A 72,089-nucleotide genomic window follows, 5' to 3' on the forward strand; every position below is an offset into this window, starting at 1 on the left:
GACACTAACAACTTGAAAAACTTTGTTAAACAATCTCCAAGAATTTAGATATTTAGCAACTGAGGACACTGATTCCAGCATAAGAAACGTGATGGTGAGCCCTACATTTGTTCCAACCTGGAGAGATTTTCCATGACACAGCATAAGAGGGAAGACTCAGGCATTGTCCTGTAGTTTCCCTGAGTTATAATGATGGTGGAAATTTTGAGGAGACCAAAACAGCCAGAGTTCTTGGGCCAGAGTTTCTATCCTAAAGCATATGTCCGTACATAACTTATACACAATGCACATACCAGCTTCATATGTAATAGTCAAAAACTGGAAACAACTCAAATGTCCATCAACAGGTGAGTGAACAAATATAATGTAATATATTGTGAAATACTACTCAGCTTTAAAAGAAATTAATTATTGGTACATATAAACAACATGGATAGATCTCAGGATAATTATGCTTAAGATTGTGTTTTTGGTGTTGTGTTTTGGTAATATTTTGTTTTTTGATTTGGTTGCTGATTATCAGGGTATATTTGGTTGATGAAAATTCACATGATATGTATAGTTTTCTAAATGCATATTATATTTCAATAAGACAAATTTACAAGTCATTGACTTTTATAGTTTTGGCAACATCTAGTTTAAAAATAATATGAAATAGGAAATTGAAATTGAAATAGGATATTGAAAATAGGAAAAAAGTTATCTTTGGAATAAATTTAGTAAATTTATCCTTATGTGAAAATATATGCAAACTTTGTTATAAAACATAATTAAATATGTGAATCAATTGAACACTTACCTAATATGTTCAAATATATTAGGTCATCCTAAGATTCCTCTGGAAACAAAAACCATGAGATAGAAATGTTGAGAAAAAATGTTTTTCAGAGAGAAAATAGAGGAGAGAAAAGTTGCCCTACTCACTGATATTTGTCTTTGTTTTTGCAGCAGAAGAACCCCTTCCTAGTTCCTATGCTTAGAAACTCACTTTCCTGAAGAAGCCAAGGACTCCCTGAAAGATTTATAAATGCAAAATCTTTGCATTCCCAACCCCTGTAGCTCAAGTTTGGGTCATATGGTTAACACCATGTTGATCAGACATGCCGCTCCTCAGGTTGTAATTGGAAATTAATATTGTATTGACAGGTAATAGTAAAGGCAGCTACTCTTTCCGATTTCTAACAGCCGCAAGGACAACGATTCCACTGGGATTGTCCAGCACCAGGAATATGTCCTATCTGGTCCCGGCAGTAGCTGAAGAGGCTGAAGAATGAGTGGAAGCATTCTTCCCGTCTAGGTAAATTTATGCCTATTTTTCCAGCACCTCAAGAGATTATGCCAGCTACCACTATCTTTAGCAGTCCTTTCTTGTCTATATAAGCCTATCATTCTTTTTGCTTCTAACAGTGTTTTGTTGGACTCTTTACATTATAAATTAAACTCTCATGTTTACCACTAAACTAACACAGAGGTTAGCACTGGGAATGATTGCCATCAACAACCATTCCACCAGGCAAGTTAATGAAATGTAGGATTTATCTGTCTTTGTTCGTGCTGACAGCAGTGAAAAATCCTGCAGTTAAGGGCTGGAACTCTAGCAACTAGGGGCATGCATTGGCTGTCTGCGGTCACACGTAATAAAAGACCCACGGAAAGCAAAGCTTGGGAATCTATGTGGCCTGCACAATGAAGAATATATAGGGTTTGAGAATTTCAAGGGACTGGAGGTGAGCCAGTTACTTCTCATAGTGGTGGACAAACTAAGCACAGACTAACAACTTGAAAGTCTAAGATCCTTATCTCAAGGTATAGATTTAAAAGCAGAAAATTTTAATAACTCTAATACAGTTACAGTCTCATCCCTTGCACCCTAAAGCTGGGATGGACAATGAAATAAACCTTATGGGGCGCCTGGGTGACTCAGTCACTGCCTTCAGTTCAGATCGTGATCCTGTGGGGGGCGGGGTTGAGAGCCCCATCTTGGGCTCTCGCTGGGTGAAAAGCCTGCTTCTCCATCTCCCACTACCTCTCCCCCACCACCACTCATGCTTCTCTTGATTGCTCTCTCTCTCTCATAAGTAACTAAAATCTTAAAAAAAAAAAAAAATGAACCTTTCAAGTTTCAGTAAGACAATAGATCATATACCCATTAAATTTTTTTCTATTATTATATCTTCCAAATTTTTTCTAAAATATTTGTTGTTTGTTTTATTCATGATGGCTTCATTTTTTTTTATCTCATAAGTGGAATATTTCACATTCACATTATAATTTGTTACTATAGGGAATATCTAAAAATTTTCATATATTATAATCATTCACTTAAATCTCTTGGTTCTAAACGGTTGTCAAATAATTTATTCATTTTCCTGGTAGGTACATCATCCATATGCAATAATAATTCTCAGTTTTTCTTTCCCATATTTATATATTCTTTCCCCCTAGAAAACATATTACCTTATTTATTTGTGTACATCTTTTAATCTCAAGTATACTAAAGTATTTCCCATTTTTGAATAAATATTAAGTTTTTATTTTCAAATATTTTTCCAACATCTTTTGAGTTTACCCTATTTTTCTTACATTTGGTGTATTAATATGGTGAAATATGTCAACTGATTTTCTATCAATGTTCTGTCTTAGCCTGGGCCACAACATTTTATTATTCTCAGGGGACAAGCCTAAGTGATTTAGGAAGATTTCAGGAACTGACTTGAGTCCACACCTCCGGGTCCTTAACACTTCCTAGAGCTGAGCTGGCAAGAAGCAGAGTAGGAGAAATGATATTTTCCTGTTTTCACTTCAACCTGTCCCAGGGCCAGAAAACACAAGCCAGGGTGTGAAATGAAAAAGAAGAATAATAGCAATTTAAGAGAAGAAAAACCACCAACTTTGTTAGGGAGGGGTGGAATTTTTTATTGTTCTTCACCAACCAAATAGGATCTGTGGTGATTTTATAAGGATCAACTAACTTCCATGTTACCTCTTACCTTATCTATCTGAGTTTTGTTCCTTGAAGATAGTACTTGACCTTTAATGTTAGTCATGTTCCAACTTTTTTTTCTTTTGTTCCAACTCTATTAGGTTTCCAATACAACATATTCCACTTCTTGGAAGAGCTAATCATTGATGGCTTGCACTATCTGTGAGCAGCACTGACCCAGCAGGTAGAGTTCTCTAGGCATGCTACTTAACGGTAGGAAACTTTTCATATAACTATGTGCACTCAGGTTTCAAAATTATAGTGATTCTTAAAATCACCAGTCTACGTGTTAGAAATGAATGATCTGCTTAGAGTAAAGGTTAAAATTTGAATACATGTCAAAGTATAAATTGTGCTCTCATACCTTAAATACATTGTAATCTTCTAATAATTTCTATGGCAAAGATAATGTATGCAAGGGAAAAGAGTGGATTATTTTTTTTCATAGTATCACCCTTTAAGAGAGGAGAAGAAATTAATGGTTTTTAAGGCTAGATATTATTTGTGTCTTTATTAACATTCTTTCACTCACTAAGGAGTAAAGCCAGGGTCAAGCCACAGAGCTACTGATTCCACCTGTTGGTCATCCTGCATACTATACAGCCTCTCAAAGCTAGGCTCAGTGGATTCAATTCAGCCCCCAGACTTTATAAAGACCTCATCAACATCTGATCCTTTCTGTCTATCCAATGTCACCTGTTCTTCTAGGTTCAACTCATCTCACTGTCCTTTGTTCTGATTGCTGCAAAATGGACTGTTCTCCCTTTCCCCTGACCAGCAATAAAATTCAGACTATCATTTAAATTTTGGCGCTCAATGTTTTTAATACTATCCATATATTCTGACTTAGTAGTTTATTGCTCTCAAAGTTTGTCAATTAAATTTTGCCTCAATCTAATTTTTTTGCCTCAGCTTTCTTACACTGACAAAATCCAACATCAAGTTGAGTATCTGAAACCCAACATTATATATGATTAAATAGAATTATTTGTAGATTCAGAAAGTCCCCAAAGCATGAGGACAGAGAAGAACCTTGGAAATTCATCTTCTCCTACTTCATTGCCTCTGCGTCCACGTTGATGATTGAAGTGAATAAAAGTTTTATTACAGAACATAAGAAAAATTAAATTGTAAGACGCTATAAAGAAATTAACTAAATGATATTTTTAAATTGAAGCCTAAATAAACCATAACTATAACTAGTAATACTGTTCCTTCGAGTTCTGGGATTCTCTAAAATATATCAGGGACTTTGGAGAGATGAAAAGGAAAGAAGACTAAAAGTCATCCTCTTCAACACAGCCTGAGCCAGAATAGTTCCACTATCATTTATTTTATATTTTGGGTTGTATGGGCTATTTCTTCCATTAAAAAGAGGCTCGATTGATTAAATTAATTAATAACTTTAAAAACTACTCATTGGGTTAAATGTTTTTCTTTTAGGTATAAAGAAAATAACAGGTCAGCAAGAAGAAGTAACTATCTGACCTTACCCAGCTTGACAATGTCAGACTTGAAACAAGAGACAGATTTAGGAAACACGTACAAAGAAAGGCTGTTTGTTCAGTACCTCTAAATATCTTCATGTATTCATCATGCAGCCTCCAGTTTAGGGATATAAAGATTTGCCCTAACAACTGGTCGAGGGATTAGATTACAAAAAAAAAAAAAAAAAAGAGAGAGAGAAAGGACAGATACTATATATATATATATATATATATATATATACACACACACTATACTATAGATACTATATATATAGCATAATATATAGTATATATATATATATATATATATATACACACACTATACTATAGATACTATATATATAGCATAATATATAGTATCTGTCCTTTCTCATTCAGAAAGATGGCGATGCTATTTTTAAAAATTTAAAAATGTTATTTCTTCAAATGTTATTTTGACTGTAGACTCCGAGGAATTAACTGAGGGTTTTGGAGTGAGGTGGGGTGGGAGGTTGGATGAGCCTGGTGGTGAGTATTGTGGAGGGCCCGTATTGCAAGGAACACGGGGTGTGGTACATAAATAATGAATTCTGGAACACTGAAAAGAAATTTAAAAAATAAATAAAAATTTTTAAAAAAATTTGTTACGTTACAAAGAGAAAATAAACTACACATTTCATGATAAAAAAATATTTAAAAAAACAGTAAAGACTACTTGGCGTTTTATACATAGAAATAATTTTGCTTAAAAATATTAATCTAAGAAGCCACATATGCTTTAGTTGTACATCTTTCCCCCCTTAAATTGACATGTTAAAGGGAATAGTTCTTTTGTCAGGGGTTTAAGCTTCACGGGCGAAGTGATTTCTACCTAAGGAAGCCACTTGAGGGCACCAAAGGCATTTCTCTCAAAGTCTGCATCCATTTAGAGGAGGCCCCTTTCCACCTCATTGTAAATTTAGAGGAAGTGGGTGGAGAAGACCAAGGTCTGGGAAAATGACCATAATAATAGTACCTTGTGTTTATATAGCACCTTTCTTCAATTAGCTCAGCATGTTTGGATATGATTATTCAGCTGGGAGCTTCCAGTTGTGGGAAATGAGGCACAAGGCAAACACGTGGCCTAGGTGGGACAGAGGGCGAGACTAATTCTTATTCATTTCAAATGCTCATTCATTATTTTTACACTAAAAAGCTGATGTGTGACCTTTCCTGTCCATTTCCTTAGAAACAATAAGTTGAGAAGTCAGAGTCCCAAACTCAAACACGTCTAATGGAAAGCCTCACGAGTTCTACTAGGAAAAGAAATCATACTCCTCACAGCCAAGAAGGGAACTATAATAGAATTCTTTCCCTCTCTATAAGTGTAGTTATAAAGAGACAATTCCAAAGCAAGTCGTGAAAATAACATAGCTTAAATCATCTTTAGTTGCATTTTACTTTTATTCCTCAAGCAAATTCACTCAAATTTGTATTCTAAATTATTCATTTTCTATCCATTCTCTGCTAAAAAAATTACCAAAATATGATAAGAAAAAGTTGAACTTGTATTGGAAAAACCTAAACTCTTTGTTCCACATAAGAAAATACTATTCTGGAGTTTAATGTGTTAGTGAAATGCTCCAACATGATTTAATAGAGAAACACCTAGATAAAAGACCATTTAATTACCAGACAATTAGATCTGGTTTAGTCATTGACTGAGAAGATGGTTATAGAGAAATTTTCCATCAGGAGCATTTGCAATGACTGATGTGTAATACATGATTAAGACGTTTGCTTCTGCCGAGTCATTTAGGGTCTTACCCGCTTATGAAAGCCTCACATTTTCTCTAAGTACTAAACATGTGCCTTTAACCTCTGATTAAGATGTGGGCATTTACTCACATGTAGGTTTGAGGCTGACTGTCCCTTTACAGGTCTGAACAGATTTTTGTTTAAATTTCAGATGATGCTTGAATTTGGCTTTCTTAATAGTTCAAATGATTTTAACAGATGTCTGTTATATAAAGAGTTTCTCCAAGGTGTTGGGGGACTAAAATAATTGCAAGTAACTTGTTTTCATGTAATGAAAATATCCAACTCAGAGACTCTGCATATCCTGAAATGAAAAACAATCAAATCATGCTTCTTTCTCTGTTTTATCTCCTTCCCTCCTCCACATTATACCAGTTATTTATTGAGTTTTATGGAAAATCTATTTGTTTGTATCTTATTTATTTGGATACCTGCCTCAGATGTCTTCTTTTCTAGAACTGGTACAGACTGACTTCTATAAACTACCTGTAACAATTATACATTATATTTCAACATAATATAAATGTGCAGGATGTGGCATTGGAGACAAGGGGTTTTAAGGGTGCTTGACTACCTAAATAGCTCAAAAATACATAAATCTAAAGGTCCAAAAAAATAAAATAGTACTTCCTTAGACTTGTGCTTATCACCAATAAATTCTTATTTTAAGTTATTGATTCCTCAAATTTTAAAGCTGGAAAGCCAAGCCACAGCAAGGTAAGGTAACCTGCTCATGCATACTCAGTGGCAGCCTTAAGTCTTTAAAGCTAGATCTTCCACAGTAGACTTTACTGTGTTAGTTTAATTAATCTTTATATTCCATCTGGATTTTTTAACTTCTAGTAAGAAGTAGGATAAAAAGCCAAATTTTCTTAAGATAGAGGATAAATCAATTCTATCCCGTAACTATTTTAGGGGAACTATTCTGTCTGGTGTTCTGCTTAACAGAGAGAAGACATAAGATTTGACTTGCAAGATTTCAGAATTACTTCTTATATTTTCTAATCAATTTAGTGAAAATAAACCCCAGTATCTGCAGTTTTAAATTTCCCAATTAGAAGTGTTTTCACAATTTTCATAACCAGAAAAAAACCCAAGTGCAATATTAAATAAAATAGGGTATACCTCTTAAAATCTTTTTCATGGTAGTTTTTCTCTACAGTTCTTTCATGTAAACATTCAAAATGCAAATTTTACCTGAAAGTAACTAAGTACCAGATTTCATTCAAAATTTGAGAGCTTTAATCATTATTATTCACACATACATAATCTGTATCCTGAAGGTAGGGATTTTATCTTGATCATCTCAATGTCTTCTGGCTTGGGTAAAAGCGACAATAAATGTCTGGTAAATAAATGATGGAAGATTGGGTCAATAAATTGATGTTTAAACCATTATTACAGGGTCACTCAAGGACAGAGAAAGGAGATAAAAAGGAAAATGAACAAGGATCAAAGTTTAAGGATCAACTACACTTAGGTCACTGCAAAAAGGAAAGAAGTTGGAGAAAAATATGATAAACAATCATAAGTTTGGGTTGGCAGTAGTGTTAAAGGTTAAAAATGATAGGAAATGTGGTAGTTATTAGAACTCTCCATAACTACTTCAGCTCTCTTTTCTTTGTGGCACATTAAAGAGTGTGTCTCCTTGACTTGTTTTGACTAATGAAATATGGTTGAAAGTGTGTGTGTTATTTTCCATTTTTGAGAGCCAATGAGAACTTCCCCATGCTTCCTTTTGTTTCCTTTTAATGACTAAAGATTTAGTCAAAGCTGCTTCATAAGCTTAGGATGAAGCACGAGAACATAATGAGCATCAGTGCTCCCTGCCAACTCAAAAAGAGCATGAACATGTAGCATGACTGAGAGATACATCTTACTTGTTAAAAGACATAAAATTTGGGGTTGTTTGTTATTGCAGCATAACCTAAGCTATCCTGACTGATAAAGAGAATAATAAGTAAGAACTTCATTATTTATTAGATAAGATTGGTTAAAATAGCCAGAGTTTTCGGTTTTAGATTTTTAGGCAGGAAGTAGATTGAAAACTTAAAAAATGAGTTATCAACTAGAAATTATGGACAAAAGTGTCAATTATCCATTTTAAAGATTTAATATAAAAGTAAAAGAATTATTTCTCATGTATTCCTATAAGAATTTCTTTAAAATACCATAAGAAATACAATAATGACAGAAAATGTGTATTGATATTGGAACCAAGGGAATAATATAGTTCAGCAACATGCCAACACTTTGAATAGTATTAAAGAAGAATATCTGAAATAAACACTCAAGAAAGATGGGATTGAAGGGATCACTGAGTGATCTCCTGTTTATCATAGTTGAAAAAGTCTGTGTTTGGAGGACACAGATCTCATTGCCTAGCAGAACTATAATAACATCTTCTGGTGTAGAAAACAAGATACTTGAAGTGAAGAAGTTTCTCTGAGGACAATTGTCAAAGCCTAATTTCCATTTTACTGACTTTTGGTTGGGGGAAGTAGAAACTCTCCTTTTGAAGTCACACCCTCGAGTTGCTAAGTAAATTATGAACAAACTAAATAAGATGGGAGTAATATTCCATGGGCCACTGATGAGGTTAGCTAGAGAGAGGTGTCACTGGCTAAGTTATATTTAGGCTGCCATAACAGCCTCATAAAAGAAATATTTTAGAACAGGAACAAACCTTCCTACATGGGATACAGTCCTCTATTTTCACAAATGGTGTCAGATATATGAGTTGGCAAAGTTAAACTCTAATAAATATAAAATTTTTCCATCTCCTGTAGGGTTACTGTGACTTAAATAGGGGCCTAAATGATATCCAAAAGCACCCATTTCACCTTTCTAAAATAGAAAAATATGACCTCTTTCTATAAGATTACTAAACAGAAATATCATTATAAAGAAGAAATCAGTAAGTAAATATATCTTATGGGACATAGCAACTGAAAGAAGCAGAAGAAAACTTTAGACCATCTCTAAACCTTCAAAGAAATCTGAGAGGATACTGCATCTATGAAATTTAAAAGAGAGGACAAAACTCATAACAGAGAAAAAGCTAAAGATGTGATTGCTCAACAAAAATAAATGTACAATGGAAACAGTGAACTGCTTAAAATTTAAAAATTAGAGGACATTTTAGTAAGTTACTTAGAAAAATCAGAGCAAAATGATAAAACATAAAAGACAAATGATCAGAAATACACATAACAGAATAGGGAGGCCAAATGTAGTCATTATAGGAATTTCAGGAGAAATGAACTGAGGATAAGATATAATACTGAGATAGGAAGAAAATTGCCCTAGACAAAGAAACCTTTGATATTTAGCTGCAGAGGAGTCCCAATTAAATACCAGGTAATTTTAATTAAAAAAATATGCAGCAGTATTTTAATTTAAAAAATACTTCAGCAATATTTTGTCATGAGACATATTAGGGAAAATTTTAGAATAAAAAATATTCCATAGGTATTATCAGAAAATGATACAAACATTGTCATAGGAAAAACAGGAATTCATATTAATAGTTTATGAAAGAAGAAATATAGTCACTAACATATGGAGAAACAAGGATTTAAACAAGAGTGACAATTTCTTACTTAATCACATTAGAGTGAATTAAAATATTGTAATACTTGGGGTAATCAAATGTACTTAGAAATGTGCACTCTAGAATATTTTGGGAGTATAAATTAGAACAAATTTTTTGTATGACAATTGAGAACATGTACTTAATACTTTTTGTAAATTTTTTGACAAAATTTCTATTTCCTTGAATATACATAAATAAAAAAATCATGTATTCATGCAAACTATAAGAATATTCAGCAAGAAAATAACAAAAGCATATCATCATAAATAAATAAAATTTGGCCTTTGTATAATCACGAATAATATACTACAGATGAATATGCTGAAGTGAATAGAAAAATATTCACAAAATTAGAATTTAAAAATATTCACATTTGTTGTTTGGATAAGCTCTACTAACTAAGCAGCTCTCCTTATTATGGGAATCAGGTAGAGTCTCTTCATCCCTAAGTAACAGGTTTCAGTTCCCTACTAGCCCACAGAAGTATTATTCAAACAAATTACACACTTCTTTGGGAACCAAGGTTTGTCCCATCCCCTTGATACTTACAGTCTGTCTCCTACAACTCCTAGTTGTTCACTCTGCTCCAATAGCAACCTCTGTGTGACTAAATGTTGAGAGTGGTATCCTTATCCTCTGGGCTGTGAGTGTATATGACAAGTAAACTGTTGTCAAACACATCTGTACACGATCAGTTGTCATGTGTTTGACCATTCCCATAACCTTAGAGTGGGGTTAACCAACAGGGTGAAGAGGAGGCAAATAAAACAAAAAGATTAAAGGTTTACATGAAATAGATGGATGGAGCAACATACTGTAGCAGGGGTAAGTTGGGGGACACCAACCCATAGGCAAATGAGTTAATTTTGTTAAGAAAGACACCTCATAAAAATAGAGCTACTCTATGACCCAGCAATTGCACTATTATGTATTTACTCCAAAGATACAGATGTAGTGAAAAGAAGGGGCACATGTACCCCAATGGTCATAGCAACAATGTCCATATTAGTCAAACTGTGAAGAAGACTAGATGCCCTTCAACAGACGAATGGCTAAAGAAGATGTGATACATATATACAATGGAATATTATCCAGCCATCAAAAAGGATGAATACCCACAATTTGCATCAATATGGATGGAACTTGAGGGGATTATGCTAAGTGAAGTAAGTCAAGCAGAGAAACGCAATTATCATATGGTTTCACTCATATGTGGAACATAATCAATAGCATGGAGAATGAGAGGGGAAGGGAGGGAAATCTGAATGAGGAGAAATCAGAGAGGCAGATGAAACATGAGAGACTATGGACCTCAGGACACAAACTGAGGGTTTCAGAGAGGAGGGGGGCAGAGGGAGGAGGTAACAGGGTGATGGGTAATGAGGAGGGCAGTTGTTTTGATGAGCACTGGGTGTTATATGTAACTAATGAATCATCAAACACTACATCAAAAACTAATGATGTGCTATACAGTGGCTAACTGAACATAATAAATTAAAAAAAAAAAAAAGAAAGAGCACTTCACCCTATTATATAGAAGAAAGGGGGGATAAAATGAGTGATGACCCAGCTGCACCCTTGCAGGATAGTTTGGGTATTGTTAATAAAGAAGGAGGCAATGTCATCTGCTGAAATCAAAAAGCAGTAATAAGGATTGGGTTTAAAAAGTGGATCCATTAGGATCAAGAAGATGTGGTATATATACACAATGGAATACTATGCAGCCATCAAAAGAAATGAAATCTTGCCATTTGCGACAACATGGATGGAACTAGAGCATATCATGCTTAGCGAAATAAGTCAAGCAGAGAAAGACAACTATCATATGATCTCCCTGATATGAGGAAGTGGTGATGCAACATGGAGGCTTAAGTGGGTAGGAGAAGAATAAATGAAACAAGATGGGATTGGGAGGGAGACAAACCATAAGTGACTCTTAATCTCACAAAACAAACTGAGGGTTGCTGGGGGGAGGGGGTTTGGGAGAAGGGGATGGGATTATGGATATCGGGGAGGGTATGTGCTTTGGTGAGTGCTGTGAAGTGTGTAAACCTGGTGATTCACAGACCTGTACCCCTGGGGATAAAAATATATGTTTATAAAAAATAAAAAGTTTAAATAAGCAAAAAAAAAAAAAAAAAAGTGGATCCATTAGGATATTTTAGCTCTCAAAGTGTATAATTAACAACTAACAGTAATTTCAAGATAATTAATTATCTTACATAATAAAAAGACTGAAAGCATGCAATTCCAGGATGAGTTCAAGAGCTCAACAAATATCAGCATACAGATTTGTCATCTTTTTTTTTTTTAAGATTTTATTTTTAAGTAATCTCTACTCCCAGCATGGGGCTTCAACTCACAACCCTGAGATCAAGAGTTGCATGCTCTACTGATTGAGCCAGCCAGGTGCCCCACAGGTTCATCATCTTTAAAACTTTTTCTACCTTCTCCTCAAAGTGGTAGGATGGCTTCTGCAGATCTAAGCATCAGAATTTCACATGACTTTCCCAAAGAAGGGACAATGGTAGTAGAAAAGAAACCACCAGAAGCCACCAACTAATATCCTCTTAATATCATTGGTCTAAACTGGTCAGGGCCTATCAGAAGACCAGCAACTGGTAAAGGAAATGTAATTAGCATGCCTGGCTTCAACCAATCATTATTTTTACTCTAGAATTGAACATTTTGCTTCCTGAATAAAAGTGGGGTTCTGTTAGCAAATAACAAAGGGAGACATAATTCAAAGTAAGCAACTTACAGACATTGTTCAAGAGAGTCTGAATAAGTTTTGTAAGAACAGCTGTGGATGATGCCATAATAAATGCATAAAACATGAATGAAAGGATTACTGGGCAGCTGTCAATGCAACATTGAAGGTGGAAAATCATGAATTAATAGAGAACATGATATCCTAGATTTGAGATTTTCTTTGGAAAACAGAACTCTAGCAATCAGAAATAAATCGGTATGTGGATATCAAAAGAAAAAAAAATGCTAGAATGTTCATGAAAACAGGGCTGAATGGCTCACCATGGGATCCAGAATAACACATGATAATGGACCTAGCTATGAGATACCAGAATTCAAAGAAAAAAGGTATGACTTTGGGCATTTGGAGATCAGGATGAAAAAATGGAATGAGCAGGTAGGATAAAGGAAATAGAATTTAATAAGCAAACCAGGATCCAAATTCATTGACATTAGGAACCATGATACTTCAAAGTGTAGACATGCGGGGGAGGGGGTCTGAAAATTTTTGATATAAATACAGTAGGTGTAGGGAGGTAAAGACCATTAGAAGGGTGTCTTTGGTGCAGTGGAGAAAATAGCAAGAATAATTTTTACATTGTTTACATTGTTCTGTATTCCCAGTTAGATTGCATTTTCTTTCAGGCCAGGAAGTGTATCTTCTATTTCTTTCTTATCCTCTTCTAGGGACAGATGGTAGTGGCTGTGGTGGTGTTAAAGGCAGTCCCCTAGGATCCTAAGATTTTACAAGGGCTTTAAATGCCAGTGATCACATTAGACTTGCACAGTTAGACTTTAAGTACTTTTGTAAAATTGAGAAATAATTTCATATTATTAATTAGGCTGGAGATATTGTATCTGGATGCAATTCTTTTTCTGATAGCATCTAATCAGACTCTCATTTTATCTACCAATGACTCATTTCCTCCAAATGCAATCAATGGCTGTGCCTAGATTATTCAAGTGCTCATAGATTCAAGGCTCCCAACTCCGGCAACATACTTAGTATCAGAAAGACATTTAGTTTAAAAAGGAGGTTAAAAAAAAAAAAAGTCAAAAAAAAAAAAAAAGTCAAACAATAGTCAAGAAATTAAATAAAATGTGTTATTTATACTAAGAAATATACTCTATACCCATAAATGGCATTTTTAAAAATCTATATTAACGTAAGAAGAAAGCGCAATGTAATTTTAAAAATTAATCCTTTGATGCATGTGAAATGTCCAAAAGATTTGTTTATAATGAGAATATGGGTGATTTTTACAGCAATTTTTATAGCTTTAACATCTTTCTGAAATAAATATATATCACTTGAGTTAAAATTATTGTACAGTGAATAACAATAGTAATAGACCTAAGGCAAACTTTGTCCTGTAAAAAAAGAGGGTCAACCAGGACGGAAAGAAAGAATGAGAATTCGTCAGGTTTCTCCTTTCAGAACACCAGAGGCTTTTTTTGAGAAATAAGAGAGACACTCCCACCCTTTCCTCCACCCGCACTAGTCCCAGCTTTCCCTCCCCCCACCCTCTTCCTGCCAGGTAGGTGGTGAGATTAGCTTCTGACTCACCATAATTCATATAGCTTCATTTCCTGTTTGGGACTCAGGCCAGAAGATCTGAGCAGAGTGTGATTCACCCACTGTTTTAAATAAATATCACCCAAGGCTTTTCCCAGTCCCTCAGGCAATTTCCCTTTGCCCCTTCAGAACAGTGTGCTTTATTATCCTATTGATGCCTTCTAGATTGCCTAATTAAAAACACTCCACACTTGGTCAAGAAGACTTTGAACTTTCAGAAGGCTGCGCATGAGTCTATCCCAGCTGTGAGGGTCATTTAGTTTTAGTTGGGCCTCTGTGGAAAGTAGGCAGGGAAGCCGAAGGGTGCTCCTCAGGCTCATGATCGGACGTCCCCAGGAGAGACATCCGTACCACTCTCCCCTGTGTTCTCCACTGTAACCACACTACTGGCTCTTAGAAAACAGTAGTATGAGGATGTGAATAATCATAAAACAAACAAGCACAAGCCCACAATGATTACGCCCAGGATATGTCCAGGGTCTGCCATTTCTCCAGTTTTTCTCGATGTTTTCTTCACTTTTTCAGACTTCTACGCAGGCTTCTTTCTCTTTGAAACGTCATTGACTGTCAAAGATCATTTCTTTTTAACTTCTAAGCACTCTGCCTCTAGGACCCCACCCTCCTCTTGTCCTAACTTCCACCAACAGGCTGATGAATTCTAAACTTGGATCTCTTTCTTTCACACTTCCATGTTCTGAGTAGGCCCTCTCAGGTGTCTTTCGTTTGTCATGTGCACACCCCCAGGTTCTGCATGCTTTATTTCTGAAGTTTTGACTTCCCACCTGCCCCTCAACCTGCTGTAGAAGACAATTCTTGGGCTACCAGGGCCACTTTGCAAGGACATGGCAAGTTTGTCCCTTGGGGCAGACCATAGCTAATGATCACCACAACAGATTAAAAGCCCAGCTCCCTCTCCCAGCAGAACAAGTTGCACGGCCCAATTTATTCCTCAGATATTCTCTTGAAATTGGAGGAGTCTGGGACTTCACCTGAGACTGCATCCTTGACTAACTTCTTCCCCTTCCTTCCCTGTAACTTCCACTGCTCCTCGAAGAACTTCTTTAGTAAACCACTCACACATAAATTTTTATCTTAGAATCTGCTGGGAAACTTGACCTAATCAGTTGACTGGACTTAAAATTCATCTGTCTAGCTGCCTATTTAAACATGGTCACCTGGATGACTCACATGGACCTTAAATTCTAATTTGCCAATAACTGAATTTACCCTTTTTCTCCTGATTTTGCTTCCCCTTCCCTAAATTATAAATACATCCAGTCTACCAAGATAGAAACGCAGGATTTATTCTTGATGTTTCTCTTCTCTTTGATCCCTATATTCACTTAGTCAAAATTTCCACCCATTTTAACTCATTAGCCTTTCTTAAATATTCTTCTTGTCTTCTTGCTCTATTACCACTGCCATTATGCGTTCAAGCCTTTACTTCTTTCTAGTCCTTCAACCCCCACTGAATGCTTAATCCCCTGAGGCTTGACCCTTCAGGGTGGTCATCTAACTACCCTTCTCCCAGACCTCAGTTCCTTTCTATCCCTCTTCTTCTGCCACATCCTCAAATTCACTACCACTCTAAATAATCTCCACAATGGTTCATCTCCTCTTTCATATATCTGAGTACTGCTAGAAAAATACCACTCCAGACCTGTACACCTGAAGCAAATAATACATTATATGTTAATTAAAAAAAGAAAAATATCAGTAAACCATATATACGTGAGCCACAAAATTGTAGTTTCCAATCCAAACAATTCGTTTTAGAATGTAAGAGGTCTTCTATTCTACAACCAATCCAATCCCAGTCCCCAAACTTGTTGCCTATGTTCTTCTCTTTCCCCCCATGTATTTTTGTTTCCTCATTTTTCCCAAATCCCATTTTTTTTCTTTCAGCTTTTATTTTATTAAGAAATGGTCTATCTTATCCTGAAACCCACAGACACACACACGTGCATGCACATGCACACTTGTATGCCCACAGACAGCAAACACATAAACCAATCATTCTCTGAACTCTCCATTGCACTTTAGCTACTGTCCTATTGCTCTTCACTATGAATCATCTAGCAATTTAAAAAAAGCTATTGACTGTCTCCACTAGAAAACCTCCAACAATCTGTGATTTTGCTTTGGAAGTTTAAGCATAGTTTCATGTTTTGTGTTTGAATCATTGATCCATTTGAATTTCTTTTGGTATAAAGCTATGTCAATAGCTATCCACTTCTTAAAAATGTGAACCACTTATTCCCTCACAATTTATTAAATTCATCTTTCCCATATTCATTCAAACTTTTGCCTAATTTTTCTCTAAAAATGGGGAAAATAGCACCTAACTTATATAGTTGATTTAAGTCTTAAATAACAGTATCTGTAAAGTGCTTAGAAGCATGTCTAGCATATAGAAAGTACACAATATATTTAGCAACTATTATACAAAACATAATTTGTGGGGCACCTGGGTGGCTCAGTGGGTTAAGCCTCTGCCTTCGGCTCAGGTCATGATCTCAAGGATGGAGTCCTGTATCAAGTTCTCTGTTCAGTGGGGAGCCTGCTTCCTCCTCTCTCTCTCTCTCTGCCTGCCTCTCTGCCTACTTGTGATCTCTCTCGGTCAAGTAAATAAATAAATTCTTAAAAAAACATAATTTGTATTTTATTTCTGAGTTATATTCTTTTTTAACATTTTTCTAAGATTTTATTTTTAAGTAATCTCTACACCTAATGTGGAGCTCAAACTCAACCCCAGGATCGAGTCACATGCTCCACAGACTGAGTCATCCAGGCATCCCTGAATTATATTCTTATCTATCAATAGACAATACCCCCTTACTAACACCCTTCTTTTTTGGCTATTCTTGTGTGATGATTTTCTTATTAAAATCATCTCTCCTTGGGGTGCCTGGGTGGCTAAGTCAATTGAGTATCCTACTCTTGATCTCAGGGTCCTGGGATCCAGCCCTGCATAAGACTTCAAGCTCAATGTGCAATCTGCTTCTCCCTCTCTCTCTGCCCATTCCTGCATTCTCTCTCTCTCAAATAATATTTTTTTTTTAAAAAGACATTTTTCCTTGCTAAAAACCAAACTTATAAAACTTGAAGTATTTCTAACATATAACTAACTTTAGGAAGATCTGATTTTTAAAATATTTTTGAGGGACACTTGGGTGGCTCGGTTGGTTAAGCCACTGCCTTTGGCTCAGGTCATGATCCCAGGGTCCTGGGATCAAGTCCCGCATGGGGCTCCTTGCTCAGCAGGGAGCCTGCTTCTCTCTCCTGCCGCTCTGCCTGCTTGTGTGTACTCTCTCTCTCTCTCTCTCTGACAAATAAATAAATAAATAAAATCTTTAAAAAAATAAATGAAATAAAACATTTTTGAGTTTTTCTTACAAGAAATATTTAAAATATTTGTTATTAATTCTTTTAAAGATTAATTTCATTAATTCTAAGCATCCATTAAAACATTATTTCTCCACTCATTTCTTTTCCATTGGTTATTTTTCTACTTCTACACTAAGACCATATCATTTTAACTATGGTTGCTTTGAATTATTTTTTATATCTCATAGGACTAGTTCTCCTCTATTTATCTTCATTTAAAAATAATGTGGCCATTTTTAAGCATTTCCTTTTCCAAATAAATAGAAAACTCAGTGTATCAAAATCCATTTAAAAATCCCTTTGAAATTTTATGAATATTGTATTACATTTACAGCCTGGGCATTCTTACAATCTCTAGTGTTCTTATCTTTAAAAATAAGAATATTACAAAATTTATTATGATTATCTTATATTTTTCAATTACATTTATTAATCCATCATTAATTTTACATAGTCCTGTTGAATTTACTTCCATATTTTTAAGGTTTTTAAATTTGTGACTATTTCCTTTTCTTTTCTATTATATTTTTAGAATTTGTTTTTGCTTCTGGGATATAATATTTAATTTTATGTTTCCCTAGTATCTGTCTACTTTACTAAACTCTTTTATTGGTTTTAATAATTTTTAGTTGTTTATCAAGAATGCTTGAAAAAAATCCATACTCAATTCCTGGATTTAGTTTTTTATATATTCAATTAAACTATATGAAATTAGTTGCCAGTTTTAAACCAAGAAGGTTTAAATAGTGAAAATTTCACATGGATATGTATATATCTACTTATATATGTATATATCTACATCTATATAGACCCATAGTTATATACATATATAGAGAGAGACAGAGAGAGATATAAGTTTTCATTGTATAGTTTACATTTTATGTATCCTTGCTAAGTTTTTTCTTCTTGATCAATTACCTAGTGACTTATTTTAAGTCCTGCCACCGTGATGATGTATTTCTTCTTGCTAGTCTATCAAGTTTTGCCTTACACAATTTGAAGCTTATACAGTTTGAAACTTTGTACAGCTTGAAGCACACAAATATATCTTCCTGGGCAGTTGTTCTTTCAATGATTATGTAGTGACCACTTTATCTCTGTCACTGCCTTAAAATATTTCTTCCTTAGAGTGTCACCTTCATTAACTTTCATTTGGTGATTTATCTATTGTAATTATTATCTTTCTACTCTCAACCTCTCAGTGCACTTTTCTTTTAGATGTGCTTTTATAACTGCATTCTTTCTCTCTTTCTTTCCTTTTTATTGAATTTGACAGGCTTTTAGCTGATAAGCTTTGCTTCTTACTGAAGCAGACTCCCCGCTGAGCAGGGAGCCTGATGAGGGGCTCAATCCCAGGACCTAGGGATCATGAACTGAGTTGAAGGCAGACACTTAACCAAGTGCCCCCAGAAGTATATATTCTTTAGAAATCCTTCAGCAAGAGTTCATTAATGGAAAGTGTGTTCTTTGTAGAAAGTTTGTTTTCATCTCCAGTTGTTTAAAGAACCTTTTTTTCTTCAATGTCTTGAGATTCATTGTGCAGTATTTAGCTAAATCCAGTTGTATTTATACTTCCCTAGACTCCTTAGGGTTCCTGAGCTGAGCCTCTGACCCTTTTGTGCCTTTTTTTTTATTTTTCAGAAAATTTCATCCATTACTTACTTAAAATCAGTTTTCTTCTTTTTAATATTGTGTCCTCTTTATTTTATCCTTCCAGAACTCTAGTTGGTAATACAACTTGAACACCTGGGCAAGAGGAGTTCAATCTTAGAACCCATATTTTTAAAAATCCTGCTTTCATCACTACACACACACACTATTTGAGAACAATTGTCACTTGTAATTCAGCATTCAATGCTGGTACAGTGCACCCTAAAACTTCAAATATCTGCTTTTACAATTAACAGCATTGAGAAACCTCTTTTTGAATTTTTTGGGGAAAAAAAAACTGCTTTGAAATGCATGAATATCCATAGGTTATATGATAGCCATTGTCAAAAATAGACAGTGCTTCATAGCTAAAAGACTATTTGAGCAATTAAAGAGTTAGCAGAAGACTACATAATTTCCCAAATTCTTCTTTTCCTAAAGAATGAATATAAAAAAATTATTCCATAACATAATGTATTTCCAAGTAGTGTCGTGGGTCCACTCTGTAATTTCTATTTTCTTTTTTCTTTTATTTTTATTCTGATTTATGATTCCATAATACCTAGAATTTAGCTTGGTCTGCAACAGTTAGTTGTACATGGTGATTGAGAAGCATTTTCTAATATTTAACAATTCAGGTTATTCTTTCTTTTTTCATTTAATTCAGGTTATTCTAAATCTGTATTTGTATACACATAAATTCTTGGTGTACAAATGATTTACATTATTGTATAGCTCTAGGTATCACTTTATGAGATGGTAAAACTCATTACAGGAGAGCAATTAATTTGATTTAATTAAAATATTTTCATTATCCATGGAACAGTAATTTATTAAAGTTAATTCTTACAATATTAATTTAATATTAAATTTAACAATATTTTATACATTTCTATTAAAAAAATCTAGATGTGGCAGTTAACAAAACCAAAAGACAACTGGCAGAATGGGAGAAGATATTTGCAAATAACATATCAGATAAAGGGCTAGTGTCCAAAATCTATAAAGAACTTAGCAAACTCAACACCCAAAGAACAAATAATCCAATCAAGAAATGGGCAGAAGACGTGAACAGACATTTCTGCAAAGATACCCAGATGGCCAACAGACACATGAAAAAGTGCTCCACATCACTCGGCATCAGGGAAATACAAATCAAAACCACAATGAGATATCACCTCACACCAGTCAGAATGGTTAAAATTAACAAGTCAGGAAATGACAGATGCTGGCAAGGATTCAGAGAAAGGGGAACCCTCCTACACTGTTAATGGGAATGCAAGCTGGTGCAACCACTATGGAAAAAAGCATGGAGGTTCCTCAAAATGTTGAAAATAGAACTACCCTATGACACAGCAATTGCACTACTGGGTATTTACCCTAAAGATACAAACGTAGTGATCCGAAGGGGCACGTGCACCTGAATGTTTATAGCAGCAATGTCTACAAGGGCCAAACTATGGAAAGAACCTAGATGTCCATCAACAGATGAATGGATAAAGAAGATGTGGTAAAATATATACAATGGAATACTATGCAGCCATCAAAAGAAATGAAATCTTGCCATTTGCGATGACAAGGATGGAACTAGAGGGTATCATGCTTAGCGAAATAAATCAATTGGAGAAAGACAACTATCATATGATCTCCCTGATATGAGGAAGTGGAGATGCAACATGGGGGGGTTAAGAGGGTAGGAGAAGAATAAATGAAACAAGATGGGATTAGGAGGGAGACTCTTAATCTCACAAAACAAACTGAGGGTTGCTGGGGGGAGGGGGTTTGGGAGAGGGGGGTAGGGTTATGGACAGTGGGGAGGGTATGTGCTATGGTGAGTGCTGTGAAGTGTGTAAACCTGGCGATTCACAGACCTGTACCCTTGGGGATAAAAATACATAACATGTCTATTAAAAAAATTTTTTTTTAATCTAGGTGTGATATAAAGTTCTTAGAACATTCCCAAATCTAATAATTATTTAAAATTAGATGAATTTAAAATATATAACAACAAAAAAATAAAAAATAAAAATAAATAAAATAAAATATATAAGAACTATGGTAACTCAAGGACAGTTCTTTAATTTGACATAATTGTGACTGAAAAAAGTTATATAAGAATTTTGTTTTTAATAATATAATATTGGCCTTTTGAAATGAAGAAAAATAAAATTTTAAAATTTAATGTAATGATTTATAAATTGTGTATGTTTTTGTATATTATTCATCCAAATATCACTCGTCCATCACCATAAAACCCAAAAATGCACAACAATAATTTGTTAGTCACCTTTGATAATCTGATCATTTTTAGTTCTATAAAAGTCATAACTTAGCACATTTTTATAGTTATGAAGGTATATTTGTCAAGGAAGAAAGATATAAATTATTTAATAATTTGTTAGTTTGAATTCTAACTCTCAAATATTTACATAGGTTTAATGTATATCTGCATTTGTACTGACCTGGGACCCACAAACACCTACCAGATATGGTAATCATTTCCATCTCTCCAAATCAATTTTTTAAGCTTCTTTAGTGAACACAGGGAAAAAATATTCTGAATATATGGCAAAAACCTTCATATTCTCCTTTATGATTCTTTACCTCTTTCATGTTTTCCATCTTTCTCTCTGTCTCTTTTGGTAATTCCAAGAACTATTTTTAATAGCTTTATTGAGAAATAATTGATATACAAAAACTACACATATTTAATGCACATGATTTGATGGGTTTAAACATATTTATACACCTGTGAAGCCAACACCACAATTAGGTAATAGATATATCCATTACCTCCAAAAGTTTTCTTATCTCCCTTTGTTCTTTTTTTTGTGTGTGGTAGCAACATTTAACATAAGATCTACCCTCTTAAATGTTTAAGTGTACAATATAGTAATGTTAATGGGCACTATGGTGTACAAAAAATCTCTAAAACTTACTGATTTCCATAACTGAAACTTTATACTGAGATATCTTTTAGAGATCCTGATTTCAATACTTTTGAACATATACTAGGAAGTGGGATTGCTGCATTATATTGTAGATCTACTTTTTTAAAATTTCTTTTCAGTGTAACAGAATTCATTGTTTATGCACCACACCCAGTGCTCCATGCAATACATGCCCTCCATAATATCCACCACCTTGTTCCCCCAACCACCCACCCCCTGCCCCTTCAAAACCCCCAGATTGTTTTTCAGAGTCCATAGTCTCTCATGGTTCAGCTCCCCTTCCAATTTACCCCAACTCCCTTCTCCTTTCCATCTCCCTATGTCCTCCATATTATTTGTTATGCTCCACAAATAAGTGAAACAATATGATAATTGGCCTTGACTTATTTCACTCAGCATAATCTCTTCCAGTTCCATCCATGTTGTACAAAAGTTGGGTATTCATCTTTTCTGATGGAGGCATAATATTCCATAGTGTATATGGACCACATCTTCCTTATCCATTTGTCTGTTGAAGGGCATCTTGGTTCTTTCCACAGTTTGGCGACCGTGGCCATTGCTGCTATAAACAATGGGGTACAGATGGCCCTTCTTTTCACTACATCTGTATCTTTGAGGCACTACCCAGTAGTGCAATTGCAGGGTCATAGGGAAGCTCTATTTTTAATTTCTTAAGGAATCTCCACACTGTTCTCCAAAGTGGCTGCACCAACTTGCATTCCCACCACCAGTGTAAGAGGGTTCCCTTTCTCCACAACATCTCCAACACACGTTGTCTCCTGTCTTGCTTAATTTTGGCTATCTGACTGGTGTAAGGTGGTATCTCGATGTGGTTTTAATTTGAATCTCCCTGATGGCTAGTGATGATGAACATTTTTTCATGTGTCTGATAGCCATTTGTATGTCTTCATTGGAGAAGTGTCTGTTCATGTCTTCTGCCCATTTTATTACATGATTATCTGTTTTGTGTGTGTTGAGTTTGAGAATTTCTTTATAGATCCTTTTGTCTGTACTGTCATTTGCAAATATCTTCTCCCATTCCGTGGGTTGCCTCTTTGTTTTGTTGACAAAAATAACAGAAGCTTTTGATTTTGATGAAGTCCCAAAAGTTCATTTTTGTTTTTGTTTCCTTTGCCTTTGGAGACATATCTTGAAAGAAGTTGCTGTGGCTGATATCAAAGGGTGTGTGTCCTGGTAGTATATAAATCTTATACTTGAGGTTCTTTTTGATGAGGTTTTTGTTTTGTTGTTGTTTTGCTTTTGTATATATATATATATATATATATATATATATATATATATATATATTTTCTATTGTCATCTACTTTTATCAGTCTTTTTGTTTTTTCTGTTTTTGGTTGTATACTTTATAAATTTTACCTTGGGGCCCATTTGGGCTGGGCCTTCTCTTTTATTTTATCTTTTTTTTTCCTACCTCTCTCTCTTTCTCTTTTTCTTTTCTTTTTACTCTCTTTATTTTTTCTTTCATTTTGGTGGGGACTCTTGATTGCTCAGAAGCATTTCAGGGTGCACCTTGACTGCACCATGGTCGATACATCCAGCTAAATCTGTTCTGCCATCTCTCACCAAAATGACTAGGAGGAGGAATGCCCAACAGAAGAAAAATTCAGAGGCTGGGCCTTCTGCAACAGAGCTAATGGCTATCGACATAGATAATATGTCAGAAAGGGAATTCAGGCTAAAAATTATCCAGGCAATAGCTAGGTTGGAGAAAGCCATGGATGACAAAATGGAATTGATTAGGGCAGAACTGAAAGCCACCAGGGATGATGTTCACAATGCTCTCAATGAGTTCTAATCTAATCTAAATTCTCTAAAAACTAGGGTAACTAAGACAGAAGATAGAATTAGTGATCTGGAGGACAAACAGATAAAAAAAAAGGATCAGGAGGAAGCCTGGATCAAACAGCTTAGAAGCCACGAAAACAGAATTAGGGAAATAAATGACACCATGAAATGTTGTAACATCAGAATTATTGGAATCCCTGAAGGGGAGGAGAAAAAAAAGAAGTCAGAAGATATAGTGGATCAAATTCTCTATGAAAATTTTCCCAATCTTGCAAATGGAACCAGCGTTCATGTACTGGAGACAAAATGGTCTCCCCCCAAGATTATAGAATCTTGAAAGTCCTCGAGACACCTGATAGTAAAAATGAGGAATCATAGTTGTAGACAGGCTCTCTTGAAGGCAGCTAGGACAAAGAAGCTCCTTACATACAGAGGAAAGCCCATCAGAATAACATCAGACCTGTCCATAGAAACCTGGCAAGCCAGAAAGGGCTGGCAAGATATATTCAGGGAACTAAATGAGAAGAACATGCAGCCAAGAATACTTTATCCAGCAAGACTGACATTCAAAATGGATGGAGATATAAAGAGTTTCCAAGACCGGCAAGGCTTAAAAGAGTATGCGACCACAAAGCCGACACTGCAGGAAATATTAAGGGGCGTTCTATAAAAGAGGAAAAATCCTAAGAATATCATTGAACAGAAATATGGAGACAATATACAGAAAGAAAGACTTCAAAGGTAACACGATGTCAATAAAAACGTATCTATCAATAATCACTTTCAATGTGAATGGCCTAAATGAGCACATAAAATGACACAGGGTTGCAGATTGGATAAAACGACAGGACCCATCCATATGTTGCCTACAAGAAACCCATTTTGAACCTAAGGATACACCCAGACTGAAAGCGAAGGGATGGAGAAACATCTTTCATGCCAATGGGCCTCAAAAGAAGGCCGGGGTATGATGGGGTATGATATGAGAATCATATCAGATAAATTAGATTTTAAACTAAAGACTGTAGTCAGAGATACAGAAGGATGCTACATAATTCTTAAAGGGACTATCCACCAAGATGATCTAACAATTGTAGATCTACTTTTAGTTTTTTGAGGAAACTCCACACTGTTTTCACAACCAGCTGCACAATTTTACACTTTCACCAACAGTGTACCAAGGTTCCCATTTCTTCACATATTCACCAAAACTTGTTGGAAAAGTTAGTTGTTATCATTTTAATGTCTTTAACTTGTTAAAAATACATTATATGTATTCTTACATTTCCTGTGCATTTGAAAAGAATGTGCACTCTGTTGCTGTTGGATGGAATGTTCTGTATATGTCTGTTTAGTCCATTTGGTTGATAGTATTGCTCAAGTCTCTTATTGACTTTTTGCTTGGGTGTTCTATCCATTATTGAAAGTGAGATACTGAAGACCCCTACTATTATTTTATTTCTATTTCTCCCTTCAGTTCTATTAATGTTTGTTTTATGTAGTTAGGTGCCCTGATGGTCATGCATATCTCTCTATAATTGCTATATCTTCTTGATCAATTAATTCTTCTATTATTATATAATGTCTATGTTTCTCTTGTGATAGTTTTAGATTTAAAGTCAACTCTGTCTGATATTAATTTAGCTACACTTGCTCTCTTTGGGTTACCATTTACATGAAATATCATTTTCTATTCTTTCACTTTCAGCCTAACTGTGTTTTTAAATTTAAAGAGAGTGTTTGGTAGATAGCATAAAGTTGAATCTTTATTTTGAGTCCATTTGGCCACTCTATACCTGTTGATTAGGGAGTTTAGTCCATTTGCATTTAAGCTAATTATTGATAAGACAAGGCTAACAGTTGCCATTTTGCTCATTTTTTTTCTGTCTCTCTTGTAGTTCTTTTGTTCCTGGTTTCTTTCTTTCTTCCTTCCTTCTTTTCTTTCTTTATTTTTCTATTTTTTTTTTTTGCTGTCTTTATGTTTTCTTAATTTTTATAGTGATATTCTATGACTCTTTTTTCTTTTTTTAACTCTTTTTTTTTAATTTAAGTTTTACTTAGTTAACATACAGAACCATATTGGTTCTGGAGAAGAATTCAGTGATTCATCACTTACACACAACACCCAGGGCTCATCACAAAAAGTGCCCTCATTACTACCCTTCACCTCTCTATCCCACCTTTTTCTGAATCTTTTTTTAATTTTTATTTTGTGTATCTTCTATGCGTATTTTCTTCATAGTTACCACAAGGCTAACATTAAACACTTCTAATTACAAGTGTTTTTAAAGCTGATCACTATTTAATTTTATTCATATATAAAAATTCTACAATTTTACTTCTCACACATACCTTTATATTATAGATGTCACAATTTACATGCTTTTATATTGTATATTTATTAACAAATTTTTGTAAAGCTAGTTATTTTTAGTACTTTTTAAAAATTTTTCCACTAAAATTAGAAGTGATTTATGTGCCATCATTACAATATCACAATATTCTGTACTTGTATATTTTTTGTTAGCTCTGAGTTTATACTTCCATATATATTTGTGTTTCTATTTAATGTCCTTTTATTTTAACTTGAAAAACTCTCTTCAGCTCTTCTTGAAAGTCAAGTCTAGTTATGATTAACTCCCTCATCTTGTTTGCCTTAGAAATTATACATTCTCCAATTTTGGATTGAAAGGTTCTAGATACAGTATTCTTGGCTGGAAGTTTTTCTTTAGCCCTTTGAATATGTCATCTTACTCTATTCTGCAGTGCAAGGTTTCTATTGAGCAGTTTGCTGATAGTCATGGGGGCTCACTGGTACATGATGAGTTGGTTTTTGGTTTTTGTTTTGCTGCTTTCAAAACTTTCTCTTTGCCAGGATGCCTGGGTGGCTCAGTTGGTTAAGTGTCTGCTTTGGCTCTGGTCATGATCCCAGGGTCCTGGGATTGAGTCCCACATCGGGCTCCTTGCTTGAGAGGAAGCCTCTCAAGCTTCTCCCTCTGCCTGATGCTTCCCCTGCTTCTGCTCCATTTCTCTCTCAAATAAATAAATAAAATATTTAAAAATAAATAAATAAATAAAAGTCATTTCCATTTTTTTTCCCTGTAAATTTTGTATTTATATAGTTTGGCCATTTTCTAATGGTTGAAGGACTTTTGTTGACTTGGAACAGCTAAGTCTCCATCATGTTTGCAAGTGCAGTATGAGATTATCCTACTCAGGCATAGTCTTAAGCCTGATGTTATAGGAATTGATTTAAATAATCTATATTGAATGGATAAAGAATATGTAATATATATATATATATATATATATATATATATAATATATAATTGAATATTATGCAGCCATCAAAAATTGAAATCTTGCTATTTGCAATGACATAGATGGAACTAGAGGGTATTAGGCTAAGTGAAATAAGTCAATCAGAGAAAGAAAATTATCATATGATCTCTCTGATATGAGGAATTTGAAAGGCAGGAGCATGGAGGGAAAAATATATAACCAGATGTGACTGGAGAGGGAGACAAATGCATAGGAGACTCTTAATCTCAGGAAACAAACTGAGGGTTGCTGGGTTGGGGGAGTGATAGGGTGGCTGGGTTATAGACATTGAGGAGGGTATGTGCTATGTTAAGTGCTATGAACTATATATGACTGATGATTCACAGACCTGTACCCCTAAAGCAAATAATACATTATATGTTAATTTTAAAAAAGTAAATCTATTTATGCTACTGACATATTAAAATAAGGGTGACTCCTTATTCACAAAAAAACCTCAAACCCCTATATCTTAATTCTCAGCTTTAATCATCAACTATGTCACACTTAGTACTCTTGCAACACTGAACTGCTTCGCATACTATCTTGTTTTCCCAATGCTGTGTTCTATTCCTGAAATACATTCTTCCTGGTCCTCATTTCTGTCACCAACCTCTTATCATTTATCCTATAAACACAGCCTTTTCTGAGTTCATTTTACTCATCCTCTATGATGCATTTAAACCATAACTTCTTTCAATTTTTTAAGGCAGAGTCTGGTATCAATCCTCTGCACACTCAAATTGCCTATTGTAACTACTAAAATTATCTGATTGGGGCACCTGGGTAGCTCAGTTGGTTAAGTGTCTGACTCTTGATTTCAGCTCAGGTAATGATCTCAGGGTTGTGAGATTGAGTCCCGTGTCTGGCTCTGCACAGGGCATGGAGCCTGCTGAGATTTCTCTCTCTCTCTTCCTTGACCCTACTCCCCCTCTCTCTCTTAAAAAAATATATCTGATTATGTTATCATCTTTTCACTGGGCTGAGAACTTATTGTCAAGGAGTCTATTCTATTAATCTTTGAATTCCTAGAATGTAGGTTGTATGCATCAATAGTACTTATTAAATAAATGAATGTACCCACCAAATAAACTAGCCTAACCCTCCCCAGGGATAGAGAATTAGAAAAAGTGTGGAAGACAAAATGGATGCAGCAGTATACTCTTCTTCCTGACCACTCCCTGCCTTTCACCAAACACACTTCAGGCAGATGTATTAGTTTTGAGTGTGATTATACCAAGAAGCAGTAGAGATACTATGGCTAAAAAGGAAAATACATACACATATGTGTATGTGTGTGCGTTTTCAGAAAGTCTTGAGATAGTAGAGCATGCACATAAAATAAATACCTGTAATTTTAAAGTGCATACAAATGAATTGTTCCAGAATGTGAAAAAGTATTATCAGAGCCTGGGAGGGTTCATACCTCTCAAGAAATAAAGAATATTTTCATCTGAGATGAACTAGTATAATTAGTATAAGTTAACAATCAGCATCATCATGGTAACATAATTGCTACTTTGAGGAGTATTTTTATTCCTACTATTGAGATGACTCAGGTGTTTCAGAAAACAAAACCAAATAAAGGGCAAATGACTTCCGTGTTATTCCTTACACTCCATAAGTAAGTGAAACCACATGTTAATTGACTCTTTCTGCTTGGAAAATATTGGGAGATGGAGAGGAGAAGTGAGTTGGGGGAAGTTGGGGTTGGGGGGATGAACCATGAGAGACTGTGGATTCTGAGAAGCAAAATGAGGCTTCTGAGGGGAGGCTGGGTGGGGGGGATGGGTGAGCCTGGTGGTGGATATTATGGAGGGCATGTATTGCATGGAGCATTGGGTGTGGTGCATAAACAATGAATTCTGGAACACTGAAAAAAATTAAATTAAATAACATAATTTTAAAAAATGCAAATGAGTGGATGAGTATGCCATGAAGGCCGTTCTTAGATGATCAAAGCTCTATTTCAGTTACTGCCAGTATTACAAACGTCGCCTTCATAAGTGTACTCTAAGCAGTTAACTAGCACAATATTGGAGGTCTGCCTGGGCTCTTTACTTGGGCTGAAGGTCTCAGAAAATTGGAAGAATTCTGAGAATACTCAAGTATGTTCCTTTTTCACCATACTGTTATTGTCATGGTTACAAGAGAAGGAGATATTTAATTCAAAATACTGGGCCTGAATCTTTTGTTTAGGTTATCTGATATCATGATGAAAGTAGATTAGAGAAAAAAGAAAGGAGAGGTTCCCCAGGCTCATACTAATGGCCAGTTCCCTGCATTGTGGACAAAATACATTTCTAAATCCATCAATCATTTTATGTAGGGCACCAAATTATAAGAGACAGATTAAAATAGACTCAAGGGGAAGAAAGAATAGTGGGGAAGAGAAAGAGCTGTTTTGTTATATTTGTTTTGTATATATTTGTTATATTTGCTATATTCGTATATATTTATACTTGTTATATTTGATTACTAGGGGCTTCCATACTCAAAGAGTTAAACAACCAGACTCATAAACTAAGAACTAAGGCAATTCTGGCCTTCAGGCAATGAAAACCATTGTCAGCTGTCTCTCTCCCTCTCTCTCTTTCTTTCTCATTTCGGCTTCTCATGGCCAGTTAGTTTCACTCCCCCTTATAAGCCCGTGACTTTACATGGTGGGAAATACTGATTCTAACAGCAATGAGTTCAGAACCTCAGTTTCAGAGTAGAGAATATAGAGATCTTACTCCACAGTTCCTGGAATGGAATATTCCTAAAACAGAATGCAATAAGCCAGGCTCAGCTTGAACCACGCAATCACCACCCCGCTAAGTCACTATGACTTGTGGCGGCTGGGGCTTAGGGTAGTATGATGGGTCCAACTTGGATGGCGTCTACTCCTTTGCTTAATTATTGCATTTGACTAGGGCCGGTGTCAAGGGGTGTGGAGGTGCTCTATGAAAACCACAGGGAGGGAGGTAGCAAAGGATTCCCAAGAGCAGAAAAAGAGAAAAATGGGGGCAGAAAAAAGAAAAAGACATCAACCTCAGCACCAACCAGAATAACATTGATTGTATGGGACATTATGTTCTGTTTCAACAGTGCTCCTGACAAGTGAACTTTGTGAACTTACAAATTGGGGACCGCCTATATCTGAAAAATTACTCAAGGGAAAAAAGGACAATGGTTGTGGGAGAAAGTGCATCATGTCATTTATCATCTGTTTTCCCCTTGAAGAACAGGCGTGGCTTTCCTTTGGGTTTCTGATCGTTCCAACGTGGTTGCTTCCTTAGTTGATAGGCGAAAGCCATTGCCATTTGGGTCAAAGCCCAAAGTCAGTCTGATTGTCAGCAATAAAATCTATCCTATCCTCTGATGAGTGAATCGGGAAATTCTTTAGAGTGTCAAACATATAGATTATCTTGTCAATATTTACTACATATGATACCAAAGTATAAATTAATATATTAATAGTATATAGTCTCTAGATACATCTATCTATCTATATATATATATACACACACACATACACACACACACACACACACACATATATATATATATATATATATTCTAAAATAAGTGCCTTAAGGTTCACGTTAGAATGTTCTCTGTGATGAAAGTTTTGTAGTAATTATCCTTATACTTTATAGCCATATTTTTGTTAGATAATTACTGCATGGAAACAATATGCTGTGTAGTGTATTTGTTTTTTTATAGAAATGCCAAAATAATATAAATGAATACACCCCAAAAGCCGCACTGTTTTTTTGAATATACAGCCCTGTCCTAGGGCACCTGAGTAACTCATCTGTTCTGAAGAAAGACCTATAGGAATACAATGTAGGAAAGTTACTCACATTTTTGGCAGATAACTCTGGAAAGATTTTTTTAAAGTCATTTCATGCAATTGTTTTACAAATGTTAAAAAAAAAAAAAGGAACAAGAACATGGAAAGTTTCCCAAAATGCAAAATATAAAATCCAACAATCACAACTGAAATACAGTTCATAACAGCTACCAGATTCTCAACAACTTCCTAAGGAAAAGCTCCGAGAAAAAAAAGTAACTTTTTTTTTGTTTGCAAAGTTAAAACACCCTCCTTCCAAGCTTTATTTTCTTTCTTTCTCTTAACCGTGAAAGAATGTAAGATTTCATAACAGCAGAATTCCGCTTCCTTTTGATTGAGTCACTTTATGCAGATAATTTAACCATGTTGAAAAGAGAATTGAGAAAGAAAATGTTGTTCCTATCACTGGCATTCTTTAAACACTCACTGGAGCATCTGAGGTGACAGCGTGGTCACAGAGGCAATCACCCTCTGTGATTCGGTTGTAACCATTCATTGTCAGAGCCATTGAATTAAAGAGTTTTGTATTGGAAACACTGTATATACCCACTGTGAAACAGCTCAGATTTCAAGGAACCCTCAGCTTGTATGGGGTCTGATCTTAGTCTTGTAGTTTAGAAAAAAAATAGGTTACAAACCTTGTCCTGTCTTCAACATTTAAAATGCTTCTGTGGGGCACAAATATTTTATTACTTCCTTAGCTCGTGGTAAGAAACCCACTGACATTTAAATCTGCTCTCTTACAAAGCTAAACTTAGCCTCATTTTGACAGTTTACTTTGGCCTCAAAGTATTTCCTTTAGTCAGATACCTTCAACAGTGTAGCTCATCCACTGGCATGGATAGAGTGTTAAATGGAATTAAAGAGGGCGCCTGGGTGGCTCAGTCAGTTAAGTGGATGCTTTTGGCTCAGGTCATGATCCTAGGGTCCTGGGATGGAGTCCCATGTCGGGTTCCCTGCTCATCAGAGAACTTGCTTCTCCCCTCCTTCTGCCTGCTGCTCTGCCTACTTGTGCTCTCTCTCTCTACCTCTCTAGCAAATAAATAAAATCTTTTTAAAAAATGCAATTAAGGATTCACAAGCTCATGTGATTATCATCATTTCGATTCAAAGGAAAATTTGGCCTCTGGGAACGAAAATGGACTTATTTCATACAATTTGTGGTGATTCTTGTGATTTAATTTTGACTAATTGTATAATGACCACATCTATCTCCCCCAACTTTTAGCCAGACCTCTTGAAGTTCAATTTTAGAAATTCTGTTAGGAGAAGCAATGGCAAGTACCCAAGGCATTGAATGTCTTGAAATTCAGAATTTCAGTGTTGATTTCTTATGTTTTGATATATTTTTTCTTTTTTTTATAACTGCTGAGATTGAACAGTGAAAGAAGTAAAAAGAAAATGATATCAAATTCAAGGTGGACTTTTAATTCCAGCCCTGACACAAAATGATATGTCAACTAGAATATCTTATTTCAATTATCTGAAATTCAATTCTCTGTGTATCATTTATTGACAACTGCTGTAACAACTGCAAAACATCTTTATTCATTATTAACACATAATAAAATATATTTTCTGATCACAAAATCCCAGAGAATTTTCTTATCAGATGACTCTTGGGATAGCACCCTTTCAAGTAGTAATTTAAAGACCGGGCATATTTCATACTGTGGCTCTGTTTTTTAGAGTCTTCCATTTTTGGTTCCAAAGACAGGGAGAGAGAGAGAGCAAGGAAGACCCTGTAGGATGATTCAGTAGCCAGACTTCGAAATGGCTTATATAATATCATGGCTTATGTAATTCTACAGGTAAGAACTCCATCACATCCAGAATGTGGGTAACCTGTATCAATTTTGAATATTATCAAATAAATTTTCATATCAAATGAATTCCCTGGATGTAAAATAAGTGGAAATGATGAGCCTGTAGCATTACCTTTGCCACAAAAAGTAAAATGAATGACGTTAAATGAGCTCTACATCCTCCTCCAAAAGTCAATAGTTTAGTGAATAAAGAGAAAATACAGAGTAAGATTCAAGGAAGGCAGAACTAGTCAAAGTTGCAAAGAGCAGCATACAACATTGGACTGCAGATCTTTAGGGGGCCAGAACCAGGTGTGAGGTTTCTCATAATTTCCCACATATTTGAATGTGACTTATGGGCACTTATTAATGTATATCATTGAAGATGCTTAAAGCTGGGAGGCTTGAAGGTGGGATGAAACTGGTGAAAAGAGCAATATAAGAACTGGGTACTCTTGAAGACAAACTTTTTTTTTTTTTTTTTAACTTCAATATGTGAGCATTAGCCAGTCTTGTCATGGAGAAAAAAGGCAATATGGAATTAAACAATCAGCTCCAAAGACAACCCCGCCTACCCTCCTTTACTTGAACATCTCCATTCCTGTTGAGGGACGTGGGTCACATCCCCAGTTATGGCAATACAATCACATATATCATAACAATGGGGTTCTTTCTGGGGAGAAGAAGAGGACTTTAAAGCTCCTATAAAACTTTTATTTTAGATTTTTATATTGGGTTTACTTGTTGTTAGTGGTAGTTTTCTGTTGTTGTTGGGTTTGTTTTTTGTTTTGTTGTTTTGTTTTGTGTTTTTTATTTTTTTAAATGAAAAGCAAACACTTATAGATCAAAGAGTCTTGCTTTTGTAGGAAGTTTTCCAGAATCCATAAACTATCCATGAGGACAATTCTTCAAACACACAATGATTTCAACAAAATAAAACAAAGCTGTTGGACTTTTGCCCTACGTCGTCAGGGACAAAGGCGTGTCTCTCAATTAGAAAACTCTTTGCTATAGCCTAGCTTCTTTATTTGAAGCTGCCTGCTGATTTCTATCAGTTCTGATGCCAATCTGAGCTGGTCTTTAAATTCTAAAGGGACAGTGGATACACTGTCTTAAAAACATTCCCACTCTCTGACACCAATAGAAAAACAGATGAACTTTGGGGAAATTTAATAATAGCCAATATTTATTAAGTACTTACTTTGTGCCAGACACTGCTCTAAGATGTTTGTGTGTATTAGTGCAATTATTCCTTTCTTTGAGAGAAAATTACTATTTCGGGCCTCATTTCTTTAGATGAAGAAATAAAGAACAAGTGAAGTATCTTTCTCAAAGTAGCACACTTGGAAAAGAAGTAGAGCCAGAATTCAAGCTCTCATATTTTGGTTTCAGAATCAAGTTCTTAACTGTGTGACATATTGCCTGTGGTGACATAAAATACCACAGTCACCTTCAACCAAAAAAAAAAAAAGAAAAAAAACGAAGTCTGTCTTGAGAGGAAATTTTTTTTTTTTTTTTAAATAGGGTGATGCATCCACATTGGAAACTGAGAGTAAAGGATACATTCTAGGAGTCCATGCTCTAAGATATGTCTTCCAGTATCCCTGATATGTAAAGAGCTCGGAAGTCAACACTCCCATTCTTATAACAAGAAAAATCTGAATGTACTACAAATCAACTCTTCTGGGACCTATCAGAGAACTGAAGTTGTAGGGAAAACTACCACTCACATATGGAGTGGTAAAGGGCACTCCAAAGAGTCACAGCTGAGATCTGCTTACCTGAAGAGCAGAAACCACAGTAACTATAAACTAGGAATGGTTAAATGATAATTTTGATAAATTTCTGAAAACTGGGTTGGACTGCCTATAGGAAAGAAACTCTTGGTAGCCACAGTCTTATGGGACCCCTCAATTTTCTGGGCTTTACTTCTAGGAAACCTGCCAGGTTCTCATGGTGAAATTTTGAGAAAGCTCCCCTCCAGCCTCTGGGGGGAAGAGTAACAATGGTGAAATGTGCCTAAAACATTCTCCATAGCAAAGGCCTACTCCCTAGGAAAAAATAAAATGTTACCAGAGCCTAATCCCACCTGCCATGAGGGCATTTCTATCACTTCATCACTCTGTAGCTTTCATGATTCACCTAAGCGGGTGAAGGGATCTCAGAAACACGTGAGAAGGCACGCACTTTTGAGCCTATTCGGTACCAGGTCATCATGAAATTTAATTCCTTGTGACCTAGGGCTAACACTGCTTTAGGTCCCTCTTGCATATGCTCAAGAAGATCATGTCTTTCAGCTCTCCAAGCAGTTGTGGCAGAAGGACAAAGGACAAAGTCTGCTCTATGCCTGTTCACAAAGATGATGAGGTCCAGGTGGTTCAGGGACACTACAACAATCCTGAAGGTGGCATGTTAGTCCAGGCCTAGACAAAGGATATATCATCTACATCAAATAGATGAAGCCTAGGAAGGCCAACGGCATAACTATTCACGTGGGCATTAACCTGAGCAGGGTGGTTATCATCAGGCCAAAACTGAACAAAGAGAAAAAAATTCTTGAGTGCAGAGCCAAATCTTGACAAATTGGAAAAGGGAAAGGCAAATATAAAGAAGAACTTACTGAGCAAACGCAGGATTGAATATAATCTGTTGTGTAATCACAGTTTAATGTAACTTTTTAGCTAGTATAGGTTCCTTTGGAACATTTCAAAATGTCTCTGAAACATTCCACTTCCCTCCTGTTTGGCAACTGATCTGTAGCTCTATAGATCCACTTATGCAATTTTGATTAATAATTCCATGAATGAAAGTTAAAAATGCCACACACCCCCATACCCTTAAAGTTCACAGCTCAAGGACACAGGATTACTAAAAGAAAGGTTCAGTCATAAGACTACAGAATGGTTTTTTGCCCCAACCTTAGATTAGTACTACACTAACAGTTGCAGTGGAATAACAGTGGATTTTGATTGTTAGTTTTGCAAGACACAGACTCTCTCTAAGGAGTAGTACTTAGGAAAGTCCAAGGTCAACAGGGGAAAAAAAAAAAAAAAACAAGAACATTAGATGCATTTGAAGCCTCTGGCACCTACAGCTACTATAAACGTTAGACACAAGCCACTCCTACCCAGATTAACACAAACTTCACACCAAAGGATTATTTAGTTTACTTCCTGTTCTCCAATACATAATGACAGGCTTTCAACAAAATTGACCAGGCATGCTACAAGACAAGAAAAAACAGTCAGACAGACAAAGAAAGAGTCAGAATTAGACTCAGATATGGCAGAGCTGTTGAAATTATCATACTGGGAATTTAAAACAAATATGATTAACATGCTAAAGACTAAAATGGAAAAAGTGGACAAGTTGTTGTAAGAGCAAATGAGTAATGTAAGCAGAGAGGTGGAAACTCTAAGAATTAAGAGGAAATGAAAGAAATCAAAACCAGAATGCCTTTCACAGGCTCCTCAGTGGACTGGACATGGTTGAGAAAAGAATCAGTGAGCTTAAAGATAGATCAAGAAAAACTTCACAAACCATCAAGAAGGTGAAAAGAAAAGGTAGAGGGGCGCCTGGGTGGCTCAGTGGGTTAAAGCCTCTGCCTTTGGCTCGGGTCATGGTCCCAGGGTTCTGGGATTGAGCCCCTCATCGGGCTCTCTGTTTGGCCGGGAGCCTGCTTCCCCTTCTCTCTCTCTCTGTCTGCCTCTCTGCCTACTGTGATCTCTGTCTGTCAAATAAATAAATAAAATATTAAAAAAAAAAAAAAAAGACAAGGTAGAAAATGAAAGAAAAGTTGTCCAAATTATGTATCTGCTAAGAGACTTCTACCTAGCAAGGAGTCTTGACTCATGGTTAAAAACCTATGTGTGGTTTTTCAGGTCTGAGCATGGGCAGTAACAAATGTTTAGTCAGGCAGACCTCATGGTGCAAAGCTGTACTCTGCACACCAGACTCGCTGCATGGCTGGTACATGGCCATTTCTGAAGGGAATTGTACTTAAGGACTCAACTCTATGGCTGGTCAAGATCATGCTTTCCATATTTATGTTCCTAGCCCCAGTGCTTTCATTCTTACCTCATTTAATCTGAGAGACCTTGGACAGATCTTTCGAAACACCTCTGCTGAGAACTCCTTCTACAGGGGAGAGGACAGCTTTCACAAAATTCTACTTACTCCAACTCATTACCCAGTATTTTCACACTCCTAGTCTTTCCCTCTCTCCCTTACCCCACTCCCACATCCATAATACTGCCAGAGAGTTTTGTTTGGGCCTCCTCAACCTTGAGGCCACTCTATCCATGCCAAACTGCCTGACCCTCAACTGGCACATCATACCATGGAGAAAAATGGAAACGGAGAGTGCTTTCTCTGATTTTAGCCTCTTGCTTACACCTTCTCAGTAAGTAAGTAAGGGCTTAACTCTTTCATTTGTGGCTTGTTGCTTTAAATAGCTACTCTGACACTTGGCAGCTTGCTCTTTCTTCCAGTTCAGCTGCACTCCTGACAGCTAAAATACATTTAAAAAATTTTACAACTCAAGTGTGTGGGTGGCTTAGTCAGTTCAGCGTCTGCCTTAAGCTCAGGTCATGATCCTGGGCTCCTGCTCAGCAAGGAGTCTTTGTTCCTTTCCCTCTGCCCCTCCCCCAGCTTTTTTTTTTTTTTTTTTCCTTTCTCTCTCAAATAAATAATTAAAATATTAGTTGCCTGCATGGCTCAGTCAGTGATACAGCTTCCTTTGGCTCAGGTTGTGATCCCAGAGTCCAGGGATGAGCCCCACATCGGGCTCCCTGATCAGCAGAGAGCCTGCTTCTCCTTCTCTGCCTGCCTGCCGCTCTGCCTACTTGTGCTCTCTATTTCTTTGTCAAATAAACTTTAAAAATATATATATTTTTAAAAAACAACTTAACAGGGGCTGCCTGGATGGCTCAGTGGGTTGGCCCTCTGCCTTCTGCTCGGGTCCCGGGATCAAGCCCCGCATCAGGCTCTCTGCTCAGTGGGGAGCCTGCTCCCCCTCCTTCTCTTCCTGCCTCTTTTCCTGTCTCTCTGCCTACTTGCGATCTCTCTCTCTGTCAAATAAATAAATAAATCTTTAAAAAAAAAAAACAAGTAAACAAAATCTTTAAAAAGAATTTTATAACTCAATAATAAAAGATAATCCAATTTAAAGATGGGCAAATGATCTGAACAAATATTTCTCTAAAGATATACACAAATGGACAAAAAAACCCATATAAAATCTCAGCATCACTACATATCAGGGAAATGCACAAGAAATGAGATAACACTTGTATCCACTAAGATGGCTGCAATAAACAACATGGATAAGAATGTGTTGGCAAAGGTATAGAGAAGTTGGAACACTCATACATTGCTAGGGTGAATGTAATATTGTGCAGCTGCTTTAAAAAACTATCTAGCAATTCCTGAAAAGGTTAAAATAGAGTTACCATATGATCTAGAAATTCTGCTCCTAGCTATGAATGCAAAAAAATGGAATGAAATGCAGTGAAATAGAATTAAAAACATGTACCCTTATAAGAACATGTACACAAATTATCATAGCAGTTTTACTCATAATAGTCAAAAGGTAAGAATAACTCAATGTTTATCAACTGATGAATGGATAAACAAAATATGGCATATCCAAACAATGGAATATTATTCAGCAATAAAAAAGAAATGAAGTACCTGTATTGCTACAACATAGACAAACCTTAAAAACATGATGTTAAGTGGAAAAGAGAGTTACAAAGGACCATATATTGTGATTCCATTTATAGGAAATGTGATTTATAGGAAATGTGATTCCATTTATAGGAAATGCCAAGAATAGGCAAATCTATACAGACAGAAAGCAGGCTAGTGGTGGTCTACACCTCGAAGGATGACAGAAGAATTGAAGAGTGATGTTTAAGGTATGTAGGGTCTCATTTGCGGGCAATGAAAGTATTCTAAAACTGATTGCCATGATGGATGCATAACTCTGTGAATGTACCAAAAGCCATTGAATTTTATACTTTAAAGGGGTGAACTGTAAGTTATATGAATTACATCTCAATAGACTATACAACGATATACTTAAAGTGTTAAACATTAATGCAATTTCTGAATGAACAAAGGTGAAATTAATTGAAAATGTAACAACCATATCTCTACAGATTAAAGTCCATTTAATATTTTTTTAATCTTTTTTGAATACAGGTATATTTCTAGTTCTTAGGATAATATTTGACATACAGTGATATTCAGTAAATATTTATTTAATTAATCAAAAGTTACATAAGTGTGGGGCACCTTGGTAGCTCATTGGGTTAAGTGTTTGACTTTGGCTCAGATTGTAATCTCAGGGTTCTGAGATTAAGTCAGACTCCCCATTCAGAGGGTGGTCTGGTTGTCCCTCTGCCCCTCCCCTACTTGTGCACACACCTCTGTCTCTCCTTCTCTCTAAAATAAATAAATAAAATCTTAAAAAGAAAAAGTTACATAACTGAAATTAGAATATCAGGAAAAGAGGGGCATCTGGGTGGCTCAGTGGGTTAAGCCTCTGCCTTTGGCTCAGGTCATGATCTCAGGGTACTGGGATCGAGCCCCATGTCGGGCTCTCTGCTAGACGGGGAGCCTGCTTCCTCCTCTCTCTCTGCCTGCCTCTCTGCCTACTTGTGATCTCTCTCTCTGTCAAATAAATGAATAGATAAATCTTAAAAAAAAAAAAAAAAAAAGAATACCAGGAAAAGAAAGTGAGAATAGAAAAGAAGAATATATAAAGTAATAATTTCCTGAGCTTTACAAAATGAATGACAGATATAGATCCAGGGACTTCAAAGAACTCCAAACAGGATAAATACAAACAAACAAACAAACAAACAAACAAAAAAACCCACAGAAAATAAAAAAATAAAAATACACCTTGGCCACCATATCCAAATTGTAGAAAATCAAGGACAGCTGGAGAGTAGGAGGATTAGAATTACAATATACTTCTTGTCAAAAACCATCCAAATAAGAAGAAAATGGGGTAAAAATTTAAAGTTTGAAAGAAAAAAACAATTACCTAAAATTTTTATTCTTTGAAAGTGAAGGAAACAAAGACTTTCAGATAAACAAAAACTGAGAGAATTCCAGACATATTAAAGTAACTTGGGGTGCCTGGGTGACTCAATGGGTTAAGCCTCTACCTTCGGCTCAGGTCATGTTCTCGGGGTCCTGGGATGGAGCCCCACATTGGGCTCTCTGCTCAGCAGGGAGCCTGCTTCTCCCTCTCTCTCTCTCTCTGCCTCCTTGTGATCTCTATCTCTTGTCAAATAAATAAATAAAATCTTTAAAAAAAAACTTATTCAAGGAGGAGGCAAATAATACAGATCATTTTATGGGTAAAATTGTGTTTATCAAAAAAAATATGTTGAATTCCTAATATTCATTACCACAGAAAATAACCTTATTTGAAAATGAATGTTATCAAGTAAAAATGATGTTATCATGCCATAAATCCATATTAAAACTGGGAAGGAGATTTGATCACAGAGGCAGACTTGCCTAAAGATGAGAGAAAGTAACACATCTTTCTCTAAAGAAACACAGAGAGAATGTCATCTACAAGATGAGAAATGCCTGAAGCTACCAGAAGCTGGAAGAGAGGTCTAGACTCATACCCCAAGCCTCATCCATCATTGATTTGGTCAACTTAGATGAAAAGGTTTTAGACTCAAAGGTAACACTGAAATAATACAGATTTGGGGGCTATGGGGATAAAGTAAACATCTCTCAGAAGGAACTAAGCTGCCAACATTTTGATTTTGGACTTCTAGCCCTCAAAACTGTGAGACAGTTTTCTGTTGCTAAATCTGGCCGGTATGGAATACTTCATTATGACTGTCCAAGACAGTAATACAGATCATAGCAACAGTAAGTGGGGTGCTGTTGTGACAAATATCTAAAAATTTGAAAGTGGCTTTGGAAATTGGTAATGTCTAGAGTCTGGAAGAATTTTGAGGAGTTTGATGGGAAAAGCCAAGGTTGCCTTGAAGAAGACACTGTTGTAGTTAAACTGAATGTTTAACATTCTTCTGGTAAAATCTCAGATAGAAATGAGGGATAAGTTATTTATAACTGGAGGGAAGGCAATCCTTATAAATTGGCAGAGAACTTGTCTGAATTGTGTCCTGTTGGGCAATAAGTAGAATTTATAAATGATGAAATCAGATTTGTAGTTGAGGTTGTTTCTGTGCTGAAGGCATGGTGTGGTTTCTCCTTGTTGCTTATAGTAAAATGCAAAAGGAAGAAATTGCTAGCAAGAATTCAAAGAGGTAGATTGATCATGTCAGCAGAAACACCTGCAGCTTGGACTGAAGGAGACAGACACCAGACAAAATGAAGGAAGACTTTCAGCCTTCTAGGATTCTACAGGTGGGAAACAGGTGAATAGAGCAATTCAACTGTGAGAATGTGTTACTCTTCAAAAAAACAGAAGAATTACCTCATAGGAAGTTCAGAGGCCAATGGGTCTGTCACTGACATTAGGGCTCTGAGGTCAAAGGCTCAGGACACTGGGCCACAGCCTCCTTTGTTCCAAAAGCAAGGGCCACATCATGAGTTCCAAAGGGTGGGGTTACTTCCCAGGCAGAAAAGGATGAGCCACCACCCAGAGCAGCCACCGGAGTAGGTGCAAACGGCATTGAACCAAAGAAGTTTAGTCTCAAGACATAGATTTAATAGAATTTGCCCTGCTAATTTTTTGACTTCTTTAGGACCCATGGCTTCCTTTTTCCTTCCTGTTTCTTCATCTTAGAATGGAAATGTCTATCCTAAACCTGCCCCACCACTTTATTTTTGAAGCAGGTAACTTGTCTGATTTTACAGGTTTCCAGGTAAAAAAGAATTTTGACGCAGAGTGAATCACAACCCAAATTCTATCCATAATAATTTAAGTGATTTAGATGATGGGATTTTAGAGCTAGAGTTGATATTGAAGTGGTAAAAGATTTTTGGGATGTTGAAATAGGGTGAACAGATTTTGTGTGTAAGCAGGACACAAATTTAGGAGGCTTAGAAACAGATTATTATGAATCGAACTGTGTCCCCCACACAATGATATGTTCAAGTCCTAACCCTAGTAACTGAGTGTCACTTGACTTTTGAAATAGAATCTGTTCAAATAAGTTCAAGTTCAAAAAATCAAGTTCAAATAAGTCATTAGGGTGGGCCCTAATCCAATATGAATGGCATCCTTACAAAGAGGGGAAATTTGGACACAGTTAAACACAGAGAGAGACAATGATGTAAAGATACAAAGAGAATACCAACTACAAGCCAAAGAATACATGAGACTATCAAAAGCTAGGAGAGGGCACGGGATAGACTCACCCTGCAGCCCTCAGGGGGAACCAATTTTGCTGACAGCTTGATTTCAAACTTCTCACCTCCAGGATCAAAAGACAATAAATTCAGGTTGTTTAAGCCACCCATTTCATGGTAATTTGTTAAGGAATTCTGAGAATTCTCATAAATTTGGCTCTACACAAAGAAAGGAACAGCAATATCAATAACCACTTTCATATAACAATTAAAAGCAAAAATTGCCAGAGGAGATTAAAAAACACTACACAACTGTATTGTCTATAAAAAACTTACTTTAAATGTAAGGATTCAAATAGATTGAAAGTAAAGGGATAGAGAAAGATATGCCAGCTAACTCTAATCAAAAGAAAGTTGAAGTGGCTATATTAACTTCAGACAAACAAACTTCAGAACAAGAAAGATTATCAGGGATAAAGAGAGATGACATAATGATTGATAAAAGAAGATACAACAATCCTAAACATGTATGCACCTAACGTTAGAGTGTCAAACTACTTGAAGCCAAACCTGCTACATCTGTGAGGAGAAATAGATGAATCCACTATTACTTGGTGGACATCGGGGTCCACAAAGTCACCTCTAAATTGACATTACCATCTGTTTGCCAAGTATTCTTTATTTTTATGATTGCCCTCAATCCACAAAGACATGGATTATATGCATTAGGACCAAATACCATGACAAATTGAACATTCAACAGATATATTCATTATACCTAGGCATCTTCCTCAAAAGATCATGACTTCTTTTAATAATTACACAGTGACCTTGTTTTTTTTTCCTGCAAGTTTCCTCCCAACAGCTATCCTCTATAGGGTGTGGTTAATGTCATCAAGACACCATCATATAGATGGACACCCAACTGAATGCTTCTTTTATTCTCTGGAGCACTTCCTGGTACCTTTAGATTCGAACAAAAGAGTTGATTTCTATAGGCTAATATCTTCACCCTTATGGGGCATCTGTAAATCTATCTAAGAGAAAGTAGCATTCTCTTTTGTTTAAAAGACTTTATTTATTTATTTGACAGAGAGAGAGAGAGAGATCACAAGTAGGCAGAGAGGCAGGCAGAGGGAGAGGAGGAAGCAGGATCCCCGCTGAGCAGAGAGCCCAATGTGGGGCTTGATCCCAGGACCCTGAGACCATGACCTGAGCTGAGGGCAGAGGCTTAACCCACTGAGCCGCCCAAAAGTATCATTCTCTTGTTCTAATCTTTCTTTTTCACCATCATTCATTTTCAGTCCCTTTTAGATCAGCAAATACCTTTCCTTCTTTTAATTCATTACTGGTTTTCATTCAAATCATTCTTCCATCCCCAGAGTACAAACGTAAGGTTCAGTAGAGGATTAACCCATATAGGTGGCAGTACTGAGTCTTGTTAATGCCCTTTGTCTATTTCAGTCAGAGTACGACTGGATAAGCACAAGCTTATGAGTCTCATCCACTGGGCAGAAAATCAGAAATGGATCCAGCTTAGCAAGGTGAAAAGAAACGCAGCCCCATGTCCCCTCAGGAAATTGTACAGTGACACTCAAGGATATTGTTATGCCCGCATGTTAAGCAATTCTTTTTCCTGAAACTCTTAAATGAAATCCAACTCTTGCTACTACAGAATTGGGTAGAGATAAAGAACAGAAAATTAGAAATAGAGAAAAATTTTATGTAGGTTCCCATGTCTCACCCCTCTTCCTTACCTTCCATGATATCTCAATAACCTGACCAGTGGAAAATCCCCTTTACTTTCATGCATATTAAATTTTGACACACATTTATTCAACCAGAGAGGCCATCACTTCAGTCCACTCTCACTCTCACTTTTGTAAGCAAGCGTTTCTATAGCTCATTCCATTGGACAGTCAGCTTACTACTTTGTAGAAGTGAACTTTCTTGCATATGATGTTGTTTTAGTCCATGTTGCAGTGTATCTGCAATAAAATGAGGTGATATATAAGCAAGAAGCCCAAATGGAAATAATGTCCTCTGTAGTATTAGGGGAGTTTTCTTCAGCTATCAGATATGCAAATCCAAACCCAGAATGCATATCTATCACCGGGAAAGCCCACTGGTATCCACCACAGAACCATGGATTACCTGTCAGCTGTGGGTCGGCCCTAATCACGGTAGGAGGCCCATGACTATGTTTAGTCTCTGATGTTCCTGTTAACAGACAGAGCAATTTTTAGTCACCTTTCTAGTTTCTATGTGAGGTAGTTGAACATGTCTTCCTGCCTATTATTGCATTGCCCAAATGTCTACAGCCACTATCTCCTTACCCAAATGTCCATTTTCAAGTGAAATGGGCATTCACTTTTGGGTTCAAGTCACTTTAGAAATCAGAAGGGGGGGGGTTGATGAGTATCAGCATGTCCCACTTTAGTTCCCTCCTTCAAATCCAGGTCTTCTATAACAGAGCACCCCACCAGGGTTTCCTTTATTTTTCCAGTCATCTGGAGGATCCTTTTCCAAATCACATTACCAGTCCATTAGTCCCAATTCAAAAATGCTGGCTGTTGCCACAGGGTGGCAGTAAGAGACTTTTGCCAGAAGCTACAGTCAGCACACTGGCCAGTAGCAGAAACTTCCACAATCACCATCTTGTTCAGTCCTCTTATCATTTACAGTTAACCTTATTTATAAGCCATACTGAACTATGACATAAGAAATCTGTGGGCACTAATATCACTGTTTCTCACAGGTCCGTGATTAAAGCCAAAAGTGTTCTCCAGTGTATCTCGTATGGTTTTAAATTAGGTACATGAGTGGGCTCAGGTAATTTTAATTTTCTTATTTAGCATGCCTTCTTAAAATGGAGGGAGGAGCAGAATGGCACAATTTACCCCTTTCCCAGTGACTTGGATAAGGGAAGAGCCCATTCAGACATCACATCCTTTGCAATGATATATTCTGGTAGGAGTGAGACAGTAACCATATACAATTTGTATCCATAAATCCCCACTTGAGCCATACTTTCACTTGCTAGACTTCCATCCACACATCATCACATTCCCCTAATGTAATTACAGTGCCCGTTAACAGTACATTAGCACGTCTGGGTACCAGTGTCTAGCAATCCCAATAACATTTCTTCATCACCCATAGGCCTCTTGACCTAGATCAATGCAAATGGCTGTGGGCCCCTAGTGGGGTTTTACTCTAAGAGATTTGGGCTTTCCCATCACCCACAATCATAATTGTCTCTTTGCTTTGCACTTTTTACATTGGCATATCTCTGAAGAGGTTTTGGACTCTTTTCTTGTGTAATACTCAGTTTTTTAATCTGCCCAAACTAGGGTAGATTGAATGAATCTGTCTCAGTCATTTTTCAATCTGAGGAGTTGGTGCTGGAGTGTTTATAATCTTTTATAGCGATTCTTTAACATTTAGTGAATACTCCAGTTATCTTCTCCCTTTTCATGCCATTTTTAATCAACCATTAAATTGTCCCAATTTCCTCATCCCTTTTTTGATCCTTCTTGCCCCTTTTCTTCTGAATAATTCTACTTTCCCCCTACTATTAAACCTCATTCAGAAGAGCTGAGCAAAGAGATCTGGGAAATTTCCCTCAAATTATCTTGCCCCCCGCCCCCAACATAGTAGGCACCACAGACTTGTACCTCTTTCGTCTCAGCATTAACCATCACCTGATACAAAATTACAGTGTTAGGTCATGCATCATCATATGGCCAATCCAAAGATTCCCAGCATTTCAGTAGCATTGGAGTATTCCATGTACTGTCCAAGAGAGGAGATGGGTAACTCCCCTCTCAGGACTTGTATAACACACTGTTGCCATTAGAAAGCTTAACCAAGTGGGAGTTTGCCCCTCTAGCCACCTCTCTGTGAGGTACAACTGCACATGATACCACCTCTAATTCCCCAACTCAATTTCCATTTCAATAGCAATTCCCAGAAGAGCTGCAAAATGGATCTAAAAGGTAGCTTAACTCTATAATTGACTAAATTCCAAGCAAATCAAGTATCTTCCCAAACTTCTCCTGGATACTCCATTCCTCCCTTTTACAGAGAGTCGTGGGCCCTAAATAGTGGTGCCAGCAGCTTCAGTGTGCTCTTGGTCACTTTACCTAGAAAATAGATAGGAGCAGCAAGGCTCCAATTCTTGGCTGAACTTCCCTCAATTTGACTCTCTTTTGCTTCCCCCCTTTTGGCCCTGGGGCCTACAAGTGCTTTTCTGCCTGTCAGTGAAAGAAGTAATTCTGTGAACTCAGCCTAGAATGGGCAGAGAGAAACCACCTAGAAACAATGTTTTCATCCCCCTCAACTCCCTGTATCTCATCTTTCTTTCTCCTGAACAATGCTTTAGCCTTTATTATCTAAATTAGAGTGGAGGAGGCATTCATTTCAAATGTCCCATCTGGGTCACTAATGGTGTGATATTCAGCTAACAGTAGAGAATTCCCCCGTTCAGGTATTTTGAAAAGGATTCACCACCAGACTCTATAGAGTGTCTCACACAAGCCTTTTATTTAAAGATAAAGGAATCAAAAGGATATTAAGAGGTACAAACTTTCAGGTGCAAAATAAATAAGTCAGAGAGATAAAAAGCACAGTATAGGAAATATAGTAAATTAAGACTAAAATTAACATAGTTTGGTGACAGATGGTGTGACAAAACTTACCATGGTAAACACTGAATAATGTAGAAAACTGTTGAATCATTATGTTGTATACCTGAAACTAACATAACACTATATGTAATGATATATCAATTAAAAAAATAAAAGTAGGGCACCTGGGTGGCTCAGTTGGTTAAGAAACTGCCTTCGGCTCAGGTCATGATCCTGGAGCCCCAGGATCAAGTCCCACATCAGGCCCTCTGATCATCAGGGAGCCGGCTTCTCCCTCTGCCTCTTGCCCCTTTCATGCTCGCTCTCTCTCTCTCAAATAAATAAAATCTTAAATAAATAAATAAATAAATAAAAGTAAAGAATACAGGACAGCAGGAGAAAGAGAATGCAGGCAAGCATGAAGGATACCCCAAAGACAGCATAAGCTCCAACTCCCCAGAGCCCTTTCTCTGAGCACCATGACTGACTAAACCTTGTGCTTACACCAGGAGATCAGTGCAAGGAATCTTAGGTAGAAACACTACCAGAAAGCTCTTAGTGGCCCCTTAAGCAGTCTAGACAGGTCATCAAACTGGTTAGGCCTGTTACAAAGCACAGTGAAGAAACTGACCCTCAGAGCCACTGGGGAGGGTTTGGGTCTTAAGCAGCACATCATAAATACTACTGCCACTATCTTGGCCAAAATAAAACCAGACATGCAGGGGTCCACAGAGATAAAGATGGAGCAACTCCAGTCTACAGGTAAATCAACTTTCTCTCCACATTTCACTTCACCATAAAATTTAAAGCATTTATTGCCTACATTATTATTTAATTATTATACTACTGTTGAATATTAAATAAAAATTGTTGAAGTTATATCTATCTATATCTATATCATCTATGTTTTACCTCTCCAGTTATATTGTATTTTGATGATTTAGTCCACTTATTAGTTGCTAAATTAACATTTTGGAAAAAAAGCATGACAGTGATATAATGAATACATGAAGAGAATTAATATTGAGATTAATTAGAAATAGATTACTACTAGCCCAAGGCACTAATAGAGATTCTGTAATCACCACACAAGAGATGCCAATAGCCAGTTCCTGTCTGGAGGAATCTAGTATCTCAAAATTTCTATTTGGATTTCATATTACCGAAATATGGCACTGTTTGATTAATCCAAATTGCTAGTCAGTATAATACTCTGGGTTTTATGCAGCTCAACAAAATAAGAAAAAAATGATAAAATAAGGGGAAAGGAAAGGAAAAAAAGTTTTGTTATAAACAAGTTGATTTTCTTTTTTCTTTCATCTTTCCTTTTACATTTTTTAAATTATTTTTTTTATTTTTTTTTATTTTCAGCATAACAGTATTCTTGTTTTTGCACCACACCCAGTGCTCCATGCAATCTGTGCCCTCTCTAATACCCACCACCTGGTTCCCCCAACCTCCCACCCCCTGCCCCTTCAAAACCCCCAGATTGTTTTTCAGAGTCCATAGTCTCTCATGGTTCACCTCCCCTTCCAATTTCCCCCAACTCCCTTCTCCTCCCCAGCTCCCCATGTCCTCCATGCTATTTGTTATGCTCCACAAATAAGTGAAACCATATGATAATTGACTCTCTCTGCTTGACTTATTTCACTCAGCATAATCTCTTCCTGTCCCGTCCATGTTGCTACAAAAGTTGGGTATTCATCCTTTCTGATGGAGGCATAATACTCCATAGTGTATATGAACCACATCTTCCTTATCCATTCGTCCTTTGAAGGGCATCTTGGTTCTTTCCACAGTTTGGTGACCGTGGCCATTGCTGCTATAAACATTGGGATACAGATGGCCCTTCTTTTCACTACATCTGTATCTTTGAGGTAAATACCCAGTAGTGCAATTGCAGGGTCAAAGGAAAGTTCTATTTTTAATTTCTTGAGAAATCTCCACACTGTTCTCCAAAGAGGCTGCACCAACTTGCATTCCCACCAACAGTGTGAGAGGGTTCCCCTTTCTCCACATCCCCTCCAACACATGTTGTTTCCTGTCTTGCTAATTTTGGCCATTCTAACTGGTATAAGGTGATATTTTTAAAAATGTTTTATTTACTTATTTCACACAGAGAGGGGGGTAGGGAGAGAGCAAGCACAAGACAGGGAAGCTGCAGGAAGAAGGAGAAGCCAACTCTCTGCTGAGCATGGAGCTCTATCTGGGACTTGATCCCAGGATCCTAGGATCATGACCTGAGCCAAAAGCAGTCACTTAACTGACTGAGCAACCCACGTGCCCTATCTGTCTTTATTTTAAAGAAAATTCTGGAGAATCACATATGAAGAGCTTCTGAGGTACTGGCAATATTTTTTTCTTACTTGTGTGAAGTTATACAGTTATTTATTTTAGTTTTTCATTGTACTGGACATTTATGCTTTATTCACTTTTTGATGTTATTAAACACAAAATTTTAAAATTTATGAGACTTGACAAAATTATTGAGAATAAAATACTTCATAAAGTCAATAAACTAAAATAAATAATGATCCTATATAACAGCAATAATAAATCAAGAAATTTATTATTTAATTAAAAGAAATAAAATGAATCTTATTTTATAAAAAAAGTATTCCAGGGATTGTAAATGGGTGTTGGAAAAGTCTGGAAGTGAGGACTCCTTATGTGTCCAAATGATAAATTAAGACCCATCTGAGTTGGAAGTCATATCTAGCTATGTTTTTTCTAAGAACATGAAGAATTACCTGAACCATTTTTTTCCCACTAAAGCTTCTCATTTCTCAATACCAAGGTCAGACTTCCTCTCCAAAGTATTCCTGACTGTTCTAGGAAAATACCCTTTCCTTACATTATCCAGTGCATTCAATGGCTCGCATTTTACTAAAAGTGACTTTTTTCTCTACACAAATAAGATCAAGAAATATATTTGTTTAAATATATCATTTTCTCCCAGGCTTCTTACAGCCTTTCTAACAAATGCCTCCAACGGAGCTATACTTTTGTTTGTCTATTTTCCTTCTCTTTGATTAAGATATCAAGCTTCAGCTTAATAGTCCATTTGAAAAATGTTAGTTTAATTTCAGTAAATGTGGTAGCAAAAGTATGAAATCATATAAAAATGCCCTTAAGGAGGAAGAAATGATGTGATTGTCTAAACTGAGGTTTCTTCTGGATGTTGACATTCATTAACAGAAAATGAATGATAATAATTCCTAATAACTAATTAATTAATGTTAATTAATAAAAAAAAATAATTCACAATAGTGAATTACATTTATTTGTACATGAAGCATGACTGATTCTCACCATGAGGTGTCTTACTCTTTAGGGACAGATTCCACTGAATTCATTTTTTGTGTTCCTGACACAACTAAGTATGTATTTCAACCATTCTAAGCACAGAATAAATGAATAGTAAGTTTATTTTTTAGTGCTAGCATTCAGTTATTCATTTATTCAAAATATGCACCTATGATATAAAATAAGTATAATGGAGAAAATTGGTTTCTTTCCTATTCACATATTCCAAATGGTTAAATAATTAATAAACACAATATGTTACATTACTCTCATTTTGCAGAATAAGAGCAAGACTAGATTCCCTTTGGACTTTATGTTTCCCAAGTCATCACCATGAAGCGGAAAATAAATAGTGCTGCTATTTGGCTGAACAGAGGCAGAACAATTCACATTGGACTTTCACAAGAACATGTGCAGTAGTGATGACACCATCCTACATCAACAGCAGTTGGACATTACCAAAGCTCTCTCACATTTAACTTCCCAACAACCTTTCGAGTCCATAGGAAGATGTGACCTTCATTTCACAGATAAGAAAGCAGAATTTGGCAATGCTGTGATATTTGCTCAAATCACATGCCAGAAGCAGGGAAGTCAAGCTCTACCCAAACTTTCGAGTCCCCTGGCTATACTTTTTAGTATACACCATTGTCATACACATTCTTATGACATACAAATAAGTATTCTGTTTCAGAATTCAAAGGAGCTAATGCATTTTAAATAATGAACAATAAATCAAAAATCAAATTGGAGCTTAAAAAAACAAAATGAAAGTGTAAGCAATTTACTTTTTTGTCACTGAAATTGTTATTTTTATTTTTTCCCCTTCTTTTAGGTGACTAGTTCACAGATGAGTTATTAAAGAAGATTTTAGAATTATTATCTTGGCAACCTCTATCAATTCAAAATGTAGTAAAACTGAAAATCTGTGCTTACAGTTTCTCGAAGTACCATTTGTTGAATACTAAGCACTGTATTAGGTACTCTATAAACATAATTTTCTTAAATTATCATAATGATCTTAGGAAGGGGTAAATATTATTACTTCTCTGTTACCAACAAGAAATCTGAATTCAATGATTCAGTTCAATCTGAAGTTCAATGAGGTTGAAAACTTGTCTAAAAACACATGAGCTAAGATTTGTGTTAACCTACCTTACAAAGTTTGGGTCCCCAACCATTCTACTATTTGAGCCCCCCATATGTTTGGGGAAAAATTGGGAAAGAATTTTAGAAATTATGACACATGATGTTAATTCCTAAATTAGTCACTGTTCAATCCCAGAAGCAGAATCATTAGTATATACATGAATTGGTTTTAAGAGCTCGTTCTTGCAGTGGTGGGTCTTGTTTAACTGTGGGTCTCTGTAATAAGGTTGTCTTTGTGCTCAGTTCTGGAGTCTATAGTCACAGGACAGGTAGATGGGCATGGAAGGAGGGAAAGAAAGATCAAGCAGGAACCCACAGACACAAGCTGAAGAATGATGTGAAAGCCTGTATCAGGGCTTGCCACCTGTGAAGTTGTGATGAAGCTCTCCTGCAGAAGCCAGGGACTTTGGTCACAGAGGTCACAGACAAGGTAGAGCAACCAGCAAGGTAAGTAGGCAGATGAGTGACAGTGCGTGTCATCAACAAAATGACTGCTGTTTCACATCTGTTCTCCAAATCTCCCTCAAGAAATTCTCTTCTGGCCAGTGCTAACTGGAAACAGATAAGAAAGGAAATCTAACCAAACATAGAGTTTAGTAGTGTGAAATACTGGGTTGTGAAGGATTCTGAGACTCAAGAGTTCTGTTACTGATTAGTAATGTCTGCTGTGGGCACAAGAGAGGAAAGTCATGATAAATATGACATAAATATGCCACTCTACCCTTCGCTGTCATGCTTTTCTTCAGATAGTAAGATTGCAAGAAATGTTGATAAGTAAATCAATAATAGAACCATATATAATTATTAAAAGTATTTCACATTGAGGTCAAGGAACTCCCCAAATTTATAGAATAGGTATCAAGAAGATAATCACATGTTCTTACAAAACACCCCTGTTAAAGACAAAATACAAAGCTAAATGGACATTTCTAAATTCATTGGGAACATAGGGACAAATGGACTTATGTAACAATCACTTTCTCATTAACATCTTGCTCAGAAATGCATACAAATACACACTTATAAACATTCTTTCTAACATGCAAATTATAAATATAAAATACTTGATAGTCACTGTCAACTACTCATATTAAGTGAATCAATCATGTTTTACTTGGTGCTGATCTTGAAAATTGGGTTCCTCATGCAGCAGACCAAAACAGTGAGTAATTGCAGAAATATTCCTCACTTGCACACTGGTGTATTTTGATATGATTACATAGAACTTTCTGATTTAGAGTTACAAAAAACATTTATCTTTTTTTATGCATATTCATTATCACACTGTGAAGCAAGTAAAGTTCCAATTTTCAAAGACAAAGAAATTCAGGCTCACAGATGTGAAATTGCTTATGACCGTATAAGTGACAATATAATAATTCTAATCCAGTTTTATTGACTGCAAAATCTGCTATATAAATTTTCCTGATGACTATATCAAATACACATGTTGGCACCAGCAAGAGGGAAATACTTTCATTCTGGGATAGACTTACTAAGCATGCATAAGGATTCTGCTTTCTATCCAGGGCCTCTGTACTTTGACTCCCTCACCATTTGTTCTCATGAATGCTTGCTTGAAGCAGGTACCCATGGGGGTGATATTGTCCACCACCCCCCCTTTTTTTTGATAGGGGACATACACACATGGAAAGGTAGGAACAAGAGTATAATAGGGGATGCTGGAAAATTTTAAGTTTCTAGCAAAATTCCATTCTCAAATAGTTATATCTATATATTTGCTTAGTTACACTAGAATAAATGTTCCATTAAAGCAGAATGTGGAAATAGGCTCTTTTTGTGCTGAATGTGTAGTATCTTGAGGACAGGTGGAAAATTGAGATTTGTTCCTTTCAGATAAACCAAAGGAAAGGAAAATCACAGGAATTTGTAAAGGGAGCATGGCACTCTGAATCTCATTTGGTCTTTGCAACCATGCTTAAGATAGGTCTCAACATTCCCATTTTATAAATGACAAAGCTAAGTTTCAAACAGTTTGAGGGGACTGCTGAAGGCTCCAAGACTAGTAAGATTATTCTATTCTATTCAATTATTCTTATCCTCACAGAGTTTTTCCTTATTGTGAAGAAAAATTTCCTTCATGTTCCATCTTTTAGGGTCATAGAAAAAGTCTAAATTTCTGTGTAACACATAAATCATTAAGGTCAAGTAATGGGTCTAACCTAAAGGTAGAAATTACTCTTTAGGATGACCAAATACAAATAAGCAATGAAGAGCAATAAGGAATTTGAGTAGACTTGTCTATATAATAGACCCATTTCCCCAAGGCCATCCAATGCTTCTTCTTCAATGAAAACGTCCATATTAACAGTAGATAACATAAAGTGAAAATTGCAAGAATGAAAGTTTCACAACAACTGAAAGTACTTGTTTTTCCCTGAAATTGTGTATCTGAGAAGTATAAGATATAGAGTACATAAGTAAATTTCCTTAAGTCATACAGCAAGTAAGGGATGGAGCCTAGCATTAAATGCCAATCAGTCTGACACCACCAGGGCACTCTAAAGTACTACATTCTGTATTCTACCAGTTAAAAAAAAAAAAAAAAAAGTTCAGGCAACAACAACAAAAAGAGGAGGAGGAAAGAGAAAGGAAGAACAAAACCTTCACGCCTGGGTGGCTCAGTGGGTTAAGCCGCTGCCTTCGGCTCAGGTCATGATCTCAGGGTCCTGGGATCGAGTCCTGCATCGGGCTCTCTGCTCAGCGGGGAGCCTGCTTCCCTCTCTCTCTCTCTGCCTGCCTCTCCATCTACTTGTGATTTCTCTCTGTCAAATAAATACATAAAATATTAAAAAAAAAACCTCAATGGTATTTTTATCTTCTTATTCTGGGCTATTTTCAGCAGCTGGCAATAAGAAGCAATTAACTACTACAACAGCTACTAACACTACTAAATACATTTATTTTTTAAATCAAGAAGTGTCTTGAAAAAGTATATTGACAATTGACTCTACAAATTTTTTAAAAATAGACTTTACTTTTACAGCAGTTTAAGGTTCCTAGCAAAATTGATCAGAAGCTATAAAAAGTTCTCTTTTATACCCTGCAACCATGTGCCATCCAGAATCCCCTCCACTATCATATTCTGCACCATAGTAGTATGTTTGTTAGTACTGTGTACTGATAGTTGAAATACCTACATTGACACATCATTATCACCCAAGGTTTATGGTTTATATTAGGCTTCACACTTGGTGTTGTATATTATTTGGGTTTTGACAAATGTAATGACATGTGTCTACCACCACAGTATCAGACAGAATAGTTTCACTGACCTAAAAAATCCTCTGTGTTCAACCTATTCATTCCCACCCCCAATCTTTGACCACCACTGATCTCACAGTCTCCATATTTTTGCCCATTTCAGAATGTCATATAGTTGGAATCCATATAATATGTAGCCTTTTCAGCTTGGCTCCTTTCACTTAGTAATACATACTTAAAGTTCCTCCATGTCTTTTCATGACTTAGTAGTCATGAAAAGTGTTGGAATTCAATTGTCTGGATGTACCACAATTTATTTATCCATTTTCCTACTGAAGGACATCTTGGCTGCTGCCTAGTGTTGACAATAAACCTTCTGTAAACACCTGCATGCATGTTTTTGTGTAGACATACATTGTTAATTCATTTGGGTAAATACCAACGAGGACAATCATTGGATTATACGGTTAAGAGTATGTTTAGTTTTTAAGGAACTACCAAATTGACTTCCAAAATGGCTGTACCATTTTGCATTGTTACCAACAATAAGTAAGTATTGCTTTAACATCCCACATCCTCACCAGCATCTGATGTTAGTGTTTTGGACTTTGTTCATTCTAACAGGTAGGCAATAGTATTTCATTGGTGTTTCAATTTTTAGTTCCCAAAGAACATAACATATTGAACATCTTTTCATGTGTTTATTTTTCACTTGTATATCTTCTTTGAAGAGGTATCTTTTGCCCATTTTTTAATCAGGTGGTTCATTTTCTTATTATTGAGTTTTCAGGGTTTTTAAAATACTTGGATAACAGTCATTTATCATACATACATTTTGCAAATATTTATTTCCAGTGTGTGGCTTGTCTCTTTATTCCATTAATATTGTCTTTCACAGAGCATAAATTTTTAATTTTAATGAAATCCATCTTATAAATTATTTTTGTTGTGGATTGTGTCTTTGCTGTTGTATCTAAAAAGTCATTTCCATAGCAAGCTCAGGCACATTTTCTTTCATATTATTTTCTATGAATTTTATAGTTTTGCATTTTATCTTTAGGTCCATTATCCATTTTGAGTTAATTTTTGTGAAGAGCATAAAGTCTCTGTCTAGATGCACTTTTTGTTTATTTTGGCATATGAAGGTCCAGATGTTGACAAAAGTATCTTTGCTCGATTGCATTGCCTTTGCTCCACTGCTATAAAATTGGTAATATTTATGCAGGTATATTTCTGTGCTGTAAATTCTGTTCCACTGACCTATTTGTCTATTCTTTCACCAATAAACACAATGTCTTGAGTACTGTTGATTCGAGTAAGTCTTGAAGTTGAGTATTGTCAGTCCTCCAACTTTGTTTTTCTCCTTCAATATTGAGTTTACTATTCTGAATCTTTTGTCTTTACAGATAAAAATTAGAATTTATTGATGTCCAAGAAATCAGATTTTTTTTAAATTTTTTATATTTTATAAACATGTATTTTTATCCGCAGGGGTACAGGTCTGTGAATCAGCACTCACCAAAGCACATACCCTCCCCAATTTCCATAATCCCACCCCCCTTCTCCCAATCCCCCTCCCCCCAGCAGCCCTCAGTTTGATTTGTAAGATTAAGAGTCACTTATGATTTGTCTCCCTCCCAATCCCATCTTGTTTCATTGATTCTTCTCCTACCCACTTAAGCCCCCATGTTGCATCACCACTTCCTCATATCAGGGAGATCATATGATAGTTGTCTTTCTCTGCTTGACTTATTTCGCTAAGCATGATACTCTCTAGTTCCATCCATGTTGTCGCAAATGGCAAGATTTCATTTCTTTTGATGGCTGCATAGTATTCCATTGTGTATATATACCACATCTTCTTGATCCATTCATCTGTTGATGGACATCTAGGTTCTTTCCATAGTTTAGCTATTGAGGACATTGCTGCTATAAACATTCGGGTGCACATGCCCCTTTGGATCACTACGTTTGTATCTTTAGGGTAAATACCCAGTAGTGCTATTGCTGGGTCATAGGGCAGTTCTATTTTCAACATTTTGAGGAACCTCCATGCTGTTTTCCAGAGTGGCTGCACCAGCTTGCATTCCCACCAACAGTGGAGGAGGGTTCCCCTTTCTCCGCATCCTCGCCAGCATCTGTCATTTCCTGACTTGTTGATTTTAGCCATTCTGACTGGTGTGAGGTGATATCTCATTGTGGTTTTGATTTGTATTTCCCTGATGCTGAGTGATATGGAGCACTTTTTCATGTGTCTGTTGGCCATCTGGATGTCTTCTTTGCAGAAATGTCTGTTCATGTCCTCTGCCCATTTCTTGATTGGATTATTTGTTCTTTGGGTGTTGAGTTTGCTAAGTTCTTTATAGATTCTGGACACTAGCCCTTTATCTGATATGTCGTTTGCAAATATCTTCTCCCATTCTGTCAATTGTCTTTTGATTTTGTTAACTGTTTCCTTTGCTGTGCAAAAGCTTTTGATCTTGATGAAATCCCAATAGTTCATTTTTGCCCTTGCTTCCCTTGCCTTTGGCGATGTTCCTAGGAAGATGTTGCTGCGGTTGAGGTCGAAGAGGTTGCTGCCTGTGTTCTCCTCAAGGATTTTGATGGATTCCTTTCGCACATTGAGGTCCTTCATCCATTTTGAGTCTATTTTTATGTGTGGTGTAAGTAAATGGTCCAATTTCATTTTTCTGCATGTGGCTGTCCAATTTTCCCAACACCATTTATTGAAGAGGCTGTCTTTTTTCCATTGGACACTCTTTCCTGCTTTGTCGAAGATTAGTTGATCATAGAGTTGAGGGTCTATTTCTGGGCTCTCTATTCTGTTCCATTGATTTATGTGTCTGTTTTTGTGCCAGTACCATGCTGTCTTGATGATGACAGCTTTTGACTGGGATTCCAGTTAGTCTATTGACCAAGTTGAGAGCTGACATATTGACAATATTGAATCTCCCAATGCATATAATATGTAATATCTTTCTATTTTTTTTAGCTCTTCTTTGATTTCTTTCATCAGAGATTATAGTTTTCCTTATACAAATCTTGAATATATTTTGTTGGATTTGTCTCTAAGTATTTCATGGGGGGAGCAGTAAATAGTAATTTCAAATTCTACTTGTTCATTGCTGGCATATAGGAAGGGGGTCAAATTTATGTACTAACTTGTATCCTGCAACCTTGTTATAACTTCTCATTAGTGCCAAGAGTTTTTGTAAATTCTTTACTATTTTTATTATTATGTTTTATTTCACCTCCACTTTGAAGGAAAATTCCATAGGGTACAGAATTCTAGGTTGATTTTTTTCCTCAACACTTTAAATATTTCAATCTACTTTTCCTTCTCTCATGGTTTCAAAGAAGTTTCCTCTTCAGAGGAGATTTAATTTTTACCTTTTTTACTCTATACGTAAGGTATTTTTTTTCCTTTCTCTTCTTTTAAGATTTTTTTGTCTTTGATTTTCTGTAGTTTGAGTATGATGTACCTAGATGTAGCTTTGGAGGAACATTTATCCTGCTCAGCATTCTCTGAGCTTCCTGGATCTGTGATTTGGTGTCTGACATTAACTGGGCGAAATTCTTAATCACTATATCTGCAAATACTGCTTATGTTTCTTTCTTCTCTTTCTTCTTTTGGTATTTGCATTAATTGTATATTATACCTATTGTCCTACAGTTCTTAGATATTCGGTTCCATGTTTTTTAGTCTTTTTTCTCTTTGCTTTTTAATTTTAGAAGTTTCTATTGATATATCCTGAAGCTCAGGGACACTTTCTTCAGACATGTCTAGTCTACTAGTGAAATCATCAAGATAATTTCTTCCTTTCTTTTACAGTATTTTTGGTCTCTAGCATTTCTTTTTTATTATTTTTCAGAATTTACATCTCTCTGCTTAGATTATCTGTGTGTTCTTGTGTATTGTCTGCTTTTTCCATTGCAGCCCTTACTTAGCACATTAACCTTAATTGTTCTAAAGTCACATGCTGAAAATTCCAGCATCCCTGGCATATCTAACAATGGTTTTGATGCTTATTCAGTCTTTTCAAACTGTTTTTGTCTTTTAGTATGCCTCATGATTTTTATTGATAAGCAGACATGATGTGTTATGTAAACAGAACTGTCAGGGATATATAGGTCTTCAGTAATGTAGTGAAAATATCTAAGAGAGGAGATGTCTCCCTCTGTCCTTCTCCCTGCTCACACACTCTCTCTAAAATAAATACATAAATCTTTGCCTAAAAATGCAAAACATTACCATCTATTAGCTTAATTAATACATGTAATTATATTAAAATATAAGAACTACAAGGTAAGCAGTAACTGTAAATTTGATCAAGTAACACTTAAACAGTAATGTATAGTTGGACCCCATTCTATTTTTTTTTTAAGTTTTGGAATATTCTTTTTGTGCGTGTGTGTGCTTTTATTTTTTTATTTTAATTTTTTATAAACATATAATGTATTATTAGCCCCACGGGACCCCATTCTAATCAATCTTTAAATGTTATTATCTTGACCTCATCCCCTACCTCTACTCTTTACTTCAAGTAAAACTCATTAGCTCCGTCCTATATCAACACAGTTTTTCTGGTGTCAAAAATACACCTCTTTGCCTCTGTGACAGACACATAAATTCACTTCATAGCTATAAACTGTGAGAAACATCCACCGTCACCTCTTTGAAGAATTATTACTTAGACATTTTGTTTTGTTGTTCTTCATGTTGTTAAAATTGAGGTTCGGGGATTCAATACATTGTAACCCCTGTAACTGAAAATTATAAAGTGTTATAATCATTTTTAGTTATTCAAATATGTCTCTTGAATTACTTAAATATAACAAGCATGATCAGACCTCAGGCTTTTTTTTTTTTTTTTTTTTTGTATGCTGTTCTCTCTGCTTATAACATTCTTTCTCCAGATATCCATAAAATCACATCTTCATATTATTTAATCCTCAGAGAGATCTTCCCTGACCAAACTAAAATAGAAGCTACAATCACTTTCTCTTTCTTTAAGTAATAATTGCTCACAGAAGTGAATCACACTGCTGAAAACATCTGTGTGTGTGTGTGTGTGTGTGTGTGTGTGTGTGTGTGTGTTGTCTCTCTATACTGGTGTGTGGTCTTGGTCCCTTTTCTGCAGTGCTCTATGCTCATTGCCTAACAGAATTTGTCAGACACAGAAGATGCTCAGTAAACTCTACAGAATGAATGGATGCTTCTTCCAGCTGTCTCTTCCTCTATGTACACTGAGATAATGTCACATCAACTTCCTACTTTGATGAATTCTAGGTAAAATAAAATCATGCCTATTCATTCATTCTTAGTTCATCATCTAATTATTGGGGTGCACAGCAGCCCAGCTCCGGCTATGGAATCCTGCCAATATCTGTTGTACAGCTTAGGGCATTCTCTTTGGGAGGCTGAAAGTTTACTCCAGAGTTATTGCTGGTATTTCCGAATTTGTACACAATCACGAGGCACTGATAGCATTATCTCTAATCAGTGTAATAACTTTAATACATTATCTAAATATCAAATGAAGGTAAATATTCCAGATATAACAGGGTGAAAGTTTTCTTATGTGCTTTACATTTTAAAAATCTATCAGTGGTTAAAATATAAATGTATGTATGTATTATTGCAGGAAGAAAAGACTTTAATGATTGTGGGAGCACTTGTGTGGCTTAGATAAGTTTCTGCCTTCAGCTCAAGTCATTCCACTTCCTCTGCCTGCCGCTCCCCCTGATTGTTCTCCCTCTTTCTCTCTCTGTCAAATAAATAGATAAAATCTTTTTAAAAATTAATGATTGTGAAAACTGTTAACTTTATATATAAGAATAATTATTTACAAACTTCTAAGTGTATTTCAAGAACGAATAGAATAATATATTTACAGCTAATTTAAGAGTGCTAGATAACTCATGCAGAAATAGCTAACATTATGGAAAACATGTTCTACACAGAACAATATTTATGAGAAATCTAAATAATAGTAATTGGCAGAAAAACAGAGATAAGTTCTTGTCATAATTCTAATAATTTGAGCACTTCTCACATTAATCAAAATAACCTTTAAGAATTTTTTTATTCCATTTAGGCTCTAAAACTTTTTTTTTAAAGAATTTATTTATTTATTTGACAGAGAGAGATCACAAGCAGGCAGAGAGGCAGGCAGAGAGAGAGGAGGAAGCAGGTCCCCCGCTGAGCAGAGAACCCGACGTGGGGCTCGAACCCAGGACCCTGAGATCATGACCCGAGCCGAAGGCAGCGGCTCAACCCACTGAGCCACCCTCTAAAACTTATTTTAAAGACATCCCATTTATGAATTTTAACACCTATGAAGATGGATCAAATGCCAAAATTTCATGAGAAGGGAAATTTTCAAAATCTTGTACAAAACTCTAAGTAAATTACTTTGATCCAAAGCAATAAAGAATATAAATAGCATAAAGAAGAAAAATATTAGAAGAAAATAAAGTTACCTCAATACCATTATTTTCCATTAATCAAATTTTAAAACAACAAATATTACAAAATTGATTGAAAAAGATATTCTCTTATAGTTCTGATTCTAGGAAAGGAAAAGCTAACTGAAAGTTTTATAGCTCATTGGAATAATGAATTTTGGTAGGCCTCTGCTCTGCTTGCTTACTGAGAAATTTTTGGATTCCGCATGGTTAACAGTGTGACTTTTCCCGAAGAAATATTCATAGAATAGAAAATAAATTTTATACTAATATAATGGGGTTGATGTTTACAAGAAAACAAATGGGATGTAGGCTTTAAGTAATTAAGAAGTTTCAAGTACACATTACTTTGTTACCACCCATTACCTGCATATTCAGAAAGCAATTATGGCATAGGATGAAGTAAAAAAAGAAAAAAAAGAAAGAAAGAAAGAAATCCGTGGCTTCAGCAAGAATATTTTGGGGACGTTTACAACCTTTTTTCCCAGCCAAAGACAAACTGTAAGACACATAATAGATTTGAGTCCTGCTCCATTATGTATCCATGAAAAATAATCAAATGAAATGAACCACGACAATTATAAGCCAGAAAGACGTCTTGAATAAAAGAAAGGCTTAATAATTTATTTACAGATAATTACAACAACCTAGAGGGACCTATTAAATCAGTTTCTTACAGAAAATGTAGTGCGTTCAATGAAAACTGCTAAAGAAGTAACCAAACAGAAGTGTCTGAAAAGTGCATGAATTTTTTACATTCCATCCTGCTGCAAAGATTGTACTATTATTCTACTCAGGTAACACGTTAAAATTAATATTAAATAAAATCTGATATACATTGCTTTTATCTCTGTGTTTCTGGATCTATGGTTTAGGGTAGGTTTTTTTTCCCAGTGATTGTGCAAAACAGCAAGTGAATGCAAAAATATTGGAAATAAAATATATGAGTGATGGTAAGAATCTTAAGCCTACTTTAGAAAACATTCAGAACATGTTTTCAAATATTATATAAAGCTTGATTTATGAGATTGCTTCAAAGAAATTACATCACATAATGCAACTTAAGTTCAGAAAAGAAAGGATGAAAGTATTAATAATTTGGTGATGGCATCACCATCAGGTGGACATTCTAGCAGCAGAAAGAGTAAAAAATAATTTTGCTTAACCACCAGTTTCAGTTAAAAATAACCATGTATCGAGTATGGCAATTGTGCAGTAGAGTGACAGCAGCAACCTCATAGATTAAGATACTGGGAAATAATTGTTCTCTCCACCAATGTGAACCTTATAAAATTTGACTATTCTATATTAATGTAAAAATTGTAAAAATAATCATTAATTTTGGGTAAAATCCTAAATTTTTATATTGTGAATTCCCTTCTATGAAAGTAATATTTGCCTTTGGTTGAGTATTGATTCTTAGCATCAGGGCATTCAGTCTCAAAAGATAGGTTCAGAGCTCTTGTCATATATCAGACTTTCTAGAAACAATGGATAAAGCTGAGGCCATGCCTCTATCCCTATAATGCTTACATTTCAATGAGAAGAAAGAAACAGAGGTGCGTTATATTCCCAAAGTGTTGTAACAAAAATGGAGCAAGGTAAGGAGTGGGTAAGAGAAAAGTTGTTTTATTTTATTTATTTTTAAATTATTGTATTTTTTTATTATGTGATGTTTGTCATCATACAGTACCTCATTAGTTTTTGATGTAGTGTCCCAAGATTCACTGTTTATGTATAACACCCAGTGCTCCATGCAATATGAAAAGTTATTTTATATAGGGTGGCTTAGAGAAGGCTACACAAATAACTAGGAAAGGAGTACTCTTAGCAATATGTACAATCAATGCAAGACCTAAGGCAAGAGCATGAGTAATGTTTTTAGAAAGCAAAGAGGAATAGAATAGCAAATGAGAGAACAAAGAACTAATAGAAGAAGACAGAGTGGGAGGAAAAAAAATGTAAGGACTTTGTAACTTTTACCAAGGGTCATGAACAATCTTCACAGAGATTAACAGGAAGGTGAAACTATTTGACTTATATTGTCATGTGGAATATAGGCATTCCGGTGGGATATTGGAGATGCAAAGGAGAAGACTAGGACTACTGAAAAAAACTAAGATTAATGAAAGAAAGAAAAAAAAAAAAACACTGGAAGAAAAACCACCAAGACTACCAGGAAAAAAAAAAAAAAAAAAAGATTGTGGTGGTTAATCCAGAGAGGCAGCAGAACAAGAACAAGGTGGTAAGTGATCAGATGCAGAATGTATTTTGAACATAATGAAAAAATTGAACTTAAAAAGTATGATTTATGGTGTGTTATAAAAAACAATTACAATTTATCTTCCACCCTCTATTTAAAATGGAGGAAAACTTGGACATCACCATAACTTTCCTATAATCTGTTTCACAATTCACTTTTGTGATTCCAACACTTTAATGTCTTAGCACACCTCTTATCTTTCATTTTGTGTCTTATGAATGTAAAACAGTGGAGGCACATTGATTGATTTAATATGATAGGGAAGATAAAGAATACAAAATCAAAAATTGCTCCTAGGTACTTTTAACTTTTAAAAGTGGGTGAAAACTGCCCCAAATGGGAAAGGCTTAGGGAGGAGCAAGTTGGTAGGGAGGTGAGTCTAAAGCAAAAGTTTAGGACTCCTACTTTCACTGAAGATGTAAAAACCTGCAAAGAATGTTACTCTCAACCTATCAATGATAAAAGCTGAATACTACCATTTTCTTGAGCCCATCAGTGAGCTGAAGTCTCACAGCAACAGAATAACTTATATGTCTAAAGAAACCTGCTTATGGAGAGACAAGATACAAATCTATCACCTCTAACAGCATGGGAGAAAGAGGGGGCTACCATACAAGCGAATAAGATGAAATTAGTTAAATTGTTAATGAATTGCCAAGGTCTAAATATGGGCTAAGTAAGTTTGGAATAACTGGAGGCCCCAGACACAAAAAAAGTTCATATTCATCCTGAGTCCCTGCACACAGACCTCCACTGGGTGCTCATGAGAAAGAGGTTAAATTGTATCTCCAAGAGAAATACGTTGAAATCTTCATTCTCAGTACCTTAGAAATGAGACCCTGTTTAGATCTGGGGGTTGTTACAGATGTAATTCGTTAGGATGAGATCAGACTGGAATGGATGGGCCTTCAATCCAATGGCTAGTTTCCTCAGGAAGAGGGGGAAGATGAACAGAGAACACTAGGTAACAGCAGAGGCAGGAATCGCTGCAAGTGAAGGAAGGCTAAGGACGGACAACCATGACCAGATTCCAGAAAGTGGCAAGGAATGATTCCAGCCAGTCTCAGAGGGAGCATAGCTCTGCTGACACCTTGGGTTGCCCTTCTAATCCCCATAATTATGACAAAATACACTTCTCTTGTTTTAAGCCACTTGGTTTGTGATACATGGCTACAGAAGCCCTAGAAAACCAATAGAGGGGCAGGGCAGGGAACCAAAGAATCCTTGGTGACACAGGCATGCAGAGATGATAGGTGCCTACTGGGGAGGAGGGAGCATTGAAATTTCCCCAGACCTTCCTCTCTTCTTGTGAGTTCAGGGAGTTGGGTTTTGATTAAGGAAAAACACACATGAAGTGATAGCATAAGTTAGTATGAAGAGAGAACTCCCCTTGTAGCATGAGACCTTCCAGAGACAATGAATGGCATGGGGTCACCACCCAGAAGGAGAACTGGGGAGACAGGGAGGGAGATTGCGTCTAGGATGATGAGGAATCTCTGGGTCAGAGACTTCCACAGCTTGGGCAGTTTTACAGTTCCAAGGTCTGTTTTATCTGTGTCTAGCAGATGTTGGTTGCAGTTTCATGGAATATGCAAAAGCAGGTTCTAAATGGCTAAAAATATGCTTATTTGGGTTATAGTTAAAGCATTTGGATCAGTAAAAATTTGAGTTTAGCTCTGGCAGGCTTTTGAGATAACGATTCCAGCCTGGCGTGAAGTAATCATGGGGACAGTATATAGACGCTACTTGGGGCACATTTATACAACAAACTAACCCTTAATACCATGTTGTTTTATAGTACAACTTATATTTTATTTCATAAAGCCTAAGTTTGGAGCCAGCCGTGAAGTATTATAATGATCCAGGATTTTGTAAGTCCACAAATTAGGATATTAAAGTCTGTTTGCAGCTGGTCTACCCATTCAGTGATGGAAATCCGAAGAGTGGATCAGAAAAAAAGACTTTGATTTGTTTAATCATCTAGAAATAGAGTAACATTATGGCTCTTTTGGTACATGTCTCTGGCTCTCCATAAAACATGGCAAGAGTTATCTACAGGCAGATATATTAGCAAGTGCACAAAATACCCCTATCCATCTTTATCAGTCAATAAGTAATGTAAGACTATGCTGTTATTTGACACCCTAAAGTACGATAAGATTCAGCCATGAGTTCCAGTTCTTGGCCGATTTGTTTAATTTGTGTGGACAGCAGCTGGGACATGGCTATCTGAACTTCTTTTCTTCTTTTAAGTCCAGGGTGTCTATCTCCTTTTAAATTGTTTTAGAAGTAGCCATCATTGCCTGTAAAATAATTTGTTTCTTAGAAGCCCCCTTAGAATAAATGACTAGATGGATGCAGGACTCACTCTAGCCTTCTTGGGATATGCCCAGTCATCATGCTACAACACCATCTGTTGCCTGATAAGCTCACTCCAAAATCCTCAACTGCTGGGGAATATCTTTAGTCTCAGTTAACATTTTCCTTTGACTATCTGTCCAGGTCATTATGAGACCTAATGTAGGCTTAGTGGATTTCAAAGCCATAAAAATTCATATCAGCAAGGTAGATGGACCTGCGTCCAAAGTCATCTTTGTGAGTCAGCCCACCTTCTGAACTAATTGTGCAAGATTCTTTAGTAAGAACACCATATTTTTTTTTACATCCAATACTATAACATCTGATTGTTAAAATTCAGACCCTGATAGATGGAGCTTACTCTCCACCAGATACAGTCTACAAAGCCAGGAGGCCCCCCTTTTTTAATTTATTTCCTGATTCAGCTCCTTAAGGAGAGACTGGGCCCCAGGGTAAGAGACAGAGTCTGTGTGTCCTCCTCCAAGCTAGAACATTTCCCTCCATCTTGGCCCTTTACTTTTGTCTTTTCAGTCTTTAGTATGCTGTGCATGGTTACTGACATAGCATAGGGTAAATTATCCCCAGACACTGTCAGGGTGACACTGTGCTGCCTTTTCATCTAAAGACCACCAGTCCTTTTTTGAACAGTCTTGCCACCCTTTATCATCTCTGCTAGGACTTTGGGCTCCTACCTCTTCTGAGTGGCTTCCTGTAACAAGCTGCCACAAGCAAGGTGTAGTACATGTCTTATGGTTTGAACCATTCAGCAGAACAACTATCCATTTGGAGTCCTGGGATAGACAGGGATATAAATTTCCTTGTCTTTATTCACTTACACTTAAAGTAACACTTTAGCTAGCTCAGCCCAAGTATTAGGGTCAGGTGTCCATATCCTTTTTTTTTTTTTTTTAAAGATTTTATTTATTTATTTGACAGAGAGAGATCACAAGTAGGCACAGAGGCAGGCAGAGAGAGAGATAGGAGGAAGCAGGCTCCCTGCTGAGCAGAGGGCCCAATGCGGGACTCGATCCCAGGACCCTGAGATCATGACCTGAGCCAAAGGCAGCAGCTTAACCCACTGAGCCACCCAGGCGCCCAGGTGTCCATATCCTTGTGCAGAGAAGCTATAATGATGACATCATGACAGCATAACTAAGTATCACAGAGGCATGTTAGCTGCTTGCAAAGGCTACTCTTCCAACCATATTTAGGAGACTGGCTTCAGCCTCTAACTGTAGCTTATTGACTTCTTCACCTACCATATGAGTCCCCAGGAATGAGAACATCCTGTCATCTCAGAGTACCCCAAATCTCTGACTTGGCTGTGAGGAATTCCTGCCACCATAGCCAATAATGGGGTGATTAATGGTCCATCCTTGCTCTACTGGCATGCAATCTCCCCTTTTCCTATTCAACGCCCACAAGTCTTAGAACATCTAGCACCTGGGCAGTGGGGAACCTATGCAAGAGGCCTCACCACTTTCCCTGGACAAATCACTGCTTCTGTTCCCATCCCCAGTCAGTTTTTATAATGTGGGTTCACTCAAATACTGGTGTTACTGCTTGGTCAGGCTAATAAGGCACAAAAGGAGAACATGAAAAATATAGAGTGTAATACAGCAGAGAGCAAGGCCACACCAGACTAACAGATAAGAATTCCAAATTTGAGCCCTAATAGCTTAAGGGTCTCCAAAATCAGCTTGCCAAGTGGTTGTTTTACTGACTTGTCATCTACCATATGAATTCCTTGATCATCACTAAAAATGACTTGGTCCTCATTCCCACTTGTAATGAGTTTATCAGGGGCTGATTAAGGAGAAGTATATGATTACAAGGTAACTGATGACAATTAGCTTTATTTAGTTGGATTTTTGACAGATCTTAATGTGGTAAGGTCGGGTTAGTACCTCACAGAGTGAGAGCTTCCAGAGACAATGGCCAAGGACCACCACCTAGAAGAGGAAAAGGGCAAGGGAATTCTTGAGAGAGGGTAAAACTAGTGAGGAGACCTATGGATGATATCATTGAGCACCACAGTGGAGAGTCTGTGGGTAAAAGAATTCCAAATGGCAGCAATGGCTTGGCATCTTTTATAATCCCAGTGTTTGTCTTATCCATGGCTAGAAGATTTTGAATGTAATTTTGTAAGGTGTGTAAAGCAGACAGGATTTAAATCACAAGAGGAAGTTTGGAAAGAACCCAAACACATGGAGACTAAAGAGCATCCTTCTAAAGAATGAATGGGTCAATTGGGAAATTAAAGAAGAATTGAAAAAAATCATGGAAACAAATGATAATGAAAATACAGTGGTTCAAAATCTGTGGGACACAACAAAGGCAGTCCTGAGAGGAAACTATATAGTGGTATAAGCCTTCCTCAAGAAACAAGAAAGGTCTCAGGTACACAACCTAACCCTACACCTAAAGGAGCTGGAAAAAGAACAAGAAAGAAACTCTAAGCCCAGCAGGAGAAGAGAAATCATAAAGATCAGAGCAGAAATCAATGAAATAGAAACCAAAAAAAAAAACAATAGAACAAATCAATGAAACTAGGAGCTGGTTCTTTGAAAGAATTAATAACATTGAAAAACCCCTGGCCGGACTTATCAAAAAGAAAAGAGAAAGGACCCAAATAAATAAAATCATGAATGAAAGAGGAGAGATCACAACTAACACCAAAGAAATACAAACTATTATAAGAACATACTATGAGCAACTCTACGGCAACAAATTTGACAATCTGGAAGAAATGGATGCATTCCTAGAAACATATAAACTACCACAACTGAACCAGGAAGAAATAGAAAGCCTGAACAGACCCATAACCAGTAAGGAGATTGAAACAGTCATTAAAAATCTCCAAACAAACAAAAGCCCAGGGCCAGACGGCTTCCCGGGGGAATTCTACCAAACATTTAAAGAAGAACTAATTCTTATTCTCCTAAAACTGTTCCAAAAAATTGAAATGGAAGGAAAACTTCCAGATTCATTTTATGAGGCCAGCATCACCTTGATCCCAAAACCAGACAGGGATCCCATCAAAAAAGAGAGCTATAGACCAATATCCTTGATGAACACAGATGCAAAAATTCTCACCAAAATACTAGCCAATAGGATTCAACAGTACATTAAAAGGATTATTCACCATGACCAAGTGGGATTTATTCCAGGGCTGCAAGGTTGGTTCAACATCAACATGTCAATTAATGTGATACAACACATCAATAAAAGAAAGAACAAGAACCATATGATACTCTCAACAGATGCTGAAAAAGCATTTGACAAAGTACAGCATCCCTTCCTGATCAAAACTCTTCAAAGTGTAGGGATAGAGGGCACATACCTCAATATCATCAAAGCCATCTATGAAAAACCCACTGCAAATATCATTCTCAATGGAGAAAAACTGAAAGCTTTTCCGCTAAGGTCAGGAACACGGCAGGGATGTCCATTATCACCACTGCTATTCAACATAGTACTAGAGGTCCTAGCCTCAGCAATCAGACAACAAAAGGAAATTAAAGGCATCCAAATTGGCAAAGAAGAAGTCAAACTATCACTCTTCGCAGATGATATGATACTATATGTGGAAAAGCCAAAAGACTCCACTCCAAAACTGCTAGAATTTGTACAGGAATTCAGTAAAGTTTCAGGATATAAAATCAATGCACAGAAATCAGTTGCATTTCTCTACACCAACAACAAGACAGAAGAAAGAGAAATTAAGGAGTCAATCCCATTTACAATTGCACCCAAAACCATAAGATACCTAGGAATAAACCTAACCAAAGAGACACAGAATCTATACTCAGAAAACTATAAAGTACTCATGAAAGAAATTGAGGAAGACACAAAGAAATGGAAAAATGTTCCATGCTCCTGGATTGGAAGAATAAATATTGTGAAAATGTCTATGCTACCTAAAGCAATCTACACATTTAATACAATTCCTATCAAAGTACCATCCATCTTTTTCAAAGAAATGGAACATATAATTCTAAAATTTATATGGAACCAGAAAAAAACTCAAATAGCCAAAGGGATATTGAAAAAGAAAGCCAAAGTTGGTGGCATCACAATTCCGGACTTCAAGCACTATTACAAAGCTGTCATCATCAAGACAGCATGGTACTGGCACAAAAACAGACACATAGATCAATGGAACAGAATAGAGAGCCCAGAAATAGACCCTCAACTCTATGATCAACTAATCGTCGACAAAGCAGGAAAGAATGTCCGATGGAAAAAAGACAGCCTCCTCAATAAATGGTGTTGGGAAAATTGGACAGCCACATGCAGAAAAATGAAATTCTACCATTTTCTTACACCAAACATAAAAATAGACTCAAAATGGATGAAGGATCTCAATGTGAGAAAGGAATCCATCAAAATCCTTGAGGAGAACACAGGCAGCAACCTCTTCGACCTCAACCGCAGCAACATCTTCCTAGGAACATCGCCAAAGGCAAGGGAAGCAAGGGCAAAAATGAACTATTGGGATTTCATCAAGATCAAAAGCTTTTGCACAGCAAAGGAAACAGTTAACAAAATCAAAAGACAACTGACAGAATGGGAGAAGATATTTGCAAACGACATATCAGATAAAGGGCTAGTGTCCAAAATCTATAAAGAACTTAGCAAACTCAACACCCAAAGAACAAATAATCTAATCAAGAAATGGGCAGAGGACATGAACAGACATTTCTGCAAAGAAGACATCCAGATGGCCAACAGACACATGAAAAAGTGCTCCATATCACTCGGCATCAGGGAAATACAAATCAAAACCACAATGAGATATCACCTCACACCAGTCAGAATGGCTAAAACCAACAAGTCAGGAAATGACAGATGCTGTTGAGGATGCAGGAGATGAGGAGAAAGGGGAACCCTCCTCCACTGTTGGTGGGAATGCAAGCTGGTGTAGCCACTCTGGAAAACAGCATGGAGGTTCCTCAAAATGTTGAAAATAGAACTGCCCTATGACCCAGCAATTGCACTACTGGGTATTTACCCTAAAGATACAAACGTAGTGATCCAAAGGGGCATGTGCACCCGAATGTTTATAGCAGCAATGTCCTCAATAGCCAAACTATGGAAAGAACCTAGATGTCCATCAACAGATGAATGGATCAAGAAGATGTGGTAAATATACACAATGGAATACTATGCGGCCATCAAAAGAAATGAAATCTTGCCATTTGCGACAAGATGGATGGAACTAGAGCGTATCATGCTTAGTGAAATAAGTCAAGCAGAGAAAGACAACTATCATATGATCTCCCTGATATGAGGAAGTGGTGATGCAACATGGGGGCTTAAGTGGGTAGGAGAAGAATCAATGAAACAAGATGGGATTGGGAGGGAAACAAACCATGAGTGACTCTTAATCGCACAAAACAAACTGAGGGTTGCTAGAGGGAGGGGGGTTGGGAAAAGGGGGGGGTGGGTTTATGGATATTGGGGAGGGTATGTGCTTTGGTGAGTGTTGCGAAGTGTGTACACCTGGCGATTCACAGACCTGTACCCCTGGGGATAAAAATATATGTTTATAAAAATAAAAAATTAAAAAAATATATCCTTCAAAAGTGAAAATGAAATAGAAAACCACTTCAGACAAGCAAAATTTTATTCTTTGTTAGAGTATCTGAGCTATATAATATGTTTAAGAAAATTCTTCAGGCAAGGGTATGAGAACAGACAGGAATGTATAAGTGTTGGAAACAGTAAGAATGAAGTAAAAATACATCTTTTTCTTATTTTTAGTGACTAAGATAGATAATCATCTTAGTTTCATTTCATTATGTGAATTTTGAATTTTATTAGTTACCACCACGTGTGTGAATCAAAAAGTTAATTAGATAAGCCTGAAGTTCAGGAGATAAACCAAAACTGGAAATGATATTGTAAGATAATAGAAAATAATATATTGGTCTCTGTCCCCAATTCTTGACACAAAACTCCTAGAACCCTTATAATATTCTAAGTCATATGAGCTCTAGGAGTATCTTTTTTTCTGATATTCAGTCATTGGCCGCAGTTCCTGACACAGGGTTCTTAAATTTCCTGGTAACAGTGTCTTTTGTTCTAATGAGATTATTCTAGGTGGGCTCCTGGATGGGAGCTGGTCACCAGAAAGACCAAGCTGTGATTAGGATCCTGAAATTTTCAGCCTCACCCCCACTCTTTAGAGGGGAGAAGGGCTAGACATGATCTGTCATTCCTAAATGATGAAGTTTCCATAAAAATCCTAAAAGTATGGAGTTAGGAGAGCTTTCCGGTTGGTGAACACATGGAAATGCTGGGAGAGTGGTGCACTGTAGAGACCATGGAAGCTCCACGCCCCTTCCCAAATACCTTATCTTATGCCTCTCTTCCATTTGAATATTCATCTGCAGCTCTTATCATATCCTTCTGTAATAAACTGATAAATAGTAGGAAAACCGTTTTCCTGAGTTCTTTGGGCCTC

Source organism: Mustela nivalis, assembly GCF_964662115.1.
Source record: "Mustela nivalis genome assembly, chromosome: 4".
Classification (NCBI taxonomy): Eukaryota; Metazoa; Chordata; class Mammalia; order Carnivora; family Mustelidae; genus Mustela; species Mustela nivalis.